Raw genomic sequence first — 72,089 nt, 5'->3', positions numbered from 1 at the left:
CGAAATCCTGTGCTTCAACCCACTTAGAGAAATAGTCAGTCATAAACAAAATAAATTTAGCTTTATTTGGGGCCGATGATATCCATTCCCCGTTTCATGAATGGCCATGGGGATAATATTGAGTGGAGTTTCTCTCCGGGTTGGTAAATCATCGGCGCATGCCTTTGATATTTGTCGCACTTTTGAATAAACTCTTTTGTGTCCTTTTCCATATCGGCCCAATAGTATCCTGCTCTGATGACTTTGTGAACCAATGATTCGGCACCAGAATGATTTCCGCAGGTGACCTCGTGGATTTCTCGTAGGACATAGTCATTATCTCCTGGTCCCAAACATATTTCCAATAGTCCATCGAACATTCTTCTATATAGTGTTCCATCTTCGGACAATGTGAATCGTGTGGCCTTCGTACGTAGAGTCCTCGATTCCTTAGGATCCGATGGAAGCTACCCGTTCTTTAGGTACTCGATATATTTGTTCCTCCAATCCCAGGTCAGACTTGTGGAGTTGATTTCGGCGTGGCCTTCTTCGATTACTAACCTTGAGAGTTGTATGACAGTTCACGAGCTAATCTCGTCGTCATCGACTGATGACCCCAAAGTTGCAAGGGCATCGGCCTCACTATTTTGTTCTCGAGGCACATGCTGTAGGGTCTATTCTTTAAACCGATGTAGAGTCACCTATAATTTGTCCAAGTACCTCTGCATTTGATCTTCTCAAACCTCGAAGGTTATGTTGACTTGGTTTACCACAAGCAGGGAGTCACATTTGGCCTCGATGACCTCTGCTCCCAAACCTCTAGCTAGCTCGAGACCTGCAATCATGGCCTCATACTCGGCCTCATTGTTAGTTAACTAGAAAGTTTTGATAGCTTGTCTAATTGTATTACCCGTGGGTGGCTTCAAAACGATGCCTAGCCCGGACCCCTTCACGTTCGAAGCGCCGTCTGTGAAGAGGGTCCACACCCCCGATGGTGTACCCGACTTTAATAATAATTCCTTTTCGACCTCGGGTACGAGGGTTAGCGTAAAGTCGACCACGAAGTCCGCTAAGATTTGAGACTTGATGGCCGTTCGGGGTCGATACTCAATATCGTATCCACTGATATCGATGGCACATTTGGCCACTCGGCCTGAAAGTTCGGGCTTATGTAAAATATTGTGAAGGGGATAAGTAGTCACCACAAAGATCGGGTGACACTAAAAATATGGTTTTAATTTCCTAGAGGCACTTATTAGGACAAGTGCTAATTTTTCTAAGTGTGGGTACCGGGTCTCGACCTCACCTAAAGTTCGACTAACATAATAAATAGTAAATTGCGTGCCTTGCTTTTAGCGAACTAGGACCCCACTTACCGCGATTTTTGAGACTGCTAAGTACAAGTAGAGTTGATCATCCTCTTTTGGAGTATGAATCAGTGGCGGGCTCGAGAGGTACTGCTTTAATTCTTCCAATGCTTGTTGGCATTCAGGGATCCGTGCAAAATGGTTCTTCTTTTTGAGCAGTGAGAAGAACCTGTGACTTCTATCTGAAGACCTCGAGATGAATCGGCCTAGGGTGGCTATGCGCCCTATTAATCTTTGTAAGGCCTTAACATTATCCACGACTGTGATGTCTTAGATTGCCTTGATCTTATTAGGGTTGATTTCGATCCCCCGATTTGATACCATAAAGCCTAGGAACTTGCCTGAGCCAACCCCGAATGCACATTTCTCCGGGTTGAGTTTCGTATTGTATTTTCTTTGTATATCGAAGGTCTCCTGCAAATGTGTCAAATGGTCCTCTGCTCGCAGGGACTTAACTAGCATATCGTCAATATAAACCTCTATTGATTTACTTATTTGTTCTTCAAATATTTGATTTACTAAGCGTTGATAAGTGGTACCAGCATTGTTTAGTCCAAACGGCATTATATTATAACAATAGGTGCCGTACTTAGTGATGAACAAAGTCTTTTCCTGATCCTCCGGGTTCATTTGTATTTGATTGTACCCGGAGTAGGCATCGAGAAAACTAAGTATCTCGTGGCCGGCCGTGGCATCGATCATGCGATCGATATTCGGCAGAGGAAAAGAGTCGTTAGGACATGCTTTGTGAAATCTTTATAGTCTATGCACATTCTAAGTTTATTTCCCTTTTTAGGGACTACGACTACATTTGATAACCATTCGGGATATTTTACCTCCCGAATGGATCCTATTTTGAGAAGTTTGGTTACCTCGTCCTTGATGAATGCATGTTTTACCTCGGACTAGGGCCTTCTCTTTTGTTTTACTGGGCGGAACTTCGGGTCCAAGCTCAGTTGATGTGTAGTGATCTCCGACGGGATCCCTGTCATATCTAGGTGGGACCAAGACAAACAATCCGTATTATTGATAAGAAATTTAATGAGTTTTTCCCTAAACTCGGGGGTTAACCCCGTACCCAGGTATACCTTTCGATCGGGTAGATGCTCGATCAGTATGACTTGCTCCAGCTCTTCGATTGTCGATTTGGTGGCGTCGGAATCCTCGAGGATTATGAAGGATTAAGGGATCCAATATTCATCGTCCTCATCCATTCCCTGCTTCCCCGACTGAGTCGAGCCTAGTGGCTATGGTTGCTATTTAGCTTAACATTTTCCTTTGGACTCTGATCCCTTTGTTGACGAAAGTGCTGATACCGGTATTATTTCGTCGACTGCGAACATCTCTTTGGTAGCATGTTGTTCCCCATACACCGTTTTTACTCCATCCGATGTTGGGAACATCAGCATTTGGTGAAGGGTTGAGGGGACCTCCCTCATGTTGTGAATCCAGGGTCTTCCGAGCAGTGTGTTGTATCTCATATTGCCCTCGATCATATGGAACTTTATTTTTTGAATAGTTTCGGCTACATTTATTGGTAGGAGGATTTCACCTTTAGTTGTTTCACTCACCATGTTGAAGCCATTGAGAATCCGAATTGCGGGTACAATCTAATCTCGTAGGCTGAGCTACTCCATGACCCTCGATCGAATAATATTGGCCGAGCTTCCTGGATCAATTAAAATACGTTTAACCTGAATTTTATTCATAAGGATAGAGATTACCAAAGCATCATTGTGGGGTTGTTAGATCCCTTCTGCTTCCTCACCATTGAATGATAAAGTGCCTTCTGGCATATAGTCTCGAGTTCATTTTTCCCTGATGATTGATACTTTAGTGCGTTTTAACATGGGCCCTTGTGGAATATCGACCCCACTAATGATCATGTGAATCACGTGTTGTGGTTCTTCCTGCTCGTTTTTCCTGTTTGCATCCCTGTCTCTAAAATGGTTTTTAGCTCGGTCGCTCAAGAATTCTAGAAGGGGACCCTCGTTGAATAGACGGTCCACCTCCTTCCTTAGTTGTCTGCAATCTTCGGTTCTATGACCATGTGTACCATGGTATTTGCATATTTTATTGGGTTTTCTTTGGGATGGATCGGTTTTTAGGGGTCTGGGCCATCTAGTATCTTTAATTCTTCCAATGGCTGACACAATACCTGATGCGTCGATATTGAAGTTGTGTTCTGATAATCGTAGTGCTTTTGTGGGATTGGCATGTTTATCGAAGCCACATTTTCTCATGAGGCCTCGAGAGCTCTATCCTCGATCGTTCCTTCAATCATTTCGGATGGGATTGCATCCTGGGTCACTTTTTCTATGATTTGCGTTGTATGGTTGATATCGATCTCTGTTCGATCGGGGTTCTCTGTCGATATCCCTTTGAGTTCTGCCGACGAGCCTGTTTGGATAAACGGAACCGGAAGGGGTCCCTAATTGATCATCCTCGACCCTGATCTTTGACTGGTACCGATTATTTTCATCGGCCCAGGTTACCGCTGGATATTCAATTAAATTATGTTTTAGTTGTCGTGATGCCACCGAACTTCGTTCGTTCAAACCTTGAGTAAAGGCTTGAACAACCCAATCGTCTATGACCGATCGTAGTTCCATGCATTCCATCTGGAACCGAGATAGGAATTTCATCAACATTTCATTGTCTTTTTATTTCACCTTTAAGAGATCTAACTTCCTAGTTGAAACCTTTATTGCTCTGGCATGTGCCTTTACGAAGGCGTCTGCAAGCATGGCGAAGGAATACCATATCATTGCTCCTTTCGACAAGGTTTCACCAAATTTCTTCTGTAGAATAGATTCAATCTTATCGTCTTCCAAGTCATTCCCTTTTATTGCGCATGTATAAGAAGTGACATGCTCATTAGGGTCGGTGGTCCCATTGTACTTAGGAATTTCTGGCATTCGGAATTTCCTCGGAATGGGTTTCGGAGCCTCACTTGGAGGGAAAGGCTTCTGTACGAATTTCTTTGAATCCATAACCTTTAGAACTGGTGGTGCCCCCGGTATTAGGCCAACCCGGGACTTGTATGTCTCTACTTTCTTGTCATTTCCCTCAATTTTCTTTTCTCCTGATTCAATTCGTTTAGTGAGCTCCTCGAGCATTTTTATAATGGTAGGGTCACTCCCCGATTCTTTGGCATTCGACCTTTCCAGCACAGGCTCGATCCTGTGGACGACTTCTGGTTCGATCCTACTCGGTGTTCGATGCTGATTTTGTAGTTGTGCTATAGAGGCTCGTTGAGCCTGTAACATTTCGAATATCAATTGGAGGCTAACTCCACCATCTTCTCTGCCCTGCGTAACTCGACCAACTGATCGAACTTTCCTGCATACGCTACCTTCAGGATCAATGCCCAAATTTGCGTTTAGGGAGACATGTGAACTGACATCGACAGGATTTGCAATTGGTACTCCCTCGAGGTCAGCCTGAGGCACCTCGATCTATGATTAACTAATTAACCGTTTTTGATTTGATCCGTTCTGAGATTTATACCATGATCCTCAACCAGTCACAGATATCTCGCCTTTCTGTTATTGTGCTATCTTTGATCTTGCTCGATGTCTGTCTCATTTAGTTTCGATCGCTACTAGCCTCGATCTCGACAGGTACCTCGATTCTGAACTGATACCTTATTCTCATGATTTAGTATGTTCCGTTACGAGGTCATCTTTCGATGAAACCTCCCGGTCTCATTCAAATAGTAAAATTAGGTGGGGCCGATTTTAAACGTATACAAAACCACTGGAAAAGTGGACTGGCCAGTCTGAACAATTGATACTTCTGGAGTCTTTCCTTGCAAATCTGCTTGGCAATATTTGAGAAATCATAAGAATTGCTCCTTCACTGCTAGCATGATCTGGCACAAAAAATATCATTCTTCATGATCAGGATGCTCCGAAAATAGAATTCCTACAGATATTACTTAAAAATTTACTATGATGATTCCATCTCAGTGCTCATGTTGTGCTAATCATAAGGCAACAACCATTACACATTTATTATGAGAAAGCAAAATTTCAAAGAACGTTTGGACATTCTTAGGTCAAAGTTGTGGTATCAACATTAGACTTGGTAACACTAGACAACTCCTTATGTCTTGGTGGCTATCTAAGGCAAATAACAAAATTCATGCAATGCTATTACAATACCTTCCAATACTTATCTGTTGGGATATACAGAAGAGTAGATGCACCGCAAGATACGAAAATATTCCCATGAATAGCAGAATTATTATCCAGAAAGTATCCAGGTACATGTTTATCATTCTTAATAGTCAATTCCCTGATATCCAATTGCCTTTGAATTGGAATGATATGTGCATTGCTGTGGAGAAAGCTAAACAAGCCATTAGCATTCAAATGGTTCGCTGGAAGAAACCTGATAATGGTTGGCTAAAGCTAATTATTGATGGTTGTTGCAAAGGGAATCCGGGTAGCTCTGGAGGAAGGGGTATCATTAGAGGTAACCTGGGATGTTTTATTTTGGCCTATGTTGAGTACTACAGCCAGGAAAGTAACAACATGGTGAAGGTTAAAGCTTTGCTCCATGGCATACAATTGTGTATTAGTAAAGGCCTATCTAGGGTGATTGTGAAATCTGACTCTCAACTGATTATCAACATGATTAATTACAAAATGAAGGCCCATTGGCATATCCAGTACATCATTGATCAGATTTCCCATCTCTCTAGGAGTGGTAATTTTGTTTTTGTTCATATTCACAGAGAAGGCAATATGACTACTGACCAGTTAGTTAATTACGGGAAAATCCTGAGAAATTACATTATTATTGATGATGCTTCTTCTTTGCCAGAACAAGTGAAATCCACTTTAAGGCCTGATCAAGAGGGCATCCCGAATTTCAGAATAAAATCAAGGAAGAATCATTTTGTTATTAATGATGCTAACAATAGATAATCATGACCAATGTATAGTGATATTGACTCTGTGGCTAGCATCCTATTGTAAAGGTCCCAGTGACTCCTCTGTTATGGAGAATATCTCCCAAAATTATCTCTCTCGCTTCAGTCAGTTGTACATAAGAGTGATTAATATCACTCTTCATCTTGTTTTGGAGGCTATGGTCTATATCCTCCTCCGTGTACTAGTTTTTTTTAATAATATACAGGTTCGGGGTCCAGCCTAAATCCCATAATCCACCAATGGGACTTTTGTTTAAACAAAAAAAAACCTACTGGAGAAGAATATGAAAATAGAACAATGGATTCAACCAAGATTACTGAAGTTGAAAATAGAAAAACTCGTGTCACACCCTTTTTTTTCGCAACCCTATTATGAATTTGAATTAGAAGAGTTTTTCCAATTGAAGTGACGTTTTGAAAAGCGATTATTTATTAATTAGAGTCGCCACTTGGAATTGAGTTCTCGTGTTCCAAGTCACCTTTTATTTGAATCCTTCATCAAATGGAAGGTTTGACTCCTAATTTATGGTCTACGAAAATAGAAGACTGAGTATGAAATACTGTTGACCGAGGGGAAGGTATAAGGCACCCATCGAGTCTCGTGGTTCTAACACGGTTGCTTCTATTCTTGTATTTTATTGATTATGATTTGCCTATTACCACTTAATTAATTATTATATTTCAGTAATTGTTTTGACCTAGATGCGGTATGCACACAAGGTACTTCTTTGAAATTGAATATTAAACCAAGATACACAATGTACTCATGGTCAAAACACAATTATTTTAAATTTAAGGTATCAAGACGTGGGAATGCGCACATGATCCTTTTATTAATTAGGCATATCAATCCAAGGTTCGGGTATGAACACATGGGTTAATATTTAAAGTACATCTAAAGTTTTTCTAGCATTTTAGAGTATTTCAATTATTTATCTTTTTAGATCTGAGATATTTATTTGTATATTCTTATTATTTGGCGTAATATTTTTTTTTTGAGTTAATGTATGTTGTTCATTTGGTCATGAAAAGAAATGGGACAACTTTGGATTTTATTAGTATTAGGCCAGTAGGAAATAAATTCATTTGCCCCCAAATTATGTGCTTTATCTTCAAATAATTATATTTAACCTTATGTACTATCATTAATATGGAACATAATAAATAATTTTGTAAGCTAAGGCATTAATATCACGACCCAAATACCTAACCCGTCGTGATGACGCCTATCGTGGAACTAGGCAAGACGACATTCTCAATATACTTTCAATATATGACAGAAATGAGCTAAAGCAATTAAATTAACCGGAGGTTTACATAATAACGGGGTTAAACCCAAAATACAAGTGCGAAATGATAGCCCGACATCGGGGTGTCACTAAGTCATGAGCATCTAACAACCAATCTAGAAACAGAGTCTACTACAGTCTGTGCCTAATGCCAAAACAATAGAGAAAAGTAATAGGAAAGGTGAAACAAGGACTGTGGACGCCGTCAGCTACCTCGTAAGTCTCCGATAATTAGCTCTCGCACGAACTCAACGACCGTCAGAACCGTACACACCTGGATCTGCACATGAAGTGCAGGGTGTAGCATGAGTACAACTAACTAATCAAGTAACAGAATTAAATAAGGAACTGAGAAGCAGTGATGAGCTATAAAAATACAGATATGAATCTTTCAAATCATGTGGTATAAGTCAAATCAGTTCGAGCTCAAGTAAAACAAATATGAATCTTCTAGAAATTTCACAACAACAGATAGCAACATTAGTGCAACAATAAATAAAAGCAAGTATAGCCTCTCAAGGCAGCAGTCACTCAGCTCATCTCAACAACTCATACTCTCGGCTCTCAGCCCTCAATACACACTCTCAATAGGTACATGCGCTCACTGAGGGTGTGCAGACTCCGGAGGGGATCCTTTCAGCCCAAGCGTTATATCGTTGCGGCGTGCAGCCCGACCCAATCATATAAGTAGCCATAAGACTCGTTGCGGCGTGCAACCCGATCCATATACCCTCACATAGTTCACAGCTCGGCACTCATACCGTACCTCAGTCACTAACCTCTCCAACCCCTTGAGCTCACAGAATATCATAATAATCAACCCAAACAGAGAATACAACAAGCATCCACAAGAAATGAGAGGAAACAGAGATATAACACAAAGTAAGACTGTGACTGAGTACAAGACAACAATTAACAGTCAATTCAACAAGTATACGACCGTTGCGGGTCCCAACAGCGATACCGTAAGGCATAAGCATGGTTTCTAACATGAAAGGAAGTCTATTGCTCAAAGACAAGGAAAAACAAGTAATAACAATGGCTATTCGACTTTACAGTCTCACGGGACGGACCAAGTCACAATCCCTCATGGTGCACGCTCACACGCCCGTCACCTAGCATGTGCGTCACCTCTAAACACTCACATCATACCAAATTCTCGGGGTTTCATACCCTCAAAACCAGATTTAAGACTGTTACTTACCTCAAACGCACAAAATCCTACTCTGCGATGCCTTTGCCCCTAGAATCAATCTCCAAAAGCCCCGAATATAGCCACAAGCAGTACGATATAATTAATATAAGATAAAAGAATCAACCCCACAAGAAAAATACAGAATTATAAGCCAAAATCCGAAATAGGCTCAAACCGGCCCCCGGGGCCCACGTCTCAAAATCCGACAAAAGTCACAAAATATGAACACCCATCCACTCATGAGTCCAACCATACAAGAATTACTCGAATCCAACCTTAAATCACCTTCCAAAACTCTAAATTTTAGACTATAAAGTTTCTACCATTTTCCCCAAATTTACAACTCAAATCCCTAATTCGATGATGAAAATAGCAATAGATTCATGAAATATAGTCCAATCCAAGTTAGAATCACTTACCCCAACAATCTTCTTGAAGAAACCTCGAAAAATTGCCTCACACCGAGCTCTCAAAGACCCAAAATCGAAATGGGAATCAAACCCTCGAAGTTCCATTTTCTGCCCAGTTCTTCCGCACATGCGGACCTTCTGTCGCATCTGCGATGCCGCACCTACGAAAATTCCATCGCAAGTGCGGAAATGACTAAAAGTGCTAGGTCCGAGTCACGACCCAAACTAACCCTTGTCGTGATGGCGCCTATCGTGGAACTAGGCAAGCCAACTCATTTTCCAAAACAAACCGATATTTTCATTTCAAAGATAATTTCAATGCTATTTAACATAAAAACCTTCGTAAAGGAGTTCAAATCAAAATAAAAGTGCGAAAAAGAAAAAGCCCGACATCGGGGTGTCACTAGTCATGAGCATCTACTACCATTTGTCTGACAATATCAAGACTAACAAAGTTTGGAAAATAGCTAAATACAACTAAAGGAAGATAAGAGGGAGAAGAGCAGGGGATGGATCACCAAGCAGCTACCTTGCTATCCCCGAGAAAATCTGCAACCAGAATAATCAACAACCGCTACCGTTCCCAGCTACACTTGGATCTGCACACAAGGTGTAGGGAGTAACATGAGTATGCTAACTCAGTAATTAACAACAATAAATAAAGACTAAGCAGTGGTGATGAGCAATAAAGCATATCAAGTTCATATCACAAAAAATTAGTAAAGTACAACATGCTTTAAAAATCAGTGTTTGAATCAAATTATCTCGTTTAAACCCAGTTCAAGTAAAATCATTTAAAGATATTTTTCAACAGTTTTCAAACAGAGGCTAAATGAAAAGGTGAGAAAAATGATGAAATCATAAACAACAACCCCTCAGGCTCACCTCACAATCACTCGTATATAGCCCTTCGGGCAAACCTCATAGTCACTTATGCCTCTCGAGCATACCTCACAATCACTCATGCCACTCGGGCATACCTCACAATCTCTCATGCCACTCGGGCATACCTCACAATTACTCATGCCTCCCAGTCACTCAGCACTCGGCACTCAGCACTCGCACTCAGTAGGTACCTGCACTCACTGGGGGTGTGTACAGACTCCAGAGGGGCTCCTTCAGCCCAAGCGCTATATCAAGCCAAATCATGGCATAAATCACTCAGGCCATCGTCCTATAACGAACATGCTACGGCGTGCAGCCCGATCCCATAATTATCCTCACAAATCAGTCCCTCGGCCTCACTCAGTTATATACCTTTCAAGCCACTCGAGCATTTCAGTAAAAACAAGGCATTCTGCCCAACAACATTTATATGCATCAAAATAGAGTCATAAAACTGAGTTATGAAGTAAACAAGTATAAACATGACTGAGTATAGATTTTCAATCGAAAACAGTGAGAGAATAGTAAGAAAAGGCCCCTAAGGGTCCAAACAGCACTGGCACAAGGCCCGAAATATGGCTTTCAGCCTAGTTTACAAAAACTCTTTCTAAAACATATAAGTATCATATAGTTTCAACAATATATATACAACTTCACAGTATCTACGGGATGGACCAAGTCACAATCCTCAACAATGCATGCCACACGCCCGTCACCTAGCATGCGCGTCACTTCAAAATAGTAAAATGATACAAAAATTCGAGGTTTCATACTCTCAGGACTAGATTTACAATCATTACTTACCTCAAACCGATCAAATCCCTACTCCGCGATACTCTTGCCTCTCGACTCGGCCTCCAAATGCTCTAAATATATTCCCAATCAATACAATACCATCAATATAAGCTAATGGAATGAATTCCACGAGAAAAGCTACAAAAATTAGACCAAAACCCAAAATTGGCTCAAACCCGGCCCCCGGGCCCACGTCTCGAAATCAGACAAAATTTACTAAACTAGAAATCCCATCAACTCATGAGTCTAACCATACCAAATTCATCAAAATCCGACATCGTTTGGTCCTTCAAATCCTTAAATTACTTCTCCAAATATCCTAAGCCCTAACCCCTCATTTTCACTAATTTTATGATTAAACAACGGGAAATCACCATATATACGAGTATTAGGGCTCAAGAAACTTACCTCACTGATAGCCCTTGAATCACCCTTCAAACATCACTCCAAAAGCTCCAAAAACCAACTTGAAAATGGTGGAAATGAACCAAATTCGCGAAGGGTTCTATTTATGGTTTCTGCCCAGGTTTTCGCACCTGCGGAATATTTTCACGCTTCTGCGCCACCGCACCTGCGGAAAATCCATCGCAGGTGCGAAACGCACTTAGGATCCTAGGTCCCACATCTGCAGCCCAAAATCCTGCGCCTGCGAAGGCGCACCTGTGCGTTTCCTCCGCTTCTGCGAAGCTTGCCCAGCATCCCCCTTTCCGCATTTGCGCCCTAGGTTTCGCACCTGCGGGCTCGCATATGCGACCTCCAACTCGTACATGCGCATCCTGACTAGCCCAGCACTGCCCGCTCCTGCGGACTTCCCATGTGCACCAGCGGCCTTGCACCTGCGACTCTTCCTTCTGCTGGTGCAGAAATAGCAGAAGCAGCAACTTCAGCTGCATTTTCCAACTTCGACAAATCCGTTAACAACCCGGAATCACCCCGAGGCTCTCGGGACCTCAACCAAAAATACCAATAAGTCATATATCAACATACAAATTTAGTCGAACCTTCGAATCACTCAAAACAATATCAAAACACCAAATTACCCTCGGATTCAAGCCTTAGAACTTCTAAATTTCCAAATTCGGCAACCGATGCCGAAACCAACCAAACCACGTCCGAATGACCTCAAATTTTGCACACATGTCACAAATGACACTACGAACCTACTCCAACTTCCGGAATTCTATTCCGACCCCGATATCAAATTTTTAATTTCGCCAATTCAAGCCTAATTCTACCACGAACCTCCAAATTACATTCCGGACGCGCTCCTAAGTCCAAAATTACCTTACAGAGCTAACAGGGCCGTCAAAATTAAATTCTGAAATTGTGTACGCATAAGTCAACATCCAATTGAGTTTTCTAACTTAAGGTTCTAAAGACTAAGTGTCTCATTCCACTCCGAAACCACTACAGACCCGAACCAACGAACCCGATACAACACAATACGACTAAATAACACATAAAGAAATAGAAATGGGGAAAACGGGGCTATAACTCCCAAAACGACTGGCCGGGTCGTTACATCCTCCCCCTCTTGAACAATCGTTCATCCTCGAACGGGTCTAGAAACATACCTGGAGTCTCGAATAGGCGTGGATATCTTCTCCGCATCTCCCGCTCGGTCTCCTAGGTGGCCTCCTCCACAGGCTGACCTCTCCACTGGACCTTCACTGAAGCTATATCTTTTGACATCAACCTTCGAACCTGTCGATCCAAAATAGCCACCGGCTCCACATCATAAGTCATATCACCCTCCAACTGAACCATGATGAAATCCAAAACATGGAACGGATCTCCAATGTACTTTCGGAGCATGGAAACATGAAACACTGGGTGCATACTCGACAAGATGGACGGCAAGGCAAGCTTATAAGCCACCTCCCCTATCCTCTGAAGAACCTCAAAAGGCCCAATGAACCGGGGGCTAAACTTGCCCCTCTTCCCAAACCTCATAGCACCCTTCATGGGTGATACCTTCAGCAATACCTTCTCCCCAACCATGAAAGATACATCACGAACCTTCCTATCCGCATAACTCTTCTGCCTAGAATGCGCTGTGCGAAACCGCTCCTGAATCAATTTCACCTTATCTAATGCATCCTGGACCAAGTATATACCCAAGAGCCTAGCCTCACCAGCTCAAACCATCCAACCGGAGATCTACACCTCCTCCCATATAAAGCCTCGTACAGAGCCATCTGAATACTCGACCGATAACTGTTGTTATATGCAAACTCTACGAGCGGCAAGAACTGGTCCCATGAATCCCCAAAGTCAATGACACAAGCGTGCAACATGTCCTCAAATATCTGAATAGTGCGCTCGGACTGCCCGTCCGTCTAAGGGTGAAAAGCTATGCTCAACTCAACTTGAGTACCCAACTCTCGCTGAACTGCCCTCCAAAACTGTGATGTAAGCTGAGTGCCCCTATCTGAAATGATGGAAACTGGGACACCATGCAGGCAAACAATCTCTCCAATGTAAATCTCAGCCAATCGCTCTAAAGTGTAAGTAGTACCAACTGGAATGAAGTGCGCGAACTTGGTCAGCCGATCCACAATCACCAGAATAGCATCGAACTTCCTCGAAGTCCGTGGGAGCCCAACTACGAAGTCCATGGTGATCCGCTCCCACTTCCACCCTAGGATTTCTAATATTTGAAGCAAACCACTCGGTCTCTGATGTTCATACTTAACTTACTGATAGTTGAGACACCGAGCCACAAACCCAACTATATCCTTCTTCATCCGCCTCCACCAATAGTGCTGCCTTAAATCCTAGTATATCTTTGTGGCACTCGGATGGATGGAATACCGCGAGCTATGGGCCTCCTCAAGAATCAACTCTCAAAGCCCATCTATATTAGGCACACATATCCGGCCCTGTATCCTCAACACACCGTCATCACCAATAGTCACATCCCTAGCATCACCTCTCTAAACCCTGTCCTGAAGAACGAGTAAGTGGGGGTCATCATACTGACGCTCCCTGATATAGTCATAAAAAGAAGAGCTGGAGACCACACAAGCCAATACCCGACTAGGCTCCAAAATGTCCAATCTCACAAGCTGGCACGCTAAGTCCTGAACATCCAATGACAAAGGTCTCTCTGCTGCTGGAAGATATGCTAAACTCCCGAAACTCTCCGCTCGGCGACTCAAAGCATCGGCTACCACATTGGCCTTCCCCGGATGGTATAAAATAGTGATATCATAGTCATTAAGAAGCTCCAACCATGTTCGCTGACGCAAATTAAGATCCTTCTGCTTAAACAAATGCTACAGACTCCAGTGATCAGTATAGATCTCACAATGAACCCCATACAAATAATGATGCCAAATCTTCAAGGCGTGAACAATGGCTGCCAACTCAAGATCATGGACATGATAGTTCTTCTCATGGATTTACAATTGGCGCGAGGCATAGGCAATCACCTTACCCTCCTGCATCAAAACACAACCAATGCCTATCCTCGAGGCATCACAATACACTGTGTAAGAACTTGAAGCTGATAGAAGAACTAACACTGGAGGTATAGTCAAAGCAGTCTTGAGCTTCTGAAAGCTCTCCTCACACTCGTCCGACCACCTGAATGGAGCACCCTCTTAGGTCAATTTGGTCAAGGGTGATGCAATAGATGAAAATCCCTCCACAAAGGGACGGTAATAACCCGCCAAACCAAGGAAGCTCCTAATCTCTGTGGCTGAGGATGGTCTAGGACAACACTACACCGCCTCTATCTTCTTCGGATCCACCTGAATACCCTCACTAGACACCATGTGCCCTAAGAATGCTATTGAACCGAGCCAAAACCCATATTTGGAGAACTTTGCATAAAGCTTCTCCTCCCTCAATCTCTGTAATACAATCTTCTAATGCTGAGCGTGCTCCTCCTAGCTACGAGAGTACACCAAGATGTCATTAATGAATACAACAATGAATGAGTCTAGATAGGGCTGAAATACAATGTTCATCAAATACATGAACGTTGCTGGGGCATTAGTCAGCCCAAAAGACATCACTAAGAACTCATAATGGCCATATCAGGTCCTGAAAGTTGTCTTAAGAATATCTGAATCCCGATTCTTCAGCTGGTGATAACCGGACCTCAAATCAATCTTGGAGAACACCCTCACTCCATGAAGCTGGTCAAATAAATCATCAATACGAGGAAAATGATACTTGTTCTTGACTGTGAACTTGTTCAACTGCCTGTAATCAATACACATTCTCATGGAACCATCCTTGTTCTTCACAAATAGAACCGGTGCACCCCAAGGTGACACACTAGGCCGAATAAACCCCTTATCAAGGAGTTCCTAAAGTTGTTCTTTCAATTCTTTTAACTCCTCCGGTGCCATACGATATGGTGGAATAGAAATAGGCTGAGTGCCCGGTACCAAATCGATACCGAAGTCAATATCCCTGTCAGGTGGCATGCCCGACAGGTGTGCAGAAAACACATCCGGAAAATTACGTACCACTGGAGCAGAATCAATGACAGGAGTCTCTACACTAACATCCCTCACAAAAGCTAAGTAAGATAAGAAACCCTTCTCAACCATACGCCGAGCCTTCAAATATGAAATTACCCTACTTGATCTACAGAACTGCTCCACTCAACCCTCGGAAATCCTGGCATAGCCAACGTCATCGTCTTAGCATGACAATCTAGAACAGCATGACATGGAGATAACCAATCCATACCCAATATCACATCAAAGTCAACTATACTGAGCAACAAAAAGTCCACTTGGGTCTCTATATACCCAATAGTCACCACACATGACCGATATATGCGGTCCATAATAATAATATCGCCCACAGGAGTAGATACGTGAACAGATGAAACTAAAGACTCACGAGGCATATAATGGGCGAAATACAAGGAAACATATGAATACGTGGAACCAGGGTCGAATAATACTGAGGCATCTCTGTGACAAACTGAGACAATACCTGTAATCACAACATCTAAAGCAATAGCGTCTGGTCTGGCAAGGAGAGCATAGAAACGGGCCTGACCACCCCCTGATCTGCCTCCCCTTCTAGGGCGACCCTTAGCTGACTGGGCGGGTGGTGAGGTAACTGATGCTGAAGTCGGAGGCTGACTCCTCTGATGAGATAGACCTCCATGACGACGAGGACAATGCCTCCACATATGCGCAAACTCCCCACACTCAAAACAACTCCCTGGTGCTGGTGGCTGGAACTGAAAGGAACCCCTAGCACCGGGATAATTGGTAGAAGAACCTGGCATAGAGGAGCCTTGAACTGGCGGAGCACAGGACGAACTCTGAGCTGGATGGGCACTAAGTGATGAGTGGCCCTGATGAGAACTGTGAGAATCATGGCTAGATGATGCACCACGGTGAAATGGCCGAGTTGACTAAGCCTGTCTGAAATGACGACCTCTACCGTGCTGGAACTGACCCCTAAAAGGAGCACCGCTGAATCCACCCTGACCACGAGGCCTCTTGGCCTCCCTCTCAACCCTCTCCTGACCATGAACCATCTCAATCTGCCGAGCAATGTCGACAACCTCATCAAAAATAGCACCCGAAGCCCTCTCTCTGGTCATGAGCAATTGTAGCTGATAAGTGAGACCATCAAAAAACCTCATGATCCTCTCCCTGTCCGTGGAAACCAACCAGATAGCATGACGGGCCAACTCAGAGAACCGCATCTCATACTGTGTCACAGATATATCACCCTGGCGAAGTCACTCAAACTGTCTGTGCAACTCCTCTCTGTGGGATCGAGGCACAAACTTCTCCAAAAAGAACACGGAGAACTTCCGCCAAGTAAGGGGTGTTGCGCCAACAGGCCTACGCTTCTCGTATGTCTCCCACAATCTAAGTGCAGCCTCGGAGAACTGAAAAGTAGTGAATAAGACCCCACAAGTGTGACGACCCAAAATCTAACCATGGTCGTGATGGCGCCTATCGTGATACAAGGCAAGCCTACTTCCCAAAATATTACTACTAAATCGATTATAAGAATTTAATAAAACATTTCCAACATTTGAATTTTTCATAAACTAAATCAACTCTAAATATAATTATAGAAAATACGGAAACGAGCCCCAAACATCGGGGTGTCACTAAGTCATGAGCATCTAAAACTATAAACTAGGATATATAAGTTGTCTAACTGTCCAAAAGAAGAAATAACAAGAGGAGTAACAAGGTCCTGCGGACGCTAACAGCTACCTTGTAGTCTCCAAAGATAGTCGGCCTGAACTCAACGATCGCCGCCTTCTAACTCACCTGGATCTGCACATAAAGTGCAAGGTGTAGTATGAGTACAACCAACTCAGTAGTAACAGAAATAACTAAGGAACTGAGAAGTAGTGACGAGCTAAGCAGAATAATCCAATTATTATTTTCACAATTAAGTACAAACAAGAGTAGACAGGTAATTTCATAAATCAGTAAGACTACAAGGAAAATTAATAGGTAAATGAAACAACAGCAAAAGTAAATGCAACCTCACAGCAATGTCACTCCATCACTTAGCACTCGCACTCAGCACTCATTTCTCAAAACACTCAATACTCTGCGCTCACTGGGGGTGTGTACTGACTCCGGAGGGGCTCCCAAAGCCCAAGCGCTAAGCACGGATAACACACGTGCCATCATATCAATACCTGGAACTGCACGGTCAACTCACGTACTACGCGAACAACTCATGCGCTATGGTATCAATCCCTAGACCCGCACGGTCAACTCACATGCTACGCGGACAACAAATGCACTATGGTATTAATATCCTCACAACCAGTCCTTCAGCCTCACTCGATCATGTACCTCACTAGCCTCACCATCATTAACAAATAAGGGAACACAACTCACATCAAGTATCACAACATATTAGGAAATAATAGAGACTGAGGTAAACATGTACAATAATTTCTATGACTGAGTACAAATAATGTGAGCATGAATAAAGCCTAAGCATGATCTCTAACATGAAGGCAGACAAGTTCAACAACAAGTAATTGTGTAAACATAGATGATGGCCATGACGCCTCACGGGACGGACCAAGTCTCAATCCCTCTAGGTATACACCCACATGCCCATCACCTAGCGTGGGTATCACCTCCAAACAGTCACACGATATCAAATTCTCCGGGTTTATACCCTCAAAGCCAGAGTTAAAACTGTTACTTACCTTAACAGCGTAAAATCCTACTCCGGGATGCCCTTGTCTCTGGACTCAGTCTCCAAAAGCTCCGAATCTAACCAAAAATCAGAATACTACTATCAACATAGTCTAAAGAATCGAATTCCACAATGAAAACTACATAAATATGCCAAAACTCCGAAATCGGCCAAAACCCGCCCCCGGGCCCATGTCTCGAAATTAGTCAAAAATGGTAAAATAATAAACCTCACCCTTTCTCGAGTCTAACCATATAAAATTCATCAAAATTGGACTCCGTTTGGTCTCTCAAATCCTCACTTAAACTCTCCAAAACTCAAACCTTAACTCCCTCAATTTCACTTTGAAATAATCAATTAAATTCCAAAAACGAAGATGGATTCATGCAATATAACCAAAACTGGGTAGAGGCTACTTACCCCAATCCTTATGGTTAAAATCGCCACCAAAATAGCCCAAATCCGAGCTCCCCAACTCAAAATATGACCAAATGAACAAACCCTCATTTTATATATTTTTCTGCCAGATATTCTGCCTCGTTTGTTGAGCCAAACGATCCTAAAACTCACTTTTTATGTCTCCAATGGATTCCTTGTGAAGGTATAGTCAAGTTAGACTTTTGAATCACTCAATTTGACCTTATAATAAAGGAGATATGTAGGTTTCAATATTTGCAAATAGTGCAGATTTTTAATTACGAATTCAGTAGCAATTTTGTAATTAATCTGAAAAAATCTAGCAACCCAATTATTTAGTAAAATGACTATAAATTCCTCATACGATGTCCAAATTCGACGATTCATTTTGCTATGGGTCCATAATTATGATACGGATCTAATGCTTCAATCAAAAAAGAAATCGGAGCTCATTGGTTCAATATGATATCATTTATGCTTGAAGAAACGGCGTCGAAACATAAGAAAAACGAGCGCAACACAACCTAAACCTATCCGAAACTCACCCGAGTCCCTCGGGACCTCAACCAATAATTCCAACAAGTCATATATCACTACCTGAACTTAGTCGAACCTTCGGAACATCCATAACAACACCAAATCAACCTCGGATTCAAGCCTAAGAACTTCTGAACTTCCTACTTTCGCCAATTCAAGTCTAATTCTACCACGGATCTCCAAATTACATTCCATACACACTCCTAAGTCTAAAATCACCTAACTAAGCTAACCGAATCATAAAAAACCCAAGTCCGAACTTGTTTACTCATAAGTCAACTTCCGGTTGACTTTTCTAACTTAGCTTTGTAACTAAGAGACTAAGTGTCTCATTTCACTCCACAACTACTCCGAACCCAAACCTACCAACTCGATACAACTCAACACAGCTGAACAACACATAAATAAATAGAAATGGGAAAACGGGGGTATAACTCTAGGAATGACAGACCGGTTCGTTACAACAAGTCTCTAGAATACCAGCAGTACGGAGTATCCTCTGACACCTGTCCAAGAAGTCCTGAGCATCCTCTCTCTTTGTGCCACTGAAAGGTGGTGGCTGGAGTCTCCCAAACCTCTCCAACCTATGTTGATCATCCTCAGGCATAGCATGAACCACATAATCCTGTGTAGCTGCAACCGGCTGGGCTGGTGGTGCCTCCGATGTCTGAAGTCTGAGTGCCTCCACCAGCCCGAGAAGTGGTTGCGGCCATCGAAATAGAGACCACCTGAGCAAGGCTGGTACACGCTATCAGAATCTGAGCTAGGGCCTCCTGAAGGCCTGGAATCAGAATAGGCACAGGTGGTGCCTGAACTGGTGCATTAATAACTGGAACCTAGTCCTAACCTGGGACAACTGGTGGATCTACAGGTACTTCCCCAGCTGTTGTACGGGCTGCACCTCTGCCCTTACCACGGCCTCTACCGAGGCCTCGGGCTCTCGCGGCCTTGGCTGGTGGTACTGGTGGCTGGCCCTCCTGACCGATAACACGAGTCCTCACCATCTGTGAGAGAATGAAACAATAGATGTTTAGTTACTAGAATCAACAGATTCGCACGACAAAAATTCAAGAATGTGGAGTTTCCTAAAGGTTCTACAGCCTCTCGAAGATAAGTACAGACGTCTCCGTACCAATCCGCAAGACCCTACTAAACCCACTCATGAGTCATGAGACCTATGTAACCTAGGCTTTGATACCAATCTGTCATGACCTAAACTAACCTTTGTCGTGATGGCGCCTATCGTGGAACTAGGCAAGCCGACTCATTTCCAAAACAAGCCGATATTTTCATTTCAAAGATAATTTCAATGCTATTTAATATAAAAACCTTTGTAAAGGAGTTCAAATCAAAATAATAGTGCGAAAAAGAAAAAGTCCGACATCGGGGTGTCACTAGTCATGAGCATCTACTACCATTTGTCTGACAATATCAAGACTAATATAGTCTGGAAAGCTAAATACAACTAAAGGAAGATAAGAGGGAGAAGAGCAGGGGCTGCGATCGCCAAGCAGCTACCTTGCTATCCCCTAAAAAATCTGCAACCAGAATAATCAACAACCGTTACCGTACCCAGCTACACCTGGATCTACACACAAGGTGCAGGGAGTAATGTGAGTACGCCAACTCAGTAAGTAACAATAATAAATGAAGACTGAGCAGCAGTGACGAGCAATAAAGCATATCAAGTTCATATCACAAAAATTCAGTAAAGTACAACATGCTTTAAAAAGAAGTGTTTGAATCAAATCATCTCGTTTAAACTCAGTTCCAGTAAAATCATTTAAAGATATTTTTCAACAGTTTTCAAATAGAGGCTAAATGAAAAGGTGAGAAAAATAATGAAATCATAAACAACAGCCCCTCAGGCATACCTCACAATTACTCATGCCACTCGGGCATACCTCACAATCACTCATGCCAATCGGGCATACCTCACAATCACTCATGCCACCCAGTCACTCAGCACTGGGTACTGGGCACTCGCACTCAGTAGGTACCTGCACTCACTGGGGGTGTGTACAAACTTCGGAGGGGCTCCTTCAGCCCAAACGTTATATCAAGCCAAATCATGACATAAATCACTCGGGCCCTCGGCCTATATCGAACATGATGTGGCATGCAGCCCGATCCCATAATTATCCTCACAAATCAGGCCTTCAGCCTCACTCAGTCATAAACCTCTCAAGCCTCGGGCATTTCAGTAAAAACAGGGCATTCAACCCAAAATAACATTTATATGCATCAAAATAGAGTCATAAAATTGAGTTATGCAGTAAACAAGTATAAACATGACTGAGTATAGATTTTCAATCAAAAGCAGTGAGATGATAGTAAGAAAAGGCCCTCAAGGGTTCAAACAGCGCTGGCATAGGGCCCGAAACATGGCTTTCAGCCCAATTTACAGAAACTCTTTCTAAAATATATAAGTATCATATAGTTTCAACAATATATATGCCACTTCACAGTTGCTACAGGACAGACCAAGTCACAATCCCCAACAGTGCACGCCCACACGCCCGTCACCTAGCTTGTGCGTCACTTCAAAATAGTAAAATGATACAAAAATCTAGGGTTTCATACCCTCAGGACTAGATTTACAATCATTACTTACCTCAAACCGATCAAATCCCTACTCCGTGATGCTCTTGCCTCTCGACTCGGCCTCCAAATTCTCAGAATCTATTTGCAATCAGTACAATACCATCAATATATGCTAATGGAATGAATTCCACAAGAAAAGCTACAAAATTAGACCAAAACCCAAAATTAGTTCAAACTCAGCCCCCGGGCCCACTTCCCATGCGCACCAGCAGCCTCGTACCTGCGACTTGTCCTTCCGCAAGTGCGAAAATAGCAGAAGCAGCAGCTTCAACTGCATTTTTCAACTTCGACAAATCCGTTAACTACCCGGAATCACCCCGAGGCCCTCGGGACCTCAACCAAAAATACCAACAAGTGATATATCAACATACAAACTTAGTCGAACCTTCAAATCACTCAAAACAACATCCAAACACTAAATTACCTTCGGATTCAAACCTAAGAACTTTTAAATTTCCAACTTCGGCAACCGATGCCGAAACCAACCAAACCACGTCCGAATGACCTCAAATTTTGCACACACGTCACAAATGACACTACGAACCTACTTCAACTTCCGAAATTCCATTCCGACCTCGATATTAAATTTTTTACTGCCGACCAAAAATTGCAATACTACACAATACGGCTAAATAACATATAAAGAAATAGAAATAGGGGAAACGAGATTATAACTTCCAAAATAACCGGTCGGGTTATTACAGTCCGCATCTGCTAGCAAGTGGTTGCACCTGCGGACAAAAGTCCGCTTCGCGATCCTCCCCTCCTACTCACTTTTCGCATCTGCGGAGCTTCAGACACATCTGCGGGCTCGCAGATGCGGAAACACCCTCGCACCTGCGACCCATGGCCATCTCCTCAACTCCCGCTTCAGTTCTCCTTCCTTCGCACGTGCGAGTACGTATCTGCGGCCTCCCCACCGCAGGTGCGAAACTACTAGATATCATAAGGCTTTAGCAATTTCATAAGTCCAAAATTCAATTCGTTAAACATTTGAAACACACTCGAGGCCCTTGGGAACTCAACCAAACATACCAACAAGTCATATAACCCCATGCGAACTTAGTCAAACTTTCGAATCACTCAAAATAATATCAAAACACCAATTACACCGCTGAAACCTACCAAACCACGTCTGATTGACCTCAAATTTTGTACACACGTCATATTCAACATTACGAACCTACTCCAACTTCCGGAATCGGAATCCAACCCCGATATCAAAAAGTCAACCCCCCGGTCAAACATCCAAAAAAAATTAACTTTCGCCATTTGAAGCCTAAATTAGCTACAGACCTCAAATTCACAGTCCAGACTCGCTTCTAAGTCCAAAATCACCCAACGGAGCTAACGGAACTCATAAAACTCCATTCCGGAGTCGTCTTTACACACTTCCGACTACGGTCAAAATCCTGAGACTTAAGCTTCTATTTTAGGTACTAAGTGTCTCAAAATACTCCGAAACAAAAAATAAAACCTCCCGACAAGTCACTTAAGCAGAAACAAATACGAAAAAAATAGTAAATAGGGGATCGGGGATAATGCACTCAAAACGACCGGCCTGGTCGGCACAATTATACATTCACTAAAAGAAATATGAAGGGGTTTGATATCATCACGAGGAAAAGAAAGATATATAACATTAAACATTTAAAATTTTAACTAATCTTACGAATTATGTGGCTTTCATGTATTAACTTTTCGGCAGAAACTAAACTTAAAGCTATACATAAAGAAACAAAGAACTGTTAAACTCAAAATATTACTAGATTAATAGGCTTTCAATATAAAGACTAGATATATAAAATTCTTAAGAAAAATACTACAGATACTATTAAGTCAAAGATACTAACGGAATGACTTTTAGGAACAAAGAACATGTAATATCTTTAAATTGGTAGACTATCGGGTATATACCTAATATGAATTTTGAACAAAAAAAATATTTTTTTAATTAAAGTAAAGTTCTATTGCATATCCTAAACAACTTAAAATAAATAAAGCCAAAATTATGCAGATTTTCATAACCAAAACTATTTTAACTCACTTAACAAAATACTACTTACTACATTATCACAAGGAACAACTAAGAGTCGAATTTAACTAAAATAATGGATAGAATAGGCTCCAAAACACATATCAAATTGCAGATTTAAACAGTAGACAAATAATATTAAAATGAATAACAAATAAAGTATAGATGAACCTTAGTCAAGCTTCCAATGTCGAAATATAAATTCCAGCAACTATAATAAATGAGCGAAAATTATAACCGCGAACCGAATCTTGAAACTGGATTGAACTTTTGTTTCTCCAAATAAAATTCTTCCTCCTTTAAAATCTCCTGAGGATGATGTTTCTGTGCATGTAATTTTTTTTTTTGGTTAGATTGCCGAGTATTTTTGTGGCTAGGTGTTGTATCTCCCCCTTTTGTTCGGTATGTCTGTCTTTTTATAAAGAAGAATATTAGTATTTTTTTTTTAAATCTTCTTCCTAGAATTTTGAGCGAGGAACGTGAGGTTTTAAAGTGAAGAAGAGGAAATGAGTATGTGCTAGTGTAAAGTGACGTGAGCGAGTTAGGGAAAAATGGGTAATGTGAGTGTGTGCTAGTGTAAAATGACGTGAGGGAGTTTGGAGAGAAGGGGTAAAGTAGTGCTAGTGTAAAGTGACGTGAGGGAGTTGGGGGAAATGGGTAAAGTGATGTATTAGTAAGATGAGTGATATATAATTTTCTTAATTAACACCTATAAAAGGTGAAATAAGAGCTAAAATATGTAGATTAAACTTAAAATATATGTACATACTAAAAAGTGGAGAAATAGAATTGCACACAACGAGAGAAAAGAAAATAGCCTTGTGACAACTAATAAAGAATAGAGCAAGCAACAATCTCTTACTTGATTTTAGCCAAAAGGCCAAAAATTATATTGATTTCATACATAATTAGCAAGCATGTATTGCACGTTGGTTGGTTCTTCTTCCTCGTTTTTACTTTGATACCTTTTTAAACATATTTTTGAAAGAATTTTTTTAAGTGATCTTTACTCTCTTAAGTTTGATTGTTAAAGTTCAACAATTTGGTTGTAGTAATTTTAGTTCCTCGTGTACAGAAATAAGTGGGTGAATCAATTCTCAATTTTCTGGCAAGTTTAAGGCAAATTTTCTTCAAAACTTACTACATGTAAATATATATACTTGAATATCCATACTCGTGAGAGTGATTCATAGTGGATGTTTTGGGTGAATATCAATTTGATTAGTAGATTTTATTTTCTAGTTTAGTAGGTAAAAATGGGGAAGATGAGAGTAGTTTTAATTTTTTAAAATTTGGTGTAGTGGATTGCCTAAGTGATATTGATCGTTTATTACTGGATTATTTTTTTATAAAGTGGGTGATCCGGGTGAAATCATAGATTGCCTATTTATTATGTAGAAATCGGTCATGTATTATGATTGCATATGGTCGATCAGTTATTAGTTATTATGAGATTAATGTTTTTCGTAAAGAGGGAGACCGATCATGGTGAAATCACCGATCGCCTATGTGTTGCCTATAAATCACTCATGTTTATTTATGAATGCTAAGTAGTTTTTGGTTGATCGTTTATTAGTTACTATTAGAATTATTTTATTATAAACTAAGAGATCCTAATGATATCATAGATCGCATATGCGTTATCTAGATATTGTTCATGTCTTATTTGTGATCACCTATGTGTTATCTACACAGTACTCATGTATTATATATGATTGCCTACGTGATCCCCATGTATCATTTATGATCGCCTAAGTGATCTTTGATTGATCGATTCTTAGTTATTACCAGAATTATTTTTTATAAAGTGAGAGTTCTTGGTAAATCATAGATTGCCCATGTATTATCTAGAAATCGTCCATATATATATAATCTATGATCACCTAAGTAATCACCAGTTGATCGCATTTTAGAGATTACTAGATTCGTTCTTTTATAAAGTGGGAGATTTTGGTGAAATTCTAGATCGCCTATGTATTACATAGAAATCATTTAGGTGATCTCTATTGATTGCATATTAGTTACCTGTATATTACCTAAAAATTGTCCTATTATTAATTATGATCTCCTAAGTGATCTCTGGTTGATCGCTTATTAGTTATTATTATCAGGATTATTTTTTTTATAAATTTTGAAATCCTGATGAAATCATAGATCACTTACTTATTATTTAAATATCGCTCATATATTATTTATAATCACCTAAAAAATCTCTGATTGATCGCTTATATGTTTCATTAAATTTTGATGAACTTCTTTGAAAATTCATAATAAAAGAAATTTTTAATTTTATTTGCTGCACTGAACAATTACTAGGGACGATAGTTCACCTTTCTCCTATTTCTTTGTTTTTTCATTGTTTAATTCTTTTATTGATTCTTGCTAAATTCTGTGTTGTCTTTAAGTTTAAGTTATAGTACTATAACAAAGTTTCTTACTTTCCCCAAAATCATATATCTCTCTCTCTCGCAAAAGAGAAAGCCCTTCCCTTTCTTATAGTCTGTTTGGACAAGTTTTTCGAGAGGCCAAAAGGGTTTTTTTCTTTTCCCAAAAGTACTTTCTTTTCTAACTTGAGGTGTTTGGCCAAGCTTTTTTGGGAGAAAAAATGCTTTTGGGAAGAAGCAGAAGCAGTTTCTGAGAAGCAGAAAAAAGCAGCTTCTTCCCAAAAGCAGAAGCAATTTTGACTTTTTTTCTTATCAAAAATACCCTTAACAAAATATAGTATATACCAAAATAACAGTTAAACCTAATACTTAGTATATTAATGTATAAATATTTCTTATTATTTTTAGGATAGCTTTCTAATATATAGTGACTTTAGGGGTGAATGCCTTTATATTTGTTAAATAATTTTTAATATATTTAATTTATATAAAAAGAATTAGGTACTTTAAAATTTTATTTTTATATTTCACTTAAATAAAATAAAATAATTTAATAATTGCCTGTAATAACAAAAATTTGAGATTATTTATTTATTTATAATATTAACTATTAAGTAAATTTATTTATATCCTTATTCATAATTTGATACTTAAAAGCACTTTCTAAAAATCTTGGTCAAACACAAAATATTGCTCAAAAGTGTTTTTTAGAGTGATTAGCCAAATACAAACTGCTTCTCTCCAAAAGTACTTTTTTCAAAAGCACTTTTGAAAAAAACACTTCTCAAAATAAGCTGATTTCTCTAGCTTGGCCAAACACCGATCGCCACTACTTCAGTTCCTACTCTATGAAAGCAGAAACTTAGTTCTGTCAAACAAACATGGTGTTTTTTTATCACAGTCAAAACTTCTATGCAGTTGTCTTTGATTATCCATCAGAATTTCTTATTTCGATAAGCAGTTACCATGGAAGACTGAGCCAGTACGACCCTAGAGTATTGAAAGTTATAAAATTTAGTCCAAATAAGGGTTCCTATGGACCTTTTGATGCCAGGGACTTCAACTTTCCGATGGAAAATCGTCGTCTTTTTGGTGGTTTTCATGGCAGCGAGAATGGCTCAAGCGTTGAGAGTATTGGGATCTATGTGAAGCCCATCTATTAAGGCAGCTAAGTAGTGAGCATGTGATAATTATGTGTATTAATTAGTTAGGTAGTTTTAATTATTGTTAGAAGGTTGTTAGATCAGTAATGAGTATTAATTAGATAGTTAGTGGATATATTAGCCTTAATATAAATAGGTGTATATTGTATAGATTTTTCTCAGTTGAAATGAGAATAATTATGTCACGACCCAAAATCCAACTAGCCGTGATGGCACCTAACCCCACCCGCTAGGTAAGCCAAATAATAATAATCCGATTCAATTAATATTTAAATGACTCTAATACACTCCCCAATGACTGGTAGTACAAATCATGAGCTTCTAAGATTAGAATTTACAAAGCTGGTATGAAATAAATACATCATTTGTTTGAAATGTACATAAACAGATTTTCATAAATCGAAGGCTACCATGAACAAGAGGCAATTACGGCCGGAACACAGATGCATCTTCAGATCCAGCTCCCGCTACGTACAACATCATCCGCATCCAATATCTGCACGCAAGGTGTAAAAGTGTAGTATGAGTACAACCGATCTCATGTACTCAATAAGAAACAAACCTAACCTTAGGTTGAAAGTCGTGACGAGCTTGTACTAAGGTCAGAGTCCACACCAATAACCAACAGCAATTCATAACAATATAATGAAAGTAACACCAGTAATAATCCAACAATAAAATGTTCAGCTTGTATACAATTAAAAAAATATATTTTCTTTTCAACTATAATAGTAAAACTTAAATCTTTTGCCGAAATCACCAGAGTACGTTTTGTAAAATTATGATTTTCCCAAAAGCTTTTCAACAACGGATATGATGTTTCATTTTCAAGTGGCATGAGGAAAATACATCTCTATGCCCACATGTCAATGAGTATGTGAAGTCGTGAATGACGCAATAATGTACAACATGAGAAAAAATGCATCTCTATGCTTGTATGTCAAGTGTGCATGTCAATGCGATATAACTCAGTAATAAAACCATATGCATACTCTTAGAGTATCAATTCACCCAGTCCTCCCAATCACTTAGTCCTCACAGTCACCCAATCCTCTCAATCGCTCGACACTCGACACTCGCACTCAGTAAGTACCTACGCTCACTGGGAGGGGGGAAGGGTGTACAGACTCCGGAGATGCTCCTTCAGCCCGAGCGCTATAATCTGCAAGGACAATTCACGTGCTATAGTATCAATATCTGGATTTGCATGGACTACTCACCTGCTATAATAAGCCAATTTGGCCTGCTGCGGCGTGCAACCCGATCCCATAATAATAAAGTATATAAAGACAATATGGCCTGCTGCGACATACAGTCGGATCCCATAATTATCCTCAAAATCGGGCCCTCGGCCTCACTCAATCATCAATCTCTCCAGTCTTCCGGGCTCACAATGTCATGAAACTAACCCAAAATGATGATATGATGAATCAATAAATAGCAACAGAGACTGAGATATGATCTGAAATGAATGAACATGACTGAGTACGAAGTGACAATATAAACAGATAAATCGACAATAGAAATGACCTCAGTGGGTCCAAATAATACCAATATTTGCCTACGCATTTTTTCTAACATGAGTCACAACTCGATAGCTCTACTACGTAGAGATTTCATGATTTTAGATAAGTTCTGGTAACTACACAGTACCACAGAAATAACGGAATCATAGTTCGAACGGTGCACGCCCACACGCCTGTCACCTAGCATGTGCGTCACCTCAACACCAAATACATAACACATATAATCAAGGTTCATACCCTCAACTCCAAGATTAGAAGAGTTACTTACCTCAACTTTCAAGCTCCGAAAATACTACAATGCTCCAATTGATTAAAATATCCAAATATCACCCACAATTCAATACCTACCATTAGATATCCCAACTACATCAAAATAAATACGAAAAGATTCATAAATATCCATTTAGACTTCACAATTCGGCAACAAGCCTTTAACCATCTCAAATTATCCAATAGGCTCATCCATTAGCCTATTCAATTCCATTCTTATCATTTAATACTCATTTGGAGTCATTAATAATACTATGTTAATTACCCAATATCATTAAGTCACTATTCATTGTCTTCTCCAACAAAATCCTATGTTCAACAGTTCAAGAACACCAATTTCAAGAACTAGTGGAGCATCTTGTCTAAATGGTGATTCCCTATTCAATTCGTTCGTAAATTAAGTTATCAAGTCTATTGGAATCATTAGAAACTCATAACAATTCCTTTTATATCAATTCATCACTATTCATCTTCTTCTTTGGCCAAAATATCATTTTTAAGACCCTCCCTTAGGATTCATACAATATTCTATTACAACTTCAAATAAAAATAATAAACATGCTACCCATACTCCAATATGACATATATATGAAGTTCAAGTGAAGGTATTACCTCTTGGTGGAAGAATCTAACTTTTTCTCTTTTTGGTGTTCTTGAAGATTCAACTCATTTCCTATGGATTTGATCCATAATAATGTTAGTGTTATTACTAAATGATGTTATATAATCATCCTTGCACCAAAATAACTTACCTTGAAGTGTATCCATAGTGGAAGAGCTCCTCCTTCTCTTTAGAAATCCAATCCACGATGAAGAACTAACTCATTCTCTCTCTCACTACTAGGAATTCGGCATAAATCGACCACGGTTGACCGACCATTTTGGTCAGTTTTTCAAAATATTTTATTTTTTAATATTTTTTACGAAACCGACCAACTTTGGTCGGTTTTCTTTGGCGCAAAAATGCGGGAAACTATTTTTGAGTCCGCAAAATTTATTTTTCATAAAACCGACCAACTTTGGTCGGTTTTTTATTTAAAATAAATTAATATTAATATTAAAAAACCTGACCATAATCAGTCGGTTAATTCGACCGGTCATTTTAAAAAACCGACGGAATTCAGTCGGTAATTTTATTTTTTAATAAAACCGACCAACTTTGGTCGGTTATTTTCGTGTGAAAATACAATTAAAGAGTATAAATGAAATAAAACACAGTCTTAAAATAAAATACACCAATAGTCTAGTGGTAGAATAGTATGCTGCCAAAGTACAGACCCCGATTCGATTTTCAGATGGTGCATTTGTTAATTACATAATTAAAATACCGACCAACTTTGGTCGGTTTTTTCAGCATTTTATTTTTGAATTTAATTGACTGACTAAAGTTGGTCGGTAATTTCCGACCAACTTTGGTCGGTATGCCCTTCCGACCTTCAATATACTGTCCATATGTAAATGGTCGCGTTTTGGATGGTTTTTGGCCATTACCGACCCACTTTGGTCGGGTTTTTTGGATGGTTTTGCCCGGATTTTTAGTAGAATCTAAACCCACGTTTTCAGCTCCTTAAAATAATCCTTGAAGCTACGTAGCCTCCTGCGTAGGCTACGCAGGGTGGACTTTCATTTCCCTTCAGGGTGCGTAGGCTATGCTACTATGCTTCGTAGGCTACGCAAGACTCGCGTAACTGTTCTGTCACTCTTTAGTCAAAAGGTCATTACTTCTTGTAGGAATCTCCAAATGACAAACGGTTTGAAGCATTAGAAACTAGAGGTCATACCCGAATTAATATAATTAGCACCCGTCAATTTTCCAGGGTGTTACAAACTAATTCTCTCTCACTCGTCTTCTTTCTCTGTTGATTGTTGAAGCTGAGAACTCAACTTGCATGGTTATGTAGCTCAGCTTTGTTCATTATATCATAGCAGAGAGGCCATTAATGTGGACCTAAGCTCATCTATCTCAACTTAATTTCCGCAATTCGCTTTGATTCTGTAGTTTTATCTTCATTTTTGCAAATCTAGGGCACGAATTGAACAAATCATAAAATGACGACGGTTGATAATAAATTGCCAGAAAACCTAAGTCACAATCATCCTCTATTTCTACACCCAATAGACAATTCAAAAGTTGTTTTAATCTTACTGTTGTTGACAGGATCAGACAATTATTCTGTATGGAGCAGGGCAATGCGTATAGCGATATTAGGTCGCAACAAAATAGGATTCATTGAAGGCACTTGTAAGAAGGAAGATTACGGTACGAATTTGACAGATACGTGGGAGAGATGCAATGCGATTTTTCTCTCGTGGATAATGAAGTATGTATCGAGTGATTTGCTGAGTGGAATCGTGTATTCTTCTAATGCATGTGCTGTTTGGAAGGACTTGAAGGAGAGATTTGATAAGGTCAATGGCTCTAGAATTCTCTAGTTATACTGAGCTATAGCCACTACAAATTAAGTAACAAGCTCAATTGTAACTTATTCTCAAAATTGCACGAACTTTGGGCTGAATTTGATTATTTGGCACCAGCTCCTGGTTGTGATTGTCCAAAGTCAAGTTAGTATGAGTTTTTTATGCGTAGGCAGAAGCTATTGCAGTTCCTCATGGGACTCAACGAGACATATGAACATGCACGTGAGCAGATCATGATGATGGATGCACCTCCAACTGTGAATAAAGCCTATTCTATACTGATGGAAAAAGAAATCAAAAGAAGTATGGAAAATGCAGTAGTTCCTAGTGACAATGCTGAGATGACAACCCTGTTAACAACAAAAAGATTCAATACTCAGAAGCCTAGGAAGAATTATAATCTGCTCTCTGATTACTGCAAAATGAAAGGGCATACTAGAGAAGGATGCAATAGATTGATTAGTTATCCTGATGACTTCAAGTTCAAAAAGAAATTTGGAGGCAATACATCTCACAATGTAATGGCAGGGGAACCTAAGCCACAGGCTACAATAGAAAAAGAAGTGAACCAAGATGCTTTCAAGGTTTCTCATATTCCACATTTCACATCAGAACAGCATAACCAGATTCTTAGGCTGCTCAATAAGGAGAATATGCCAGAAGCCTCAGCTAATATGACAGGTAGTATCAACGCTTTCTTTGTTGATGATAATAATCATGAATTGATTATAAATATTAGGTCTACTAACCACATGACTTCTAATTTGGACATATTAGAAAATAAATTGGAAGTTGCTGAAATACATATAAAAAAGTACACTTGCCTAATGGAGAGGTATCAAATATGACTCATATGGGATCATGTAATGTAGCAAATGCAGGAAGAATTGATAATATATTATACTTATCTGAGTTCAAGTATAATTTGTTGTCAGTGTCTAAGATCACAAAGGAGTTAAATTGCTGTGCAGGTTTTTACCCAGACTTCTATCTACTTCGGGACATTTGCAGTGGGAAGGTGAAGGTGATTGGTAAATAAAAGAAAAGCATTTAACTATTACCACAAACTACTACTAGTAATAAAAAGGGGATACTTCAAGGTTTAGTTGCAAAGAAGGCAGACTTGGACATTGGACTCTGGCACAAAAGGATTGGACATGCTTCAACAAGAGCACTGAAGCATCTTTTTTCATTAGCCTATGATGACTGTAAATGGAAGATAGACAATTGTAATTTGTGTCCTCTATCTAGACATTGTAGACTACCATTTAGCACAAGTAGTAATAGAGTTGAAGGTATATTTCACTTGTTACATATTGATGTATGGAGACCATTTGTTGTGCAAACCTTTGATGGCAATAAACTGTTTTTGACAATTGTTGATGATCATTCATGGATGACTTTGGTTTACTTGTTGAAATTAAAAAGTGATGTATTGATTTTACTAAGACATATTTTGAAGCTAGTTCAGATTCAGTTCAACAGACAAGTCAAAATTGTTAGAACAGATAGTGGGACAGAATTATTAAATGAGGCATGCAGTATATTGTTCCAATCGAATGGAATCATTCATTAGAGGACATGTGTTTACACACCTTAGCAGAATGGAATTTCTGAAAGAAAGCACATGTATGTGCTGCTAGAGATAGCAAGGGCAATGAGGTTTCAATGGCACATACCTCTGAGATTTTGGGGACACTGTGTGCTGGAAGCAATGTATGTCATTAATAGGTTACCATCAATTATATTAGCAGGGAAAAGTCTGTTTGAAGTGTTTCACAAGTATAAGGACAATTGGTTGTCTGTTCTTTGCAAAAAGAATGAATGTTCATGACAAGTCTGCAGCTAGAGCAACATCAACAATTATAATGGGCTATTTAGAAGTCACGCATCCTATGCTCTGCCATTTGTAAAAAATCTTCAATTACAAGTATTAATCCCTGTAAAAATAGCAGACAATAGTAAAGTTAATATCATTTAATTGAAGTTAAGAGTAGCAGACAACAGTAAAATAAACAGCAGCTGAAAATTACCTTTTGACTGTCCGACATTAGTGTTAAGTTGAACCCATCTCCTAACTCCAAGTCAGCACCCAGGTGTTGAATGAACCATGTCCAAGAGTGTTTTGTCTCTTGGTCCACAACTGCCCATGCTATTGGAAACATCTAATTATTTCCATTTTTGCTAACAACTACCAGTAACTCACCTTTACACACCCCTTTCAAGAAGCATCCATCAAAACCAATAATTCTCCTACAACCTTCTAACCAACCCCTTTTAAGGGTATTAAAACAGACATAAAAGTAAACAAACATGTTCTTCCCTAGTACAGTGTCCCTGTCAGTTATGATCCAGCAAGAACTCTCTGGATTTGTCCTCTTAATCATATCAGCATAATCAGCCAATCTGGAAAATTCTAACTTTCAGTCCCCCATAAACTCTTTCATTATAATTTCCTTAGCCATGTATGTTATAGTCCTCCCAACATATAAACCAAGCTTCTATCTAACACATTCTTGAATCTCTCATAGTTTAATGTTTGGCTGAGATACTATCATGTCCTTGAATTTCCCCGTAATATATTTAGAAGTGCACAACTTATTTTTATTTTTATTAGTATACTTATGTCATGGATGGTACTTCTTCGCCATGAAATCTCCAGAATCTCTATCTCTACTTGCATATAGCTCCCATTTGTACAAATTCTTACTTTTGCACTTAACTCTAACTCTATATTTTTTATTAAGCCTAAGTGTAAGCTGCACTTTATTCTCAACAGCATAGGATTGAACAATCTTCCAAAATTCTTCAACACCTTCAAAAACCATACTAATTTCAAAAATAGCAAGCCAACATTCTAGGTAAAACCTAAGCTTCTTACTACTTCTTCTAGCTGGTAAGTCAACTCCAAGTTCAGCAAGCACATCTAGCTCATATTGACTGTCATCACTTCCTATGTCGCTACTATCATAGTAATCCTCATCCCCCCTAATTTACCAGCATATTTATCTCTCTTACTTGTCCTATCAATGTCATCAAAACCTTTGTTTGCTCCAGCTTCCCCTAGATCAACCTCCTATGTTGGAGTATGTGACTTCCTCTTCTTCTTCAGCCTTTGTTTTCCCTTTTCTTACTGCATATGCTTTCTTCTTTTTTCTGTTCTTATAGCTCTTGACTCTTCATCTAATTCACTATCATATCCCTCAGGTATATCATCTAAATCAGTGTCACTACTAAGCAAATTTAAAAAATCTAGCTTTGAAATTTTAGCGCCATCTAGATTAGTATTTTCAGCAACTCTGTCTACTGCAGCCTCCACAACTTCATCACCATACTGTTGTTTTGCATTTATACCACCTAAACCACCATCTAAAATTACCCTAGACTCATTACTAGTTGCTTCAACCACCTCGAGCCCACAAATAAGTGCAGTTGGGACCACCTCCAAAGCAACTTCTTCAATAACATGATTAATAAATATGTCCAGGACCCCTTCTTTACAATAGCAGATAATATTATACAACTGTTCATTATTTTCAACCAGCACGAATTGTTTTGACCAAGGATTAAAGACATAAAAAAAAAAACCAACAGTAACATACCCCAGTTACCTTGTATTATACAGAAATTCAACCAATATACAGTGGTCTTTTTCTATTGAATACTTTTTTACCTCACTCTCACCGATATATTTGGCGATATAATCTTCGATAAAAGTACCACCATGGTGGAAACGGACAAGAATATATTCTTCAGCTGACATTATATCAACTTTACCCTACAATGGAAAGGAAAAATGCCAAAAAAGATCACACGTCAGAAGATTCGAAATCAAGATATGAAAACCCTAAAGATAAAAAATAACATCTTTAAAATAGGGGTATGTAAGAACTTACCCGCAACAACCAGATAAATGGAGCAAAAATTCAAGCCGATATTCGCAGTATAGCCTTCACATGAACAAAAATCCACTGAAAATTGATGGTTTTCATCTAATAGGGTTTGAGATTTTGGTTAGTGAGGTGAGAGAAAGAAAATTGAGTTAGGTAAAAATGAAAGGGTTTATTTTGTTTTAACCCTTTAATCTGTCGTTGGTTAGTCTCGCCGGGTCGGGGTAAATTGATCCAGGTTGGCGGTCCTAGGTGGATGATATATCCAAGTGGCAGAGAATAATATGTTCACTTTCCACGTGGGCGGCGCTTATGAACATGCGCATAATTTTTTTTTGGTAATTAATTAAGCTTTTTATTAATCACCAAAAAAATTACAAATCATTAGCTTAGCACAACTCAGCCAGCTAATCTAAAAAAAAACAGAAAACATAATCAAAGATCCCAGCTTTTTCCTATACAACAGTGCTATGTGTAGATTAAGAAAGAAACTTAGAAAACTAGCTTTTGCATTAAGCATTTCAACTCCCTAGCAGCCCTGCAGCTACAAATACATACTATCTCTTTTGTCACTCCTTCACAATCTCTGGCCACCCCTTCAAAAACTCTTGCATTCCTCTCCTTCCATATGGCATATATAACTTTAGCACATATCATCTTAATGAGTTTGGCATTTGTTGTCTTCCTTTATATATTTTTAAAAATCTCTTGAAATTATAGTTTCGAGTTACTGCCACCATAGAGTTATTGTTGTGCCCATTTGCTGACACTGTTCTAAATTGCTTGAGCATATCTACATTCAGCAAATAAATAGTTTCTTATTTTATTGTGAGCTTGACACATTGCACATACAACTTGTACATTAAGGCCCCATCTCAGCAACCTATCCACTGTTAGAAGTCTGTCCTGACATTGCAGCCACATTGTGAATAAAGCTTTTGGTCTTGCAAAGTTCTGGAACATAAGTTTTCTCCACCTTACCTTTGGGTATTCTGGTATTAGTTGTAAGTATATTTGTTTAATGACACTCTTATATTCAGCAACGGGTCTGCTCAGTTGCCCAATGGTATTTCTTACCCCCAGAAGTTTTCTAACCATCCAACTAGAGGTTTGTGGAAGGGTCATAGTTCCCAAACTCTGATCCATGATATAGTAGGCATGGATCCATTTTATCGAAAGTTTATCCTGCTTATGAGTCAAATCCCATCGTGTCTTTGCAATTGTAGCTTTGTTCCATACCTGAAGATTATGCAAGTTAAGGCCACCTATAGACTTAGGCAGACAGATCTTCTCCCAAGCTATAAGGGCCATCTTTGTAATTGTATCACTCCCATACCACATGTAGCTTCTGCAATGGGCTTCAACTATTTGTATCACCTTATCTGGTAAAGAGAATAGTTGATCCCAATAAGATTGGATCCCAAATAACAATATTTATATCAATTGCATTCTCCCATCATATGATAGCTTTTTATAGTCCATGAAGAGATTTTAGCCACAATTTATTCTATGAGGGATTGGCACTGTAACATGGTGAGCTTCTTTGTGTCTAGGGGTACCCCTAGGTATTTAAAAGGTAGTTCACCTAGTGAGTGACCTAGCAATTGAACTATAGCCTCTTTCTCCTTCTGTTCCATTCCTCCACAATAGACTGCACTTTTGGTTAAGTTAGCTTGCAAGCCTGAGGCTGCTGAGAAAGTAGTAAAACATGCATAAAGTCTCTGCACAGATTCAATGTCACCTCTGGTAAACAGCAACAGATCATCAGCAAAACTTAGGTGAGTGATCCCCAGCCTTCTACACCTTGGATGAAATTTATAGCTTTTCTCATATTGTAGGTCTTTAAGTATTCGACTCAAGTACTCCATGGTAATGGCAAAGAGAAAATGAGACATAAGATCTCATTGCCTCAAGACTTTGGCTGCATTAAATGGTGCAACTGATTCTCCATTGAGTAGAATAGAGTAATTAACTATTTTGATACAGTTCATTACCCATTTGATGAACTTCTCTGGAAACCTCATTCCTTCCATAACTTGCTCTAGGTAGATCAACTCCAATGAGTCATAAGCTTTTTGTAGATCTACCTTTATCATACATCTTAGGGAGATATCCTTTCTACCATAGTTTTTGATAAGTTCATGTGCCAGAATGATGTTGTCTGCTATCTTCCTTTCTGGAATAAACCATGCCTGAGCATTTGAGATGATGTAGGCCATAACTTTTTGTAACCTGCTGTTGATGATCTTAGTAATAATCTTGTATAACACTGTACAGCAAGCTATAGGCCTATAGTCTTTGACTGTATCTGGATTTGGAACCTTAGACACCAGAATAAGGGTAGTGTAGTTTATAGCTTAATACAAGGTTCCTGTGGTGAAAAAATCTTGCACAGCTTCACAAACTTCATTCTTAACAATGCACCATGTCTGCTTGAAAAAGACAACATTAAAGCCATCAATTCCTGGAGCCTTATCATCTCCAATTAAGCTCAATCCTTCATAAATTTCCTCCTCTGTAATTGGGGCACAATGCTCTAGTTGTTAAGTATATGATAAGCAAGGGACATTTCTTATTACCAATCTATTCACTACTGGTAGTTTTGATGTTGCAGTTCCCATCAAGGATTTGTAAAAGCTAACAAGTTCTTCTTTGATAGCTTCAGGATCCTAAAGATTGACCCCAAAAATGACTTGATCTCAGTTATTTGCTTCTTATGTTGCTTCTTTCTCATTACAGCTGAAAAGTACTTAGTATTTGAATCCCCTAGTTTGATCCAGGTAGCTCTTGACTTCTGCTGTAGTGCACTTTCCTCTATCAAAGACCATTTTTCCAGTTGCATCAGAGTAAGCACCCCCCTCCCCCCCAAGTTCTTCTTGAATCCTTTTTAGGTTTGATCTTGCTTGGTTCATCTTCTCTGTAATCCCCTTGAACTCTTCTAAGTTCAATTGTTTAAGTGCAGGCTTCAGTCCTTTCAATTTGAGCCAGATATTCTTCATTTTCTCTATAGCCTTGTTCCTACCCCACTCTGTTTCCACAATTTGCTTGAATCTGGGATGTTTTATCCAGACATTGAAGAACCTGAAAGGAACTTTGATGTTTCTTCCGGCTTCTCTCATTGGGATGAGAATGGGTGTGTGATCAGATATGAAGGGTTCTCCATATACTGCAGTCAAGTGCCCATATTGAAGCATCCATTCATCATTGGTAATTGACCTATCAATCCTGCTACACACTCTATCATCCCCTCTCTGTTTATTTGTCCAAGTGTAATATTCCCCTTTCCAAGGAATCTCATTTAAAAGCAGTGTGTTGCAATATTCAGTAAAATCTCTTAACTCAGCTAATGATACAGTTTTTTCAGATAACCTGTCACTGGGTGTAGGATTGCATTGAAATCCCCACTAATTATCCAAGGTTTATTGATCATAGGTGTCATTGCTTTCAATTTATCCCATACTGCTTTTCTTGTTTTCACTGTATTAAATCCATATACTAAATATACAATCTATTCCATTCTGCCTTCTTGTCACCATACAATGGATAAATTGACTTTTACTAGATTAGATGATGTATGTTGAAGGCTTTAGAATCCCATACTACCCATATTCTTCCATTCCTTACATCTCTGTAGTTACTTATTCTCTCCCAACCAGGAATAATCTTGTTGCAATCTATGGTGCTTTGTTTTCTTTCACTCTAGTTTCTAGTAGTCCGGCTATTTTTATGTGATTTTCTTTGAGATACTACTTTAGTTCCTTCTGCTTGAACCTCTTATTTATTCCTCTTATATTCCAGATAATCCAAGTCATTGGGCATGTTATTTTCCCCCTCATGTATCAGGGGTTTTTTGGCCTTCTCCTCTGTGTCCTCCTTCATGTAGTACTTGAAATCCATTATTTGTTGTAACATCTACATCTAGGCTTGGCCAAATTAGGTTGTTTGTTTGTTGTTCTGGACTCTTACTCCCACTTGTTGTTGGCTTATCAACTTATTTGTGAAGTTGTGGTGTTCCTTTTGGCTTAACCTGCATCCATCCTCCTTCTTTAGTCTTTTCCCCCTCATTGATAGGTTGTTGACCCTTTTGATCTGTAGCAGGAGGTTGTATTAGTTGTCCAGTTGGCTTCCATGTAGGAACTAGTCTTGGTCTCCTTCTCCTTTTCAACTGGTATGCCTTCTCCTTATGTGGAGCTTTGGCACAATTATGTCCTAATTTTAAGCACTTGGCACAGAAAGCAGGCTTCCACTCAAATTCAATAGCATGCTGAAATTACCTGCCAGAGGGATCATTCACTGTTATTTCATTAGGCAGCTCCTTTGTGACATTAACTTCAATGAGGATTCTAGCATAAAAGACCCTAGTATGCTTGGTGGTGCATCCATCAGCAAATAAAGGGTTGCCTAGTGTGCTAGCCATCCTGCTCAATGAGTTACTCCCCCAGCAATTCATAGGGAGCTTAGGGAACTTGACCCACAGAGGAATTTCTGTCAGGAACTCGGCTTTAAAGTCAAAATTAGGAGTCCATTGTTTGAGAATAATTGGTATGTTGCTTATGATGTATGGCCCTCTATATAGAATGTCTTGCAGATCCTCAATACTCTGAAATCTAACAATATAATAACCCTCTTCATGTAGATAAATTTTAAATTTTGCAACAACATTCCAATATTGAACAATATATCTACACATATAGTTATAGCACGACTTTTTCCCAATTACATACACAATGAGTGATTTCCTCCATTTTTCAGTTTCATTTTCCACCTCTATTTAATCTAGGTTAACCATAAATTGGCCATCCACAATTTCAGACGGGATATAGGTTAGGTTCATACCATGTTCAAATGTCCGATTCTCTGCAAATAAGATTCTCCATGGAGCTTCAGGTATAGCTTCCGGCGCCGGAGAAGGTGGGTCAGCTTTCTGTTTGCCTTTGTCCAATGGAATCTCTGGTTTGTCCTGCATTTCCTCTATTGCAGTCATTTCCCTAGATTTCCCATTTGATTGAGTGGTGCTCTTAGCTGAATTTGGTACCTCAATCAGTTAATTTGGGCTCAAATTAAGCCTCTTCGATGCCGCTATTTTTGCATTCTGCGAACCCAAATCAAGTGACCTAGCTAGAGGGTTCCCAATTGGGGTCACTACCTTTTGTGTGCTTCTTTGCTCAAGAGTTTCTGCAATCACATTTGCACTAATGGAGCTTCCTAAAGTAACAGGTGGTTGATTTTTGAATGGTCTTCCTCTCTTCTTAGCCATGGCATCCACAGGTCGGTGCAGGTTAGCATAACCTACACCGAGAGCAAAGCTAGAGAGAGAAAGCTTGTGGCATTAAAACATGATTCTTCCACGCGCATGACTTTTAAAAAAGGCCATGCGTTTTGTGTTTAAGTGGCACATGAGGGAATGAGTTGGAGTGTCAAAATGGAAAAAGGCTTAAGTAAGGTGTCAAAATGAAAAGAGTAGCCGAGTTTAAGGGGCCGTTTATGTAAAAAAATAGCATGGGCTAGCCAGTTTTCGGACTGATCATTCAAAAATAGCCAGCGTTTGCAAAGTCATTAAAAAATGGTCGGCGTTTGCAAAGTCATTGAAAAATAGCCACTATTTTGCTACAATGCGGAAAGTTCCACCATAATATACTGGAGATCGGTGCACCTGTGTATGAACTTCCAGCATATTATGCTGGAACTCCAACACGCGAAAAGTTTCAGTATAATATACTGGAGATTGGAGCACCTGTGTATGAACTTCCGGCATATTATGTTAAACCGGTATATTATACTGGAACTCCAATATATTATGCTGGAGTTCCAGTAAACTTATGGTGGAACTCCATTATAATATATTGGAGTTCCAGTATACTTACGCTGGAACTCCAGTATAATATGCTGGAGTATTTTCCGGATTTTGAACAGTGTTTTCGTTCATATTTATCTTTACATGAAAAGTGGCTAAATTTCGATTACTTTTGAAACTGTGGCTATTTTTGAATGATCACTTGTAAATCTTGCTATTTTTGAATTTCTCAAGAAATAAAATGGGTTTGGCAAAAAATATAGTAGGCAAAATAGCAGTTGGAAAAAAAAAAACTTAATACTAGTGGTGGAGCCACTCTTTGTTACAGATAGAACCGAAGGTCCAACCCAAAAAAAAAAAAAAAAACTATTCGTTAAGAGAGTTCATTTAATCTATAAACCCATTAATATTACTTTTCTTAAATCAATTGGTTCACACTTATAAAAGCATTACCAATACACTGTTTCATCGAAGAGGGACTCAATTAATTCTCACGACGCTTTAGTTTGAGGGTCCATGCCCCCTCTCCAAAATTATGATTTATATGAGAAATTCCTATTTGTGGTACAAAATATTATTTGTTTGTATTTTTTTTTCTTTAATTGTGATTAGATGCAAAGGCCAAAGAGTCATCTCTCGCTCTACTCTCCCGTTTATTAAAGTCAGTACAGTATAGTTTTTAGAAAAAATTAAATTTCCCTCTTCTTTTTCTTCTTTTTTTTTCAAGGTAATTTAACTTTATACTTTGTATTATTATCTGGTTAATTTCTATAACTTACTGCAGAAGGTGAAAAGGGTGTTTATTACTAGATGTAGTAATAAATATATTTGGCATGTGTGTTGTTTGGCTGGCATTCAGTGGCGGATCTAGGATCTTCTGCAAGAGGGTTCACTTTTAGAATTACATAACTTTAGTCGTAAAATAATAGTTGTCAAGTGAGTTCAAATAAAATATTTATATAAAATTTATGCAGCTTTAATCGTAATTTATCCATATACACAGTACTCTTTCCAACATGTGCGTCCGCCCCCGCTGGCATTCCCTATACTGTTAATCCGGTCAAGGAGAAGAATAAATGCGAGAGATGAGATTGACGATTCTCAGCTTATGTTCCCAAAGGCCAAATTAAAGTCGTGCCTCTTTTCTTGTTGAAAAATTTCTTAATTTTTCAAGGGAAAAGAGCCAAATATACCCATGTACTTTTGAAAAAGGTTTAAATATATCCTTCGTTATACTATGAGTCCAAATATATCTCTGTCGTTATGCTTTAGGTTCAAATATACCCCTCATTTAAACGGAAGGACACGTGTCATCGTCCTGTTGGCCAATTCTAAATATCTCATAATTAATTACAAAGACCCATACCCATAACCATACCCGAAAAATAATTTTCTAAAGTAATTTTTTTTAAAACTGAAAAAAAAGATTCAACAAAATATATTTATTTTTTTAAAAATCTAATACACCTGTAGTCTACTGCTTTAGGAAAGTCTTTTTTTTTTTTCAGTTTTTACAATAAAATATTTTTCAGCTTTTTTTGAAGCAACTGTTTTGAAAAACTAAAGAAAAAAAGATTTTGATTTAAAAACTTGAAAAAAAAAAGATTTTTCTAAAGCAGTGGACTACAGGTGCATTAGTTTTTTAAAAAAACGAAAATATTTTGTTGAATCTTTTTTTTTTCCAGTTTTTACAAAAATTTGCTTTAGAAAATTACTTTTCGGGTATGGGTAATGGGTATGGTTATGGGTATGCGTCTTTTTAATTAGTTAGGAGATATTTAGAATTGGCCAACAGGACAATGACGCATGTTCCTCCGTTTAAATGAGGGGTATATTTGAACCTAAAATATAGTGGCAGAGGTATATTTGAACTCATAGTATAACGAAGGATATATTTAAATCTTTTTCGAAAGTACACGGGTATATTTGAATCTTTTCCCTTTTTCCAATTCTACTCTTTTATTGAGAAGTTATACATTATTGTTTGAATAATGTATATACCTTTTGCTTGCGATATTTAAAAGAATTCAATAAAATTTCATTTTTTCCCCTTTTTTTGGGGGGGGGAGGGGGGGGCAAAAAGGGGATTATGTTTGCATGAAAAAGCTGAACAGACTAGCTGGTTGAGAGAAGAGAGCACGTCGTCGTTGTACACTTCTTCATTGTTTTTGTTTATTTATTGAGTTAACGGCAGAATATTTGTAAGTTAATTCTTAATGAAGATTACGGCATCACAAATATATAGTGGCTTAATAGCATACAATACATTTATATATATATATATATATATATATATATATATATATATATATATATATATTTTTATATTGGGGAGAATTTGATTAGTAATGGCAAGTTATTACTGTATACGGTCAAAACCGATTCGAGTCAGTCGTACGGACTAATCAAGACGATAATATTTCGATCAAAGGATATCTGCATGACAAGCTCGGACAAGGTTTGATGTAAGGGCGGCGAACTTCGAGCTCTAAGACCGATCAATGACAAGCTCGATATCATTATCGAGCCCATATCCAAATCGAACTATGAGGCAAAGCGGAGATTATCGAAGATGCATGGACTGACCAACATTCACCCCGAATACCGAGATCCCAAGTCAGAATCGAGCTCGGACCAAGGCCGAGGGTTCGATCCAACACCGAGCTCGAGCCAATATCGAGCTCGCAGATTAGGGCCGTTGCAACCGCACTATGGGAGAGAATCTTGGCGGAAATTGAGGAAAAGATATCCCCTTGTGCTTGTTTTACTCATTCTTTTTGCTCACTATTTTCATTCTCATAGTCAAGAATACACATATTTCTATTTCTCTACACGATTTATATCAAATTGTATCGCATATCCTTAGAACCATACACAAATCTAATATTATCCGATTTTTCAGGTAAACAGTTTGGCGCCCACCGTGGGGCTAAGGGTAATAGTGATCGTTTGATATAAATCTAAAGTGCACGCTAGTTTGCAACTTCAAATCAGCACCTATCGACCACGAAGCCGGCCTTCAAGGTGAAACCAACAACTTGGCACCCGGAGCCGGAAGGCCAATTAACGATGGCACTGAGGCTCAAATCGAGATACCCGAAACTCGAGCCGAAATACCATTGGATGTCAATTCACAAATAGCTTTGGAGGCGAATCAGCGTTCCGAACCGGAAAGAAGCATTCAGGGCGGTACTCGATCCGTAGCCCGAGACACCTAAAATGCGGGGGAAATCGGGGCCATCCTACGTATGATCTTCGAGATGCTACAAGCCCAACAAGTAGCGATAGCTCAGTTACAGAGCCAAACTCGCGCACAAAGCAGGCCGGATTCCAATCCACTTCGAGAAATCATCCCACAGAACGGAACCAGCCATAGTGAAGTCAAACGAGCCAGAATCGAGGACTACTCCCAAAATTACTAAATTGCTCGAGGAACTCGCAAAACGAGTCGAAGCCAATGATAAAAAAGTAGAAACATATAATTTCAGGGTCGATCAGATCCCGGGAGCTCCACCAATGATAAAAGGGCTAGATTCGAAGAAACTCATTCAAAAGCCTTTTCCCTCGAGTGCAGCCCCAAAACCAATCCCCAAAAAATTTTGTATGCCCGAAATATCCAAATATAACGGAACGACCGACCTCAACGAACACGTCAACGTATGCCATCAAGGGCAATGATTTGGAAGATGATGAGATCGAATCTGTATTATTGAAAAAATTCGGTGAAACCCTGTCAAAGGGGGCAATGGTATGGTATCATAATTTACCATCTAACTCTATTGATTCTTTTGCTATGCTTGCAGATTGCTTCGTAAAAGCACATGCCGGAGCCATAAAGGTCGAAACCAGAAAGTCGGACCTGTTCAAGGTAATACAAAAGGATAACGAGATGCTAAGGGAGTTCGTATCTCGTTTTCAAATGGAACGAATGGATCTGCCACCAGTCACAAACGATTGGGCCGTTCAAGCTTTCACTCAAGGTCTAAACGAGCGGAGCTCGATGGCTTCACAGCGGCTGAAGCAAAATCTAATCGAGTACCCAGCTACCACTTGGACTGATGTGTACAATCGATATCAATCCAAAATAAGAGTCGAAGTTGACCAGTTGATTTCTAGGTCCGTTACGTAAAAGCAAAAGTCGACCAGAGATCGATACCAGCCATATAGCAGAAACGATACTATTGCTGAGTATCCGAGGCCTCTGTAAAATCAACCTCGTATACTAGGGAGCTTTATCATTGAATGCATCTGTGACGATTATCAAGTTCGGTGCGAAGGAAGTTACTTCGTTATTTCATGACAAACAGTGTCTCAATAGGAAATGTTGTAAGAGCCAAATGGTCAAAACGAACCATGCTCGTGTAGTTGGCCCGAGCCCTGACGCAAAACATGAACCCATGTATAATGGCTTGCAAAAAAATCCCTCTTCTTTACCAATATTCTATGTTCAAGATTTATTATGCAAACAGGATCGAGTTCGAGCAAGCGCTCACTCGACCATTACGCCTACGGGCTACATTATTTCGAGTTTTAATCATTCACTCGACTGCAAAGCCTATGGGCTACTTTTATTTCGAGTTCGAGCAAGCACTCACTTGACCATTACGCCTATGGGCTACGTTATTTCGAGTTCGAATCATTCACTCGACTACAAAGCTAACGGGCTACTTTTATTTCGAGTTCGAGCAAGCACTCACTCGACCATTACACTTAAGGGCTACTTTATTTCGAGTTTGAATCATTCACTCGACTACTAAAGCCTACGGGCTACTTTTATTTCGAGTTCGAGCAAGCACTAACTCGACCATTATGCCTACGGGCTACTTTATTTCGAGTTCGAATCATTCACTCGACTACTAAGCCTACGAGCTACTTTGACTATTACGCCTACGGGCTACTTCATTTCGAGTTCGAATCATTCACTCAACTACTAAAGCCTATGGGCTACTTTTATTTCGAGTTCGAGCAAGCACTCACTCGACCATTACGCCTACAGGCTATATTATTTCGAGTTCGAATCATTCACTCGACTACAAAGCCTACGGGATACTTTTATTTTGAGTTTGAGCAAGCGCCCACTCGACCATTACGCCTACGGGATACATTATTTCGAGTTCAAATCATTCACTCGACTACAAAGCCTATGTGCTACTTTTATTTCGAGTTCGAGCAAGCACTCACTCGACCATTATGCCTATGGGCTACGTTATTTCGAGTTCGAATCATTCACTCGACTATAAAGCTAACGGGCTACTTTTATTTCGAGTTTGAGCAAGCACTCACTCGACCATTACGCCTAAGGGCTACTTTATTTCGAGTTTGAATCATTCACTCGACTACTAAAGCCTACGGGCTACTTTTATTTCGAGTTCGAGCAAGCACTAACTCGACCATTATGCCTACGGGCTACTTTATTTCGAGTTCGAATCATTCACTCGACTACTAAGCCTACGGGCTACTTTGACTATTACGCCTACGGGCTACTTTATTTCGAGTTCGAATCATTCACTCAACTACTAAAGCCTATGGGCTACTTTTATTTCGAGTTCGAGCAAGCACTCACTCGACCATTACGCCTACAGGCTATATTATTTCGAGTTTGAATCATTCACTCGACTACAAAGCCTACGGGATACTTTTATTTTGAGTTTGAGCAAGCGCCCACTCGACCATTATGCCTACGGGATACATTATTTCGAGTTCAAATCATTCACTCGACTACAAAGCCTACGGGCTACTTTTATTTTGAGTTTGAGCAAGCACTCACTCGACCATTATGCCTACGGGCTACTTTATTTCGGGTTCGAATCATTCACTCGACTACTAAGCCTACGAGCTACTTTTATTTCGAGTTCGAGCAAGCACTCACTCGACCACTAAGCCTACGGGCTACTTCGACCATTACGCCTAAGGGCTGCATTGCATCGAGTTCGAAAATGATGTTGTTGCTGCAAATTGGGGTAAGTGGGAAAAACTGTTATGAAATTTGAATGACATCTCAAAGTCATGTCTATTGTGAAGTCTTTGATTATTGTGGCTATAAAACAACACTGGCCTTTATTTCAACTTGATATTAATAATGCATTTTTACATGGGGATCTTGATGAGGAGGTTTTCATGAAGGTGCCTCATGGTTTATCTGTTCCTCCTTCCTCTTCTTCTTATCCTCCTTTGGTATTCTAAACTATTTTCTTTCAATTATCCATTACATTTCTTGAATTTTCATCTAAAAATCTAGAGTTTTCATAGTAGAATTAGGGGGTTAGGGTAGAAAATAGGGATTTCGGGAATTTGGGGATTCAGACCTCAATTTGAGGTCAGATTCCAAAACTAATTGCATATTTGGGCTCGGGAGTGAATGGGTAAAAGAATTTTACTCCGAACCTCAGGTTTTGACCAAGCGGGCCCGAGGTCAATTTTTTGACTTTTTGGAGGAAAATTTGAGAAATTTAATTTATGCAATATAATTGATTTCTTTAGCAATATTTGATATTATTGAGTCATTTTTGAATAGATACGAGTGGTTTGGAGGTGAATTTCAAAGGAAAAGCTGTGATTGAGAATTAAGTGGCTTTCGGAGCGAGGTAAGTGTTGTGTTTAACCCTGACTTGAGGGAATTAGGAACCTTAAATTATTTGCTAAGTGAAATTCATGTGAGCGGCGTATATGTGAGGTGACGAGTACCTATGCGCCGCCAATTTACCTGTTTTTCCATGTTTTTTTTTCTGATATTGTCTCATTCATATGCCAAATTGCTACGTGTTATACTAGTGTTGCTCAAATTATCGTTCTTATCATATTTACGGAATTTTCTGGTGATAATTGAGTTTTTATTTCAAAGTTAAGATTTATATTATGAAACTAAATGTTGAAGTAAGGTTTGTACTTGTTATTCTCTCTCCCTGTCGTTATTTATACATTGCATTATGGTAAGGGAGAGTGTTAATGCACGAAGGGTGATGTCGTGCCGTATTGTGAGTATTAATGCACGAAGGCTGATGCCGTGCCATATTGTGAGTGTTAATGCACGAAGGGTGATGCCGTGCCATATTGTGAGTATTAATGCACGAAGGGTGATGTCGTGCCATATTGTGAGTGTTAATATACGAAGGGTGATGCCGTGCCATGATATGAAAGTAAAAGTACGAAGGGTGATGCCGTGCATTCTTCTTTACTATATTCACTATTCCTGTTGATTCATGGTATATTGACTGCTCCGGTGATCATTATGTTATAGTTCTTTATCTTGTATTCCCCTTTGTATATCTCCCCTCCCGATATTTACTGTTTAGTTCTTCATTTCTATTATTTGCATATACACTGTTAAATTATACAGGTTGATTTGTAGGTGCCTTGTCTTAGCCTCGTCACTACTTCGTCGATATTAGGCTCGACAGTTACCAGTACATGGGGTCAGTTGTACTGATGCTGCACTCTGCACTTTCTGTGCAGATTTTGATACTGGCTCAGGTTGATCGAGATTTTCTATTGGTCCGCTGTCCGGAGACTCAAGGTAGATCTGTCGGCATTCACAGACCTTGAAGTCCCCGTCTATTATTTTTTATGTCCTATTGTTTTCTTTCATTCAGATAGTTGTATTTCTTTCAGACTATTACTTGTAGTAAATTCTAGAATGCTCGTGAATTGTGACTCCAGATCCGGGTGGTAGTAGTTAATACAGATTTATGATATTCCGCACTTGTTATATTTCTTCCTAGTTAATTTTTGCTAATTACTGAACGAAAATAAGGAATTGGTAAATGATTCTCTAACGTTGGCTTGCCTAGTAAGTGAAATTTTAGGCGCCATCACGGTCCCGTCGGTGGAAAATTTCGGGTCGTGACAGTTCGTATCAGAACACTAAGTTGCCTAGGTCTCATGATTCGCGAGCAAGCTTAGTAGAGTCTGGAGGATCGGTACGGAGACGTCTGTGCTTATCTTACAGAGGCTATGAAGTTTAGGAACAAGTTTCACTTCTATTCTTCTTTGTCGTGCGATTTTGCTTTATCAATACTGATTGGACTCTTCTACTCTTATTCTCTCGCAGATAGCGAGAGCATGTACCTCTTCCTCAGCTGAGCAGCAGCCAGAGCCTCCAGTGATAGCTCCTACGCGGGGCAGAGGTCGAGGCCGAGGCCATGCCAGAGGCCGAGGTAGGGGCAGGGCTCAGCCTAAGGCTCGAGCAGCAGCCCCAGCAGTGGAGCTTTAAATAGAGATTGACGAGGAGGTTCCAGCCCAGACTGTTCCTGTCGGATCAGCTCAGGTTCCGGAGGGGTTCATTGCTACCCCAGTACTTCAGGATGCTTTGGTCCGTTTGGTGGGCCTTATGGAGAGTGTAGCCCAGACTGGCGCATTTCCCATGGCACCAGTAGTCTCTCAGGCTAGAGGAGGAGCCCAGACTCCTACCACTCCCGCTCCGAAGCAGATAGCTCCCCAGTATCAAGCTCCAGCAGCTCAGCCAATCGGATTAGTTCAGTCGGTTATTGTGGCGCAGGTCGGAGATGGGCCAACTATGTCTTCTGAGGCTTTATGGATATTGGACAGGTTTACCAAGCTCTTTCCTGTTCACTTCAGTGGTGCTCCTTCAGAAGACCCCCAGAAGTATCTTGACAGCTGTCACGAGGTTCTACGGAACATGGGTATAGTGGAGACAAATAGGGTCAATTTTGCTGCATTTTAGATGACTGGTTCCGCCAAGAAATGGTGGAGAGATTACTTGTTGACCAGACCAGCTGGGTCGCCTGCTCTTACTTGGGACCAGTTCTCTCAGCTCTTCATAGAGAAGTTTTTGCCTATCACATTGAGAGAGGAGCGTCGCCGTCAGTTTGAGCGTCTCCAGCAGGGCAGTATGACTGTTACTCAGTATGAGACCCGTTTTGTGGATTTGGCCTGTCATTCCATTCTTCTGCTTCCCACCGAGAGAGAGAGAGAGGGTGAGGAGGTTTATTGATGGACTTGCTCAGCCTATCAAATTGCAGATGGCTAAGGAGACTGGGAGTGAGATTTCTTTTCAGGCGGCTGATAATGTCACCAGACGAGTCGAGATGGTTCTTACTCAGGGAGGTCAGGGGTCTGACAAGAGGCCTCATCATTCCGGTGAGTTCAGCGGTGCCTCATCTAGAGGCAGGAGTACTTTTGGTAGAGGCCATCCTCCCAGGCCGTTTCATTAAGCACTCCAGGCATCCCACGGTGCCTCAGGTGGTCGTGGCCCTCAGATGCATTATTCCGACCAGTTAGCCTATGGTGCACCACCAGCTCCTATTAGTGCACCTCCACTCTAGAGTTATTAGGGTGGTTATTCAGGTCGACAGGGTCAGTTTCAGGGTCAGCAGTCACAGCAGCCGAGGTTATGTTATACTTGTGGTGATCCGAGGAACATTGCTAGATTTTGCCCTCGGGCAACGGGCAGCTCACAACATCAGAGTTCTCGTGCAATGGTTCCGGCACCAGTTGCTGCACCACCTGCTCAGCCAGCCAGAGGCAGGGGTCAGGAAGCCAGAGGTAGGGGCCAAACAGTTAGAGGTAGAGGTCAGGCTGTTAGAGGTGAAGACCGGCCAGCTAGAGGCCGTCCCAAGGACGTAGTTTAGGGTGGTGGGGCCAGCCCCGGTGTTATGCTGAGTCATCTGATGTTGTTATCACAGGTACTGTTTTAGTTTGCAGTAGAGATGCTTCAGTTCTATTTGATCTGGGATCTACTTACTCCTATGTGTCATCCTATTTTGCTTCCTATTTGGTTATGCCCCGTGATTCTTTGAGTGCTCCTGTGTATATGTCCATACCAGTGGGCGATGCTATTGTTGTAGATCGTGTTTATCGTTCGTGTGTGGTCACCATTGGGAGTCTTGCGACTCGTGTAGATCTTCTACTTCTCGACATGGCTGATTTTAATGTCATACTAGGCATGGATTGGCTATCACCATATCATGCTATATTAGATTATCACGCCAAGACGGTGACCTTAGCCTTGAAGGGGTTGCCTAGATTAGAATGGAGAGGGAATCTTGGCCATTCTGCCAGCAGGGTTATCTCTTATGTGAAGGCTCGGCATACTGTCGAGAAGGGGTGTCTAGCTTATTTGGCTTATGTCCGCGATTCTAGTGCGGAGATTCCTTTCATGGATTCAGTGCCGGTTGTTCGTGAGTTTCCAGAGGTGTTTCCTGCAGACCTGCCAGGGATGCCACCCGACAGGGATATTGATTTCTGCATTGATTTGGCTCCGGGCACTCAGCCCATTTCCATTCCGCCATACCGTATGGCCCCACCAGAGTTGAAAGAATTGAAGGAGCAGTTGCAAGATTTTTTTAATAAGGGATTCATTAGACCTAGTGTATCGCCCTGGGGTGCACTTGTGTTGTTTGTGAAGAAGAAAGATGGATCGATGAGGATGTGTATAGACTATCGGTATTTGAACAAAGTCACCGTCAAGAACAAGTATCCATTGCCGAGGATTGATGAATTATTTGATCAGTTTCAGGGTGCCAAGGTGTTTTCAAAGATTGATTTGAGATCTGGCTACCATCAGTTGAGGATTAGGGCATCCGATGTTCCTAAGACAGATTTTCGGACTCGGTATGGGCATTATGGGTTTCTAGTGATGTCATTTGGGCTGACAAATGCCTCAGCAGCATTCATGGATTTGATGAACCAGTTTTTCAAACCCTACCTGGATTCCTTTGTGGTTGTGTTTAATAATGATATCTTTATCTACTCCCACAGTTGAGAGGAGCATGAGCAGCACCTTCGGATCGTTCTTCATACTCTGAAAGACAGCCAGTTATATGCTAAGTTCTCAAAATACGAGTTTTGGTTGAGTTCAATTAATTTCTTGTGTCACGTTGTATCAGCAGAGAGTATTCAGGTGGATCCTAAGAAGATTGAGGCAGTCCATAATTGGCCTAGACCCACATCAGCTACAAAGATCCATAGTTTTCTGGGTTTGGTGGGCTATTACTGTCGATTTGTGGAGGGGTTTTCATCCATAGCAGCCCCGTTGACCAGATTGACCCAGAAGGGTGCCCCGTTCAGGTGGTCAGATGAGTGTGAGGCGAGCTTTCAGAAGCTCAAGACAACTTTGACTACGACACCGGTATTGGTGTTACCCACAGGTTCAGGATCTTATACAGTATATTGTGATGCATCTCGTATTGGTCTGGGTGCGGTGTGGATGCAGGGTGGCAAGGTTATTGCATATGCTTCACGGCAGCTGAAGGTTCACGAGAAGAATTACCCTGTTCATAATCTAGAGCTGGCAGCCATCGTTCACGCGCTGAAGATTTGGAGGCACTATCTTTACGGCGTGCCATGTGAGGTATTCACTGATCATCAGAGTTTGTAGTATTTGTTCAAGCAGAAGGAACTCAATTTGAGGCAGAAGAGGTGGTTGGAGCTATTGAACGACTATGATATCACCATATTGTATCATCCCGGGAAGGCCAATGTGGTGGCCGATGCTTTGAGTAGAAAGTCAGTCAATATGGGTAGACTTGCATATATTCCAGTTGGTGAGAGACCGCTTGCATTGGATGTTCAGGCCTTGGCCAACCAGTTCGTGATGTTAGATGTTTCTGAGCCCAAACGTGTTCTAGCTTGTACAGTTACTCTGTCTTCTTTATTTGAGCGCATCAGAGATCGGCAGGATGACGATCCTCATTTACTTGTCCTTAGAGACACAGTGCGGCGCGGTGGTTCCAAGCAGGTTACTGTTGGAGATGACGGAGTTTTGAGGATGCATGGTCGTATTTGTGTGCCTAATGTGGATGGACTTCGTGAGTTGATCCTTGAGGAGTCCCACAGTTCCTGGTATTCTATTCATCCGGATGCCACCAAGATGTATCAGAACTTAAGGCAGCATTATTGGTGGAGGCGAATGAAGAAGGGCATAGTTTCCTATGTAGCTCGGTGCCTAAATTGCCAGCAGGTAAAGTGAGAGCATCAGAGACCTGATAGTTTACTTAAGAGGTTAGATATTCCTGAGTGGAAGTGGGAGAGTATCACTATGGACTTTGTTGTTGGACTCCCATGAACTCAGAGGAAGTTCGATGTAGTTTGGGTCATTGTGGACAGGCTGACTAAGTTAGCGCATTTCATTCCTGTGGCGGTTACTTATTCCTCGGAGCAGTTGGCAGAGATTTATATTCATGAGATCGTCCGTCTTCACGGTGTTCCCATGTCTATCATTTCTGATCGAGGTACGCAGTTTACCTCGCACTTTTGGAGGGCAGTTCAGTGTGAGTTGGGTACGCGGGTTGAGTTGAGCACATCATTTCATCCTCAGACGGACGGGTAGTCCGAGCGTACTATTCAAATCTTGGAGGATATGCTCTGTACCTATGTTATTGACTTTGGAGGTTCTTGGGATCAGTTTTTGCCGTTAGCAGAGTTTGCCTACAATAACAGCTACCAGTCGAGCATTCAGATGGCTCCCTATGAGGCATTATATGGTAGATGGTGCAGGTGGCCAGTTGGGTGGTTCGAGCCGGGGGAGCCTCGGTTATTGGGTACAGATTTAGTTTAGGAGGCCTTGGACAAGGTCAAGATTATATAGGATCGACTTCGTGCAGCTCAGTCCAGGCAAAAAAATTATGATGACTGTAAAGTTCGTGATATTGCATTCATGGTTGGAGAAAGAATATTGCTTCGGGTATCGCCCATGAAGGGTGTTATGAGATTTGGGAAGAAGGGCAAGTTGAGCCCTAGGTATATCAGGCCATTTGAGATCCTCGAGAGAGTGAGGGAGGTAGCTTATAGACTTGTGTTGCCTCCAGGGTTATCCTCAGTTCATCCGGTGTTTCATGTATCTATGCTCCGAAAATATCCTGGTGACCCGTCCCACGTGTTAGATTTCAGCTCTGTCTAGTTGGACAAGGATTTGACTTATGAGGAGGAGACGGTGGCCATTCTAGACCGGCAGGTTCGTTAGTTGAGGTCAAAGAGTTACCCTTCAATTCGAGTGCAGTGGAGAGGTCAGCCTATTGAGGCAGCTACTTGGGAGTCCGAGTTCGATATGCGGAGTAGATATCCCCACCTTTTTACCAGCCCAGGTACTTTTCTATGTCCGTTCGAGGACGAACGTTTGTTTTAGAGGTGGAGATTGTGATGACCCAAAAGGTCATCTTATGTTTTAGAACTCGGATCTGCACTCTTAAGCCTTAAAAATCTCATTTTTACCCTCCTCGATTTGTGTGCTCAGTTCGGGTAGGTTTCCGGAAAGCTTTTATGATGAAACCTAATGAAAATAAGAATTTTTGCCTTAAAAGTTATTTTTAGTTGACTTCGATCAATATTTTTGGTAAACGGTCCCGGATCTGTGCTTTGACGGTCCCGGTAGGTCCGTATCAAATTATGGGACCTGGGCGTATGCCCCGAATCGAATTCGGAGGTCCCTAGCTCAAGTTATGAATTTTTGATGAAAATTAAAAGTCTGAAAATTAATTATTTTTAAGAATTGATTGATGTTTGGCATTGTTAGTACCGGGTCTGTATTTTGGTTTCGGAGCCCGGTACAGGTTCATTATCATATTTAAGACATGTCTGTGAATTTGGTGAGAAATGGAGTTGATTTGACCTGATTCGGACGTCCAGTTGAGAAATTAGAAGTTTTAAAGTGTTCTTGAGAATTTTATTTAATTTGGTACTAAATTTAGAGTTCTAGGTGTTATTTGGCGATTTGATCGCGCGAGAAAGTTTGTATGATGTTTTTGGACTTGTGTGCATGTTTGGTTTGGAGCCCCGAGGGCTCGGGTGAGTTTCGGATAGGCCCCGAGATGTTTTGGACTTGGAAAAATCTAGTTTCTGCATATTCTGGTGTCTGTCATATCCTTCTTCGCGTTCGCGAAGGTCCTCTCGCGAACGCGAAGGGTAATCTGATCAGGCTGAGACTTCTTCTTTGCGAACGCGAAGGCCTGGTCGCAAACACGAAGTGATGGGGGATTTACCCTTAGCGAATGCGACCGGCTCAACGCGAACGCGAAGCATGTGGGGAACTGGGGGGGTCGTTCCTTTAGCGCGAACGCGAAGGCCAGAGGGGACTGATCATCACGAACGCGAGCTGGGCCTCGCGAACGCGTAGGCTTGGCAGCCAGTACCCTTCGCGAACGCGACAGTGCTCTCGTGAATGCGATGAACACTGTCGCTCAACACTTAACAGAATCCAAAATGGGATTTTTGCCAAAACACTTATTTTCTTAAAAATCAAATGGTGAGGGGCAATTTTGCAAGAGTCATTCCTTCCCCAAATTGTTGGTAAGTGATTCTAAACCATTTTCTTTCAATTACCCATTACATTTCTTGAATTTTCAACCAAAAATCTAGAGTTTTCATGAAAGAATTAGGGGTTAGGGTAGAAAATAGGGATTTCGGGAATTTGGGGATTTAGACCTCAATTTGAGGTCGGATTCCAAAACTAATTACATATTCGGGCTCGGGGGTGAATGGGTAAAAGGATTTTGGTCCAAACCTCGGATTTTGACCAAGCGGGCCCGTGGTCGATTTTTCGACTTTTTGGAGGAAAATTTGGGAAATTTAATTTATGCAATATAATTGATTCCTTTAGAAATATTTGATATTATTGAGTCATTTTTTAATAGATACAAGTAGTTTGGAGGTGAATTCCAAAGGAAAGGCTGTGATTGAGAATTAAGTGGCTTTCGGAGCGAGGTAAGTGTTGTGTCTAACCCTGACTTGAGGGAATTAGGAACCTTAGATTATTTGCTAAGTGAAATTCACGTGAGCGGCATATATGTGAGGTGACGAGTACCTATGCGCCGCCAATTTACCTGTTTTTCCATGTTTCTCTATTTTTTTTCTGATATTGTCTCATTCCTATGCCAAATTGCTACGTGTTATACTAGTGTTGCTCAAATTATCGTTCTTATCATATTTACGGAATTTTCTGGTGATAATTGAATTTTTATTTCAAAGTTAAGATTTATATTATGAAACCAAACGTTGAAGTAAGGTTTGTACTTGTTATTCTCTCTCCCTGTTATTATTTATACATTGCATTATGGTAAGGGAGAGTGTTAATACACGAAGGGTGATGTCGTGCCGTATTGTGAGTATTAATGCACGAAGGGTGATGTCGTGCCATATTGTGAGTGTTAATGCATGAAGGGTGATGTTGTGCCATGATATGAGAGTAAAAGCACGAAGGGTGATGCCGTGCCGTTTCTATTAATTTTATGGTGAGATTGAGAGTAAAAGCACGAAGGGTGATGCCGTGCATTCTTCTTTTCTGTATTAACTATTCATGTTGATTCATGGTATATTGACTGCTCCGGTGACCATTCTGTTGTAGTTCTTTATCTTGTATTCCCCTTAGTATATCTCCCCTCCCGATATTTATTGTTTAGTTCTTCATTTCTGTTATTTTCATATACACTGTTAAATTGTACAGGTTGATTTGTAGGTGCCTTGCCTTAGCCTCGTCACTACTTCGTCGAGGTTAGGCTCGACACTTACCATGCTAATCAATGAGGCTAAGGCAAGGCACCTACAAATCAATCGTGTTTGATTAGCCTACTATTAAGTGTCGAGGTTAGGCTCGATCGGCCTCGGTGCTGGTTGGTATTGCTTTTAGAACTCAATATGTACTCAGGATCAGGTGAAGATTTGGACTCAATCCCGGTTGTCCTCTGCCCCTTAAGCTCGAAATCATCTCATCATAGTTGGATTCAGGACCGAGCTCGATAATGACTTCGAACTCGGTGTTTGACCTATACCTGAAATCTGGAGCTTATTTGTACCCTCTCCAGAACCCGTCTCGATATTACGAAGTTTTTCTTCGATCCGTTATGTTTCGACCTCGATCAATCGTACGAAGGACGAAATCTATTTCGACCGTATACATTCACATTAATAACTTGGGGAACTGTACCGACGGGATGCTTCGGTCACTTCCATTGCTTACATCACGACGGTGACGTCATGGCAGGTCGAGGGTAAGAAGAGAGGGTTTGAGAGAGTGTTCGAGGGGTAGGGGTCCGGTCCGACAGATATATGGGATGAGGAATTTAGTTCTCAGCCGTTAAATCGGGGAAAATGAAAGGTTGAGATTAGATTGACCATATTTGACTCAATACTGTAGTTTAGCATTCATACTATGTCGTTTTGGGTGCTTGGAGGTTAAATGGACTTGGACCAGGCAAACAGCTGGGACCTGGGCTGGCTGGAACGGGTATTAAGGTGACTGGGCTGCCAATTCTTTTGGTCCAATACATTAGGGAACAAGCGGCCCTTTCTCTTTTCTCTTTACTTTCATTTTTAATCACTAATCAACTAACATAATATGTAAAACTTAAATTGCAAAATTAACCTATTCACTACTTTATCTAACAATTAATTAATTAAGCTATGATTTATTAAACTAAGACTAATTGATTAATCAAAATATCTAATGTATTATTTTTTTGTGATTGTAATGCAATTAACATATATTAAGATCTAAAAATATAAATAGAAAAATATAAAATATTTTTTGTCATTTTTATGATTTAAAATGCTACTTAAAGATGCACCAAACACAAATAACGCACAAAACAAATCAAATAAAATATAGAAAAGTTCCTCAAATTCTATAAAAATAATTAAAGGCTATTTTGAGTTGTTGTAGGAGTAATATTTATAACGGAAAAAAACTACGTGCTCACAATTGCCCCTCTTTGCTCTAGAATATGAAGAGTTTTCGAACAAAGATAAAGTGAGCAATTATGAAAATTTTTTTGCCCGTTTGATACTCTACAGGAAGCATTTTGAAAACGTTTGAACGAACCTTGCTTCAGAGATTACCTACATATCCTTGGCTATAAAGGAATCGGATCAGTGTAGTTCTGGAGGTTTTGGTAGCTGGAACTACCAAAAAGCTGTGACTTCACTGATGTTGCTGTTGTTACTACTTGCTGAACTCCTTATTACACTAAAATCAAAATCAAAAGAAAACTAAACATGCCTATCAACTATGAGTTACAAGATTCATATCTATAAGTTTTCTGAAACTTGATCTTGAGTGTTGATTGGTTCTTCATGCAGTCTCTGATCTGAACATTGATGCTTGCTAGCTGCAGATGCTAGTTCATTCTTCTACGACTTCTTCTGATCAAAACGGGAAATACAATGCTCGTGACTTCAATCATGTCTTGAGCAGTCCACATCTCTTTCATTTGCTTCTGCATTTCTTCTTCTTCTTCTTCTTCTTCTTCTTCTTCTTTTTTTTTTCTTTAAAAAAAAATTCTGGATTGAGACTACTTCTTTTAGTCATCTTGAACCCTGTGCCTCGAGGTAAAACCTGCTCAGACACCAAAACAAACAAACGAACAAAAGGATTGGTATACCTTATGTTGTGAAGATGCGGTCAGGGAATGGTATACCCTATATTGGCAAAGATATTAGGGAATAGTGTACCCTACATTTAAGATCAAATCAATTAGAGAGTGGTGTACCCTATGTTGGAAAATACAATTAGGGATTAGTGTACCCTATACTGGTGATATCAGGGAGTGGTGTACCCTGCATTTAAGCTCAATCAACTAGGGAGTGGTGTACCATATGTTGGAAAACACAGCTAGGGATTGGTGTACACTATACTGGTAATGAGACTAGGGAGTGATGTACCCTATGTCTAAAATAATCATCAACTAGGGAGTGGTGTACCCTACGTTGGAAAACATAGCTAGGGATTGGTGTACCCTATACTGGTAAGAAGACTAGGGAGTGGTGTACCATATATCTACAAACAAAATAAAACAAAATAGAGAAAAAGTCTTAAAATTCCATAAAGGCAATTAAAACTATTTTAGAGTATTTTAGATCAATCAAACAGTAATGAAATCAGGGAGTGGTGTATCTTGCATTTCAGATCAATCAAATAATAATGATATCAGGGAGTGATATACCCTGCATTTAAGATCAATTGGTAATGATATCAGGGAGTGGTGTACCCTGCATTTAAGCTCAATCAACTAGGGAGTGGTGTACCATATGTTGGAAAACACAGCTAGGGATTGGTGTACACTATACTGGTAATGAGACTAGGGAGTGATGTACCCGATGTCTCAACTAAGGATTGGTGTACTTTATGTTAGGAAAATGTGGCCAGGAAATGGTATACCCTATATTGGCAATGATATCAGGGAGTGGTGTACCATGCATTTAAGATCAAATTAACTACGAAGGGAGTGGTGTACCCTGCGTTTAAGCTCAACTCAACTAGGGAGTGGTGTACCCTATGTTGGAAAAATACAGCTAGGGATTGGTGTACCCTTTACTGGTAAGGAGACTAGGGAGCGGTGTACCCTATGTTGAAAAACACAACTAGGGATTGGTGTACCTTATACTGGTAAGGAGACTAGGGAGTGGTGTACCCTATGTCTAAAGTATCATCAACTAGGGAGTGATGTACCCTATATTGGAAAATACAGCTAGGGATTGGTGTACCCTATATTGGTAATGAGACTAGGGAGTGGTGTACCCTATGTCTAGGAATGATATCAGGGAGTGGTGTACCCTGCATTTCAGCTCTATCAATAAAGATATCAGGGAGTGTTGTACCCTGCATTGAAGCTCAAATCAATTAGGGAATGGTGTACCCTATGTTGGAAAACACAGCTAGGGAGTGGTGTACCCTATGTCTAAAATATCAACTAGGGAATGGTGTATCATATGTTGAAAAACGCAGGAAGTGATTGATGTACCCTATAATACCATGATTTTGAATTTTTGATTTTCTTCCTTCTTTTTTTAGAGAATGAGTAAAATGCGGCAAAGAATTTTGAGAAGACTTCCCTTTTTTAGGCAGGGCTGCTTTTATTCTTTGCGTGGTTTCCTTTTTGGTTGCACCTGCTTCTTGTGGGGTTGTCTTTGGATTGCACATGTTTTCTGTTTTTCAACAAAGAACAATTGTTAGTTCGAAACGGTGATTGGTTTTGTGGCCTTGAATATTTCAGTCACTTGATCTCGACCCATCTTCTTTTGATGATAATTTCAACTGCAACTGGTTGTTTACTGAATACTAATTGCATTCATGGCCCCGGAGAACCTTTGGATTTTCAAACTTTTGCCATGACAGCTAGTCGCGTAGCGAGACTTAACCTTTGCAACTTTATTTTGCCTTTGTGGGCATTTAACTTTTGACTTCTTTCTTCAAAGTTCCAATTTCAGAGCATTGGGGAACCTTTGGCTTTTCAAACTTTGCAAGACGGTTAGTCACATGGGACTTAACCTTTTCAACTTCATTTTTCTCTTGTAGGCACTTCAATTTGATTCCCTTCTTCCTGGTGTTTTCGATTTCGAAATATCAGCCAATCATGACTAGTCGGGGTTGACTTGATGCCATTGACGAAGCTGGGTGATTTTTGAATATATTAGCTCGTGTCGAACGAGAGCCCAGTAAATAAGCCTTGCCATCTCTTATTTGCCTTAGTTTTTGGAGCAAGGTTAGTCGAAAGGGATTCAAAGAAAACACAAACAATGGAATAGAGAATGAGTTAAAACAAGAGTTGTCTCTTTCGGGGAAAGGACAGAAGGACTTATCTGGGAGTACATGCGGACTTCAATGAACATGACATGTCTTTTGGACTAGATTCCTGATCTGTGTAAATCGCCCGCCTCGTAGAAACTTCTCACAACTTTTGCTTTGAAACCAAGAAACCTTGCACAGGACTATGTTGATGCCATGGCTGTAAGGATCCTCTTTTCGATCAGTAGTGCCCTTTGAGGATTTTCACCAACTGACCTCTCTCATTTCTCTTCTCACCATCACCTTATAGTTCCCTTTGCGGGATTTTACTAATAAGACTATCTCATTTTCTTTATCTCATTTTGGTTGCATCAGATCCAAGTAAATGTATCCTCTAATTTTTGAACATTTTCGCCGATTGATTAGAAGGACTTGAAAAGGATTTGGGTAAAAATAATTTGGATTGAATTACAACTTTGGAACATTTCAGGCGAAACCATCGCTGAACCATTGTAACATATGCCCCACTTTTCACTTTTAGGGAAATGTGAATTTTTTGTTTCGGTATGACCGAACCCCAGAGTGAGGCTGCCTACGTATCCTTTCGGAATCAGGTCGAACGTAGTTCAATGAACATGAACTTGGTTTGATTTTTGTTTTGTTTTTCTTCTATTTTGTTTTCTTTTTCTTTCTTTTTCTTTTCCTTTTTTTCTCTTTTTTCTTTTTTTGGTTGCTTTTTTTCTTTCTTTTCTTCTTCTTTCTCTCTTTTTTTCTCTTGTTTTTTCTCTCTTTTGTTTTCAATAACACCTTCAGGTTCCAAAGAGGGTAATTAAAGAAAGGTAATCAGCTCAAAGGGTTGGCAAAAAGGGTTAATGGAGTTCGGGTAGCGAGAATGAAAGTCTTCGTCATCCCAATTAGAGAATATTAATGTTGCATAGGGGGTCAAACATAGTACCTTTTGACTGCATCTGCATTGACAGTTGTTTTAGGGAAATTTCTTTTCGACGTCTCCCACATACAATGCTTCATTTGGCAACACACTTGTTATAATGAACGGACCTTTCCACTGGAGCAAATTTTCCCTTAGCTTCTTCATGATGCGGGAGAATGAGTTGCCCCACTTCCAAATTTCCTAGACCGCACTTTCTTGTTGTAGGCACGGGCCATTCTTTGTTGGTACAACTGCCCGTGGAAGACTGTGGCCAATCATTTTTCATCAATCAAAGTAAATTGTTTCAATCGGGTCTTGACCCAATCTTCATCCTCGGTCTTCGCTTCAACAATAATCTGAAGAGATGGAATTTTAACTTCTGCGAGTTTCATTCGGACTTGGCTTAGGCTTATTCGCATACTGTTCCGATTCTCTGTTTTATTTCCTTAACCTTATCTTCATTGCATTATGCTTCCTGATTCATTATTTCGAAGTCTGACAGCGTTTTAGGATCTGGGCATGAAGTCCACAAGTATGTCTTGTTATTAAAATCTGCATTAACAGAACTAAAAAGAGAATAAAAGAAGTGGCAAGATTAAGAAAAGATACATGGACGATGAAATATTGATATCATTTATTTGAATTTTATTTTATTTTTGTTTGATTTTTAAAAAGATGGAAGAGTTTACATTGGAAAGTAAGACAATAAAAGTAAAATATCCGGATTACACCCTGAAATAATCCAAACACAGAAAGGACAACAAGAGCGACTACCGAGATTCCCATCTGATAGGAAACTTTTCATGGTTTGGCGACTGTTTTAGGCTTCTCTTCTACCGCGACAATGGTTACTATGGATTTCAGTGCTGGATCAAATTCCCCATTATCAAAGATCATTCCAACGACCGGCCCAATGTTGTGAGTAGGCAACAGATTGTCCGTCACGTTAGGGGCCTCTTCTTCCCTAAGAACTATTGATTAACCTCAATGAGGTCCTCCGATGCTCTTTTGAGAGTCCAACAGTCTTCAGTATCGTGTCCCACTAATCCGGAGTGGTATTCACATCTAGCATCAGCTCGATGCAAGGGGGACTCGGGGTTTGGTCGGTTCGGGGCCACTGGCCGTAACAGACCTAGCCTGATTAGCTTTTGGAACAAACTTGAATATGATTCACCAACAGGGGTGAACTGATTCCTTATAAGAGACTCTCTTGGGCGAGGATTGTATTGAGGAATATTTTATTGGGGATTATACGGAGCTCGGTAGGGACAAATATTTCTGGGAGGGGGGTGGAGTTCTGTTTTGTGTATAAGACTGTGGCCGCGAGTCAGGTTGCGCATTCATCGCCGCATAGTGAGATGGTGCCACGGCAGATGCAACATCATGGTACCAACAAAACTAACCACCTAAAACAGAACCTAGGTTTTGGGCAGATACAACAAAATTGTTAGTTCAAAGCATTTAATAGATAGAAAATCACACATTAGGATGCAATGCACCTAGCACTTCAATGTTTCTATCATGTGTTTGAACGGTTGCGTGTTTCATCCCGACTTTTAAATGTCCCTTTCCACTCTGCAACTCTTTTCTTCCATTTTTGGCTCTCTTTTGGTTTTACCGCTCTCTTTCTCTTGAGTTTTCTCCTCATATTTTGTCACTCTGTATTTTCTTTTTCTTTGTTTGTTTGTGTCTCACTCAATTTATTTTTATTTTATTTATGGCTATGATCGCATTCGATGGGGATTGCCTATGTATTATGACGCCACATGAATCAGATCATTACGTAGTTCAAGGATACCGAAAACAAAGTAAATGAGCTAACCCTTTTTCTAATTTATTCCTCATTTTTTTGAAAATTGTACCACAAAAAGCTTCTAACAAGGAAAATATTTTGGACTTTGAATTTGTTTTAAAAAAAATTGTTTGGTTTATTTTATTATTATATTTTTTCAAATTTTTGGAAATTTTGAAAGAAAAACTTCTAAAAAAAAGGAAAAAGTATTTTTTTGAATTTCAATTTGGTTTTGGAAATTTTTGAACGAAAGACTTCTAAATAAGAAAGAAAATACTTTTTCGAATTATGATTTGTTTGTTTTTTTCTTTTTCTTTTTTTTTGAAAACTATTCAAAAAAAAGATTTCTAAATAAGAGGGAATATACATCCTTTTTTTTGGGGGGGGGAGGGGGGGCGGGGGGAATTTTTAACATAAAGACTTCTAAAGAAGAACAAAAATAATTTGGATTTCTGAGTTTTCCTTTATTATTTTCGAAAGCAAACTTCTGGGAAGAGCGAAGATTTTTTTTAATGAAAGACTTCAGAAAGAATGAAAATATTTTTTTGGGTTTAATTTTTTTTTTTGAATTTTCTAAGGAAAATGAAGATATTTTTGAATTTTTTAAAAATTGTGGCTGGATCAAATTAAGGTTGTTAAGTATCTCACATCTAGTAAGAATCAGACCTGCGTAATTTGGTCAGTTTTGTCAAAACAAGGGAAAATGACTTTTTTGCAATTTTTGGCCAATTTTTTAATGACCTTTCTTTTCTTTTTCAAAAATTCAACTGAGTTTCGGAATTTTTCAAATACATGGAGTTTTGGAAACCAGATGAATTTTCTCTCTCCTACCTCTCACTCTTACTTTTTTTTTATAAATTGTTTTGTCCATATTCTAGAAACCGGTCAACATGCAAATCGGATCAAACAAAATGCACAAGTAGCACGTAAGATGCATCAGGATGGTCTTGTAATTTTGGGTACACCTGTCCTAGACGGACCCAACCCCTATGTTGAGTCTCCAAATTCAAATGCACGTGATGCAAACAAACGTTCCTACTAGGAATCCGGCATGAGATTATATTATTCTAGGTTTAAATCATGGGGGAGTGTTTTAAACCTGGCTTACCTAAGTGGACAGCTCGAGCCGAGGTGGGAGCAATGTACCGGGAGCACAAAAATCTACCCGACCTAGTTACTGACCCAACCTTGTTCTAATTGTTATGACCTATAACAGAAAAGTGGGCCACGCGCACGTGTGCACCATAAATTCAGAAGACTCAGAAGGGAGGTGCAAGAAGACAGTTTATAAAATTAAGATAATATCAAAGCGGTAAACGAGCGACAATTAGCACATTAGGCCCATAAACACAGTAATATCATACAATCAATAAATCCAAGTATAGATCACATTACAAGCTTGAATTATGAACCCTGAACTAAAAGTTCTGGGTTCTTATCCCTAGCAGACTCGCCAGAGCTGTGACACCTCCTTTTTACGGGGAAATGAATTTTTTCAATTAAAGTGACACTATTGAAATGAGATTATTTTAATTAAATAGAGTCTCCACTTAGAATAATTATTTACGATGTCCCAAATTACCATTAATTTTAAATCCCAAATCAAGGAAATTTTGACTCTGTTTAAGTCTGCGAAACACATAAGATCGGGTAAGAAATTCTGTAAACCCGGGAGAAGATTTTAGGCACTCCCAGATTCCGTGATTTTAGCACGGTCACTTTACAATCATAACTTGACTTGATTATCTGTTAATTACGTATTTTCAAACCTATGTGCATTTTACCTTTTACCGCTTTTAATTACTTGATTATGGCTGTATGAATTATCTTGAAACGAACTACGTGTGTGTGAATCCGTTTTTATTTAGTGTGCTAAAAATCATGTCACGCGTATGTGTACACAATTAATAACACTTTATTATTTGTTAAGATTGTTTGGCCAAGGTCGCGCGAACGCGTACCTTGATTTATTTTGAGATCATAATTATATCACGCAGACGTATACATAATCACGATAGTAAATTAAAATCGTTCCCAAAGCAACAACCATATTTGTAAAGTAATTATTTTTCCTAAGGCTTGTTCGAGTCTTTGAGATCATTGTAATAAAGGTCCAAAATTATGTCTTGACAATGGGAAAAGATGTATATTTTAACTTAAGGAAAACTGGCACCATTGGTTGATCGAACCAATTTGACAATTATTACGCATATCCATACAGAAGGAGAACCGTCAATTCAGTTACTCTTGACAAATGGGTTTGGCACAAAGCTTATCAATTTCTTCTAAATATAAACATATCCTGGTTACAGGTTGAAACTATTAGGAGGCATGTGACTTAAATCGGTTAACTTATTCAAGGACTTTAATTAAACAGTTGTATGGTAACTCAAAATGTTTGAATCACTTAACAGATGGTTGATAATAATTTGAGCCCATTGAATAATATTGCAAGTGGGTTGACCAGTGATTGGGCCTGCTGGTGTAGTCCAGTCAGGCCCATTTGGACTCATTCAAATCAAGTCCAAATATGTGATTTTTGAAGGTTTGGACTTCTGCAGTTTACTAATTCAATTCCAAAGCTAAAAAAGACTAACACACAACATGATAATGTGGGGACAATTACATGCTTTTCAGAATTGAATACACGATCATTCAAATTTTAAATCGGATATAAATTATCTCAATTGTTAATACACAATCAATTAATTTTACATCACAATACAGAAATCGCAACTCAAATTTTGCTTACAACAATATCCATTTCTATGTACTAAACTTCCATTTCTAAAATTAAAACTGCATTTCAGCAAATAAATTCCAAACACCAGCTTGCAATTCCTCATGCTTTGAAAACCTCCATTCTCTCATGTTCAGTACATCAGTAACAACATATTTAGTACATATCCTCATGAGCTCAATAATTACACGACTGATAACATCATGAGAGGTTTAAATGTTGGCTACTAGCATGATTTAGTGGGATAACTGATTATGAATAGCAACTGAGTTAGTTTGAGAGTGGTTTCAATCTAAATTTTAGCTAATGATCAAACAAACAAAGAGCTGATACTAACAGAGGAACACATGTAAGCATATATAGCAAACAAATACAAGGAATCCAGGAAAATAGGCATAGTCATGGAAGACTATGACTATGTCTTTTTTTTCACGGAAAATAGGCATAGTCAGGAAAATACAAGTATATCATTGTTCTTTAGGTTTTGAATGATAGTTTTGTTCGTTGATTCGGCCTGTACGTTCCCACTGGGGTGATACGGTGTTGATAATATCCTTCTTATTTTGTGATCTTCGAAGAATTTCGTCACTTTGCTGCCCACAAATTGTTTCCCATTGTCACATACTATTTCGGCGGGTATCCCGAATCGGCATACGATATGATCCCAGATAAAGTCTATAACTTTTCTCTCTTACTTTCTTGAACGCCTGTGCTTCAACCCATTTAGAGAAATAGTCAGTCATAAATAAAATAAATTTAGCTTTATCTGGGGTTGATGGCAGAGGGCCGACGATATCTATTCCCCATTTCATGAATGGCCATGGGGATAGGACCGAATGAAGTTGTTCTCCGGGTTGATGTATCATTGGTGCAAACCTTTGACATTTGTCACATTTTCGAACAAATTCCTTCGCATCTTTGCCCATATCGATCCAATAATACCCTGCCCTGATTATTTTTCGGACTAATGGATCGGCACCAGAGTGATTCCCACAAGTGCCCTCGTGCACCTCACGTAAGATGTACTCGGTATCTCCTGGACCCAAGCATACTGCTAATGGTCCATCGAATGTCCTTCGGTATAGCGTTCCATCTGAAGCCAACGTGAATCGAGCAGCTTTAGTCCGTAGGGCCCTTGAATATTTAGGGTCCGATAGGAGCTTTCCGTTCTTTAAGTATTCAATATACTTATTTCTCCAATCCCAAGTTAAGCTCGTAGAATTTATCTGGGGGTGTCCTTCTTCGATCACGGATCTCGAGAGTTGAACGACAATCCCCGAGCTCAAGTCACCTTCCTCGACCGATGATCCCAAATTCGCAAGTGCATCAGCCTCACTGTTTTGCTCTCGTGGAACATGCTGTAAAGTCCATTGTTTGAAATGGTGCATAATGGCATGTAATTTGTCCAAATACCTTTGCATTCTATCTTCCCGAACTTCGAAGGTTTTGTTTACTTGACTTACCACCAACAAAGAGTCACATTTGGCTTTAATGACTTCTGCTCCCAAGTTTTTAGCTAGCTCGAGACCTGCAATCATGGCCTCATACTCGGCCTCGTTGTTAGTCAACCTAGTAGTTTTAATAGATTGCCTAATAGTGTTACCCGTGGGTGGCTTTAAAACTATGCCTAGCCCGGACCCCTTCACGTTCGAAGCCCCGTCCGTAAAAAGGGGTCCATACCCTCGATAACGTACCCGATTTCAACAGGAGTTCTTTTTCGACTTCGGGTACGAGAGTTGGCGTGAAATCGGCCACGAAATCTGCTAAAATTTGAGACTTGATGGCCATATGGAGTTGATATTCGATATCGTACCCACTGAGTTCGACAGCCCATTTGGCCAATCGGCCTGGTAGTTCGGGCTTGTGCAAAATATTACGAAGTGGGTAAGTCATTAATACGCATATGGGGTGACACTGAAAGTACGGTCGTAACTTTCTAGAGGCGCTTATCAGTGCAAGTGCCAATTTTTCTAGGTGCGGATATCTAGTTTCTGCTTCTCCTAAGGTTCGACTTATATAATAAATGGGAAATTGCGTACCTTGCTCTTCCCGAACTAGGACACCGCTTACTGCAATTTCCGATACTGCCAAGTATAAGCAAAGTTTTTCGTCTATTTTTGGAGTGTGAAGTAGTGGTGGGCTCGACAGATATTGTTTTAGTTCTTTTAATGCCTGTAGGCATTCCGGGGTCCAAGCGAAATCGTTCTTCTTTTTGAGTAGGGAGAAAAATTTGTGACTTCGATCTGATGATCTCGAAATGAATCGGCCTAAGGCCGCAATCTGTCCCATTAGCCTTTGTACAACTTTCACGCTGTCCACGATGGTGATGTCTTCGATGGCTTTGATTTTATCGGGGTTAATCTCGATTCCCCGATTTGACACCATGAAGCCGAGGAACTTGCCCGAACCGACTCCGAAAGCATATTTTTCGGGGTTGAGCTTCATGTTGTATTTCCTCAAAATCTCGAATGTTTCCTACAAATGGGTCAGATGATCCTCTGCGCGCAGGGATTTAACTAGCATGTCATTAATATAAACTTCCATTGATTTACCTATTTGTTATTCGAACATTTTATTTACTAAGCGTTGGTAAGTAGCCCCTGCATTTTTTAGCCCGAAGGGCATCACATTATAACAGTATGTTCCATATTTGGTGACAAATGAAGTCTTTTCTTGGTCCTCCGGGTTCATCTGGATTTGATTATACCCAGAGTAGGCATCGAAAAAAGTGAGGATCTCGTGACCGGTCGTGGCATCGATCGTGTAAGCATTATTGATTTAGTAGGATAACTGATTATGATTAGCAACTGAGTTAGTTTGAGAGGTGGTTTCAATCTAAATTTTAGCTAATGATCAAACAAACAAAGAGCTGATACTAACAGAGGAACACATGTAAGCATATATAGCAAACAAATACAAGGAATCCAGGAAAATAGGCATAGTCATGGAAGACTACTCCTAAAGTGAGAGAGGGAAAAATGATTATGAGGGTGGACAACGAGGAAGCAATTTTTAATGTCTACAAAGCGATCCAACTTCCCCGCCACTATGAGGAGCTCTCTATGATATCTGTTGTTGAGGTGGATGAGCAACTTCTTGACATGAGTGTATATCTAGACGTTTCTCTAGAAAAAGCACTCACGTTGTTCGATAGCTTGGAGATTGATGATGAGGTTGAGGAGATAATGCATATCCTAGATGCATCATGTGCTTACATGCAGGGAATACACCTGTTTGAGCCCTTGAATAGGCCAAGTGGGTCTCATCCAAAGCCGGCAATTGAAGAATCTCCAAAATTGGAGCTTAAACCCCTACCCTCTCACCTTCAATATGCTTATTTGAGTAGTTCTGACACTTTACCTGTTATTGTTTCTTCTGACTTGTCTAAATTGCAGGAAGAAAAGTTGTTGAGAGTGCTACATGAGCACAAGCGAGCAATTGGGTGGACGATGTCTGGCATTAAAGGCATTAGTCCTGCTTTCTGCATGCATAAAATCCTCATGGAGGACGGATACAAGCAAAGTGTAGTGCAACAACGCCGCCTAAATCCAATCATGAAAGAGGTGGTAAGAAAAGAAGTGATTAAGTGGCTTGACACAAGTATTGTATTTCCAATCTTTGATAGCAAATAGGTAAACCTCGTTCAATGTGTGCCTAAGAAATGGGAGATGACTGTAGTGGTTAATGAAAATAATGACTTAATTCCTACAAGAGTTGTCACTAGGTGGAGAATTTGCATAGATTATAGAAAATTGAACAATGCCACCCGAAAGGACCACTTTCCCCTCCCTTTTATTGACCAAATGCTTGATAGGTTAGCTGGAGGAAGAGGAAGACCAAGAATCAGGTGGGGAAAAGGTCTGCTCGAGGAAGACCGAGAATCAGGTGGGGAGCCTTAACTAAGGATAAACCCCAAGAGTTTGAGGGGCGGTTGTCAGCTATGGGAGCTTGGAGGAGCAGTGGTGACGTGAGCACTACGTGGTCAATGACAACAGACTGTATAAAGGAGCTGCGAGAGAGGTGTTAGGGGTCTCGACGGGCGTCGCTGGCGGGCACAAAGGAGACTGGTGGTGGAATGAAGTGGTCCAGGGTAAAGTGGAAGCCAAGAAAGCGGCGTACCTGAAGTTAGTGTGGAGCATAGGTGAGGATGAGAGGCGTGCATGCACTGAGAGGTAAAAGGTAGCTAGGAAGGAAGCTAAGTTGGCGGTCATAGAGGCTAAGACTACAGCTTATGGTCGTATGTACGAGGAACTAGGGGAAAAAGGCGGAGAGAAGAAGCTATTCTGGCTGGCCAAGTTAAGAGAGAGTAAGGCTCGGGATTTGGACCAAGTGAGATGCATCAAGGACGACGATGGTAGAGTATTGATGGGAGATTCCCATATTAAGAAGAGATGGCAGACTTACTTTCATAAACTTCTGAATGAAGAAGGGGATCGGGATATCGTGCTAGGTGAATTGGAGCATTCCGAGAGTCACCGTTACTTTGGGTACTGCAGGCATATCAAGGTGGAGGAGGTAGTGGGTGCTATGAGTAAGATGAGTAGGGGCAGAGCGACAGGGCCTGGCGAGATTCCAGTGAAATTTTGGAAGTGTGTGGGGAGATCAGGTTTGGAGTGGTTGACTGGGTTGTTCAATGTTATATTTAAGGCAAAGAGGATGCCGGATGAGTGGAGGTGGAGTACGGTGGTTCCATTGTATAAGAACAGAGGTGATATCCAGAGTTGTAACAATTATAGGGGTATCAAATTACTGAGTCATACCATGAAAGTGTGGGAGAGGGTGGTTGAAGCGAGAGTGAGGATATCGGTGTCTGTTTCCGACAACCAGTTCGGGTTCACGCCGGATCGTTCTACTACAGAAGCTATACACCTTGTTAGGCGGTTTGTGAAACAGTACAGAGATAGGAAGAAGGGCTTGCACATGGTTTTTATTGACCTAGAGAAAGCATATGACAAGGTTCCTAGAGAAGTTCTCTGGAGATGCTTGGAGGCAAAAGGTGTATCGGTTCCTTACATTATGGTGATTAAGGACATGTATGATGGGGCTAAGACACAGGTAAGGACAGTAAGAGGAGACTCTGAGAATTTTCTAGTTTTTATGGGGCTACATCAAGGCTCTGCGCTCAGTCCGTTCTTATTCGCCCTAGTGATGGACGCGTTAACACACCATATTCAAGGGGATGTGCCATGGTGCATGCTATTCGCCGATGACATAGTTCTGATTGATGAGTCGCGAGCCGGTGTTAACGAGAGGCTGGAGGTTTGGAGACAGGCTCTTGAGTCTAAGGGTTTCAAGCTGAGCAGGACGAAGACGGAATACCTGGAGTGTAAGTTCAGCGCTGAGCCAGGGGAAATGGGCGTGGGTGTGAGGCTTGATTCGCAGGTCATCCCGAGTAGAGGCAGCTTCAAGTACCTTGGTTCGGTTATCTAGGGGGGAGGGGAGATCGACGAGGATGTCACACACCGTATCAAAGGTAAGTTCTATAAAGCGGTGGTTAGACTGGCCATGATGTACGGGGCTGAGTGTCGGGCTGTTAAGAACTCACATATCCAGAAAATGAGAGTAGCAGAAATGAGGATGTTGAGGTGGATGTGCGGGTACTCTAGGATGGATAAGATCAAGAATGTTGATATTCGGGAGAAGGTGCGCGTGGATCCTATTGATGAAAAGATGTAGGAAGCGAGGCTCAGATTCTTCGGGCATGTACAGAAGAGGAGCCCAGATGCCCCGGTAAGGAGGTGTGAGCGGCTGGTTGTGGAGGGCACGAGAAGAGGTAGAGGGCGGCAAAAGAAGTATTGGGGAGAGGTGATCAGGCAGGACATGGCGAGACTTCAGATTTCCGAGGACATGGCACTTGATAGGAAGATGTGGAGGTCGAGTATTAGGGTTATAGGTTAGGAGGTAGTTGAGTCTTGTCTTATTTCATACTATTGTGAGATTAGTCTGGTAGGGTTTTTGTCTAAGTTAGCTAGTGGTAATGTCGTGTCTTACTATTTTACATTTCAGTGTCGGACCTATTTACTAGCTATCGTTTTTGTTTTTTCTTTGCATCTTTCTTCTGGATTTCATGTTGTTCCTATTTTTCCTATGATTTCTGTGGTGATACTGATATTGT

General features: G+C 40.1%; 1 protein-coding gene across 1 annotated transcript; it reads right to left on the bottom strand.

Annotated features, from left to right (window-relative positions):
- Positions 1-37,168: 37,168 nt before the first annotated feature.
- On the bottom strand, positions 37,169-40,251 carry LOC142168813 (uncharacterized). Its single transcript, XM_075229968.1, has 6 exons — positions 40,104-40,251; positions 39,295-39,476; positions 38,093-38,671; positions 37,847-37,936; positions 37,673-37,696; positions 37,169-37,588 (listed from the first exon to the last, which is right to left on the bottom strand). Exons 1-6 carry the CDS (start codon positions 40,249-40,251, stop codon positions 37,169-37,171), a joined length of 1,443 nt encoding a protein of 480 aa, XP_075086069.1.
- Positions 40,252-72,089: the final 31,838 nt, after the last annotated feature.

The sequence above is a fragment of the Nicotiana tabacum genome, chromosome 14, assembly GCF_000715075.1.
Source record: "Nicotiana tabacum cultivar K326 chromosome 14, ASM71507v2, whole genome shotgun sequence".
NCBI lineage: Eukaryota > Viridiplantae > Streptophyta > Magnoliopsida > Solanales > Solanaceae > Nicotiana > Nicotiana tabacum.
This window is presented reverse-complemented; position numbering and strand designations above follow the sequence as displayed.

Bases quoted from the DNA above. Each gene is read 5' to 3' on its own strand.
- LOC142168813 (XM_075229968.1), bottom strand. From the start codon at position 40,251: ATGACTGCAATAGAGGAAATGCAGGACAAACCAGAGATTCCATTGGAC. The intron at 37,697-37,846 runs GTAATAAGAAAT...TTTTTCAAGCAG, and splicing joins TACCAGTAGTGAATAGATTG to ACATGGTGCATTGTTAAGAA. The intron at 37,589-37,672 runs GTTTGTGAAGCT...CTGGTGTCTAAG, and splicing joins GGTGCATTGTTAAGAATGAA to GTTCCAAATCCAGATACAGT.